At 45.5% G+C, this 54,018-nt stretch overlaps 1 protein-coding gene across 1 annotated transcript; it reads right to left on the bottom strand.

The window, feature by feature from the left end:
- Positions 1 to 21,399: 21,399 nt before the first annotated feature.
- Positions 21,400 to 52,274, bottom strand: LOC311529257 (dipeptidase 2-like). Its single transcript, XM_084645095.1, has 11 exons — positions 52,174 to 52,274; positions 34,966 to 35,253; positions 32,417 to 32,543; positions 31,785 to 31,914; positions 31,432 to 31,573; positions 29,545 to 29,614; positions 26,935 to 27,111; positions 26,395 to 26,482; positions 25,593 to 25,668; positions 23,523 to 23,658; positions 21,400 to 22,458 (listed from the first exon to the last, which is right to left on the bottom strand). Exons 2-11 carry the CDS (start codon positions 35,094 to 35,096, stop codon positions 22,261 to 22,263), a joined length of 1,275 nt encoding a protein of 424 aa, XP_084501221.1. The 5' UTR covers positions 35,097 to 35,253; positions 52,174 to 52,274; the 3' UTR covers positions 21,400 to 22,260.
- Positions 52,275 to 54,018: the final 1,744 nt, after the last annotated feature.

Raw genomic sequence — 54,018 nt, 5'->3', positions numbered from 1 at the left:
TAACGCCTCTGCTGTAGCATTCTGTATTAGCAAACATCAAACCTCCAGCTAGCCCTCAAGATCTAGCCAAAGCACGAGAACTTAAATGCTGCATAGACTTCCCATCTAGGAGGTTATGGATAATAAACCCCAACACCACCTAAAATTGTGAAAACCGCTATGGATCACACGTGACCATCTTGTGTCTCTGGATCCAGCCAGTGAATAGCAGAGTGTCTGGACCTCATCTACCATTCCAAACAAGCACATTATTACTGACGCAATAAGCCGCCTTCCCAGTTTTAACCTGCCACACAGACTTGGAACCACAATGAACTGTATCCAAACAAACCATGGAAGACGCAGCTCTTTGATGCAGAAATGGAAAAATCACAGACCACCACCCCTATTTGACTGCAGTGAGAACATCCAGACCAAACACATCATGGTGCAGTGCCCCAAATATGGATTCAAAAGTGAATTGGATGATAGCCACAATGTCACAGAGGAGGCCTTAAAATAGCTTGTGGACAGATGCCATATGCAAGAGAGAGAGTGCAAAACAAAGAAACAAACTCATAGCACAAAAAGAAATACCTTTCCCTTCCCCCTTTCCAGAGTGTTGCCATATTACGCTAACTTCTAGTTGCCAGTCCTTTCCCAAACAGCAGTTAACTGCGTTGTTTCCCTTATAGGGAGGACAGCAGCCTTCCAACCAGGAGAAGCCTTTTCTCCCTGCTGCCACTAGCTCTGCTACAGCTTGTTTCTCATCCCTCCTCCCTCTCTTACCAGAAGAGGGATTTTTAAAGGTCACAGGCAGCCCTTAATTGGACTCATATGTCCCTAGTTGATCTGAAGTAACCTCTTTTCAACTTCGGGGGGGAAAGTGCCTTCAACATTCGAGGGCTGATAGACCGTTCTACTCCCTTGGCACATTTGAGGAGCAGTGGGTGCTGTCCAGGGTTCTCTGCCCAGTGTCCCCTTCAGGTTCCCTTTGTTTGACCCTTTGACCTTCACACCTGCCCCTGTTATGTTTTTGGTTGTCCCCTGTAATTATTTGAGTTCCTGGACCTTGTGGATCCTCCCTTAAGGCTGGGGGTGGGTCCTTTAGCAATGGGTGGGCTTGCGCCTGCTCCCTTCCCAGAACCCAATAGGACCACTCCATTCTACTCCCTTGGCACATTTGAGGAGCAGTGGGCACTGTCCAGGGTTCTCTGCTTGGTGTCCCCTTCCAATTCCCTATTTTGGACCCTCGCACCTGTCCTTGTTATTTTTTCTGTTGTCCCCCATGCTTAGTTACGTCCCATGCTCAATGGATCCTCCCCATGGGTTGGGGGGAGAGTTCTTTAGCCATGCACGGGCTTGTGTCCACACACTTCCTGGAACCCCATAAGCCAACTCTGTTCTAGCTGTCAGACTCAGGCCTGACTTTGTCACAGTCTGTAAAATGCAATACCAAACCAATCCTGAACTTACAGTTATGGGAACTCTGATAGATATGATACTGTAGCAATTTCAGTGATGTCCTGTGTCATCAACTTATATCCAAGGGCATCAGAATAGAAATACAGTTAGATGAGAAATTTGGAGGGTTTTTCACAAATGTATGATCTATATAAATCAGCCCAAATGGCAAATGTTTTTAAAATAACCAAGTGACTTAGGTGCATAAGTCTCATTTTCAAAAGCAACTTAGGATTTTAGGAAACAAAGTCACTTTTGAAAATGGGACTTAGGCATTTTTGAAAATTGCACCATTAGCCTTTTAAGGCCATGGCACTATATACTTCATTTCCATGGCTATGCCAAATACAGTATTCCAAATAGCATTGTACTGTGCGTAATATATTTTTCCTGCCACTTTTTGCAACAATAATCTCCATATAGTGTATTATGGACAATATAAGGACAAATTTAAAAGTGCTAAACATGAATGTGTTTTCAGCTACTAGTAGCTTTGTCATTCATTTGATATGATACCAACTTCTCTTCCAGGTAGGTGTGCAGACACCTGTACACTGCTGCAGAAAAAGTAATTGCTTATTTTTTTTTAAGTACCATATGAGGCTGTGTTTCATTACAGAGGCCTAAAACCATGGCAGCATTAGCCAGAGCCCTGTTACCCATTTCTCACATAGATGCTCTTTGTTTCTGGGCTGAGGCTGGCAATCTGCAACTTGCAAAGCTACATGAGGCTTTTAAGAAACACCAGTGAATTCCCACTTCTGTAGCAGCATTAAACCTTATCCTTTGAAGATGCTTGTGTAGCTTTCACAAAGTAAATCAAATTGCTCTTCACTTGCTTGGGAATTTTCCACAGTATATTTAAGTAACTGATTTGGCTTTCTCTTGAAAGGCTAGGGAGCAGGTCATAGATAGAGCAGCTGGAGTCTTAACTTTTGTTTATTTTTCCCTATTAACTGAGGTGGCTTTCGGCTTTCTTCTTTCTCTTCCCATTGCCTACTGTCCCAAATCCCTTTCATTTGGGATTTTAATGAGCGGTTTCCATTCTATAGTTCTGAGACATTCATGACAGTCCATAGCTTGCAGCACAGACCAATCTAAAATCAGATGGAAACAATTCACAGTCCTCTGCTCTGAATTAATAGTTGTGGTAGAGTAAGTACCACTTTTAAACTAGAAGATATGTAAACAAAATTCACCACTTCCTACATCATTTGCTGTCCCCAAAGCTGGGAGAACCTGGGAAAAGGATACTAAAAAAAGTGAGGGGGGGGAGAACACCTCCTGCTCACTTCCCTACAACCATGAGCCGTCAACAGTAGACACATCTGCAGGAAATTCACATTACAATTCTGCAAAAGTTTGCATGTCAACTACAACTGTGGAAATTCTGCTTTTCTTTTGTGAGATGCACTGCGAAGCATGTGAAGGCTTAGATGCTATCAACCACAAGAGGGCATTATAGTAGCATCATGTAGGAGGGAGATTTTTCAAGAACAGTTTTATCCCAAATTAACTTTTAAAAAAATATTTTTCTTTGAGCGATGGTCCCTATTGTATTCCACTGAGGGTTACGCATGCACATCATGTGCCCAGAGTAGGAGCATTTGAAAGAAGTATCCATTGGTCCATGCATGCCTCCTGATTCATCTTTTGCTTCTGTCCAAGGTGACAAAAGGCAGGGTAGACTGACTGCATCTCCAGTTCCTTTTCACTGCCGCATGATCCAGATCGAAACTCCCAAGTGTCCTCATCTCTGACACACATCTTTAAAATGTACATAGTTTAGAAGTATTATTTTTCTCTTAGTTCTAATAGTTAATAGTTTTAACATTTGTTTTAGAGAGACTTTGGGGTTTTCACACATACCGCCGTACAGGTACCGGACTACGTGCAGGACTCCAGGCTGCAAACTCTGCATCTTCTGCCCATGATCCTTCTCGGTCAGCGACAACCACCAACACTGCCTTCACTGCCTGCAGGAAGCTCACATCATGGCTAGATGCAGTATTTGCCAGTCCTTCCTCCGCTGCACCCAAGAAAGCCGGGCTCTTCACCTCTGAGCTCACCATGAGACCACACTCGGACCCAGGCCAGAGAACATTGCTTGTATATTGGCCTGATTCAGCAAGGAGCGCGTCTCCCACTACTATATCCGACTCCAGTGCTGGTGGAACCACCACCATGGCAGGGCCTACTCGGGAGGTAAGGAAGCACTCTGGGATCACACATCTTGAAGAATCTCCAGTTACTGGTAAATAACATCCTCTTAAAGCAACTTGTCACATTCCACAGTTGTTTCTGAAGTTCAGATCCTGGACTCCTCCAGGAAGAAGCATTGGTGTGAAGTTTTGTTGGTTTTGAACTGAGTATCCATGGCACATGCCATTGTCTTATTTATTTTTACAGAGGACACAGACCCTGAACTGAGGACATACCTAGACAAGGACCTTCAGACACCCAGGGCCAGATTTATTATTCCACTTACACCTGTCCTATGTTGGTATATGTACACTGACCTCAGTGGAATTCCTCCTGATTTTCCACAGGCGTGAGAGGAGTTTCAAGCCCGTAAGGTGAAATTCACTTCATCCCCAAGTCTGGGGAACCAGGGTCTAGGAGATTAAAGTCCAGGCAGGTTGGGAAGGTGAAAAACAGCGGCCACAACCCAGGGCCTGGGCACAGAGGTGCCCCCATAGGGCTGCTACTCCAGCCTATGGACTGGAGTAGTGAGTGCAGCCCTTCCACTTGGCTAAGGAAGTGCTGGAGCCATTGGAGCTGTGTCTATGTTCACCTCTTGCAGAAGTCGGAGTCATACCCGGGTTCAGGGTCAGCCTTGGAAACTGCAACTGAGCTCATATACAGCTTTCCTTTTTGCACATCACTGTATGCAACTCTCAGATCCCGCATTCACCTCCCCTGGAGGCCCTACAGGCAGTCTCAGGAATTCAGATATACGCTTGTGAGTTTGTAGACCATAAACAGACACGGACCATGCAGAGGACCACATACTTCTTATCAGGAAGGCTGGATGTGATACCCCCAAGAATCAGCCTGGATCAGGGGACTCATTTGGTAAGAATTTCTTTAAAGAAATTCACGTGGTGCCTTAACAGAAGCCCTGGTCCAATGCCCTCCAGTTTGAAATATCAGATTCTTACGTGGAACTACAGAACTATACTATCAAGCCAAGCACAAGTATTTTTATTATGGTCATTTGAAACTCAGATGGACAGATTCTCACAGAGAGCTCAGAGCCAGATTTTTCAAGTGCTCAGTACCCACAATTGGAGCCAGATTTGCAGAATTCTGAAAATCAGACTGAACACAGATGCTCCAAAGCCTGGGAAATATATTGTTATGGTTTCAGAGTTATTGTTATGGGTTGTGTTACACCCACCAATTTCAACTAGGTTTAACAGTTGCCCTTCATTATTGATAACACAATTAAGCTCCTTTATGGAATCAGATAGCTGAAACAATAGCAGCCTCCACCAAAACAAGGGCACACGGGGGCAGAGGGGTTTTGCTGGGTTTTGTTTGGTGGAGGTGTTTGTCTCTATGAAAGAAGCACAAGAAGCATCAGAGAAGCTGAGAGAACCTGCAGAAAGCCAAGGACACCACCAAACAAGCACTGGGAACATGGCCCTGAGAAAACCCTATAGAAAGCTTTTAGGCTAAGTGCTGGTCAGAGAGGGACTTGGAACTGTGAGCAAAGAAACTGTCTCCCACTATGTAAACGGAAACAGGCTTTTGTAAATAAACAAGTTTTTATCATGAAGGAAATATCTGACTGTAAAATCAGATTTCTCCTAAACTTTAACTGCCCATAACACCCTAATTTTGGCAAACTATCCAAATTAAAAGCATTGTCTGTGGTCCAGTGTGAAGTGATATAAGTAAAGGATTACATGCCCAGTGTTGGACTTGCTGAGCTACTATTAATGTGTGAAAAATCACAATGGAGTCTAAAGAAACAACCTATCCTGAAGGATGATGCCTCACTCTCACAGACCTTGGGGGATAGGCCAGTCCTTGCTTGCAGACAGCCCCCCAGCCTGAAGCAAATACTCACCAGCAACTACGCACTACAAAACGAAAACACCAACCCAGGAACCAAACCCTGCAACAAACCCCGGTGCCAACTCTGTCCACATATCTATTCAAGGGACACCATCATAGGACCTAATCACATCAGCCACACCATCAGGGGCTTGTTCACCTGCACATCTACCAATGTGATATATGCCATCATGTGCCAGCAATGCGCCTCTACCATGTACATTGGCCAAATCGGACAGTCTCTACGCAAAAGAATAAAGGAACACAAATCTGCTATCAGGAATCATAACATTCAAAAACCAGTAGGAGAACACTTCAACCTCCCTGGTCACTCAATAACAGACCTAAAAGTGGCAATTCTTCAAAAAAACCTTCAAAAACAGACTCCAACGTGAAACTGCAGAACTGGAATTAATTTGCAAACTGGACACCACCAGATTAGGCCTGAATAAAGACTGGGAGTGGTTGGGTCATTATAAAACCTAAACCTAATTTCCCCAATACTAATTTCCCCCTACTGTTACTCACACCTTCCTGTCAACTATCCGAAATAGGCCACTCTCATTACCACTTCAAAAGTTATTTTTCCTCCCTTGGTATCCTGCTGTCAATTGGTATCCAATTGTCTTGTTAGTCTAACCTCACACTTGGTAAGGCAATTCACATCTTTTCATGTATTTATACCTGCTCCTGTATTTTCCACTCCATGCATCTGATGAAGTGGGTTCTAGCCCATGAAAGCTTATGCCCAAATAAATTTATTAGACTCTAAGGTGCCACAAGGATTCCTCGTTGTTTTTGCTGATACAGAGTAACACAGCTACCACTCTGAAACCTGTATTTTCCTAGGTTTTATTTTATTTTTATCTAGAATCAACATAAGTTTTGAACATAAAGCAGGCTCCATAGCTCAGGGGATTCATTGGTCTCTAGTTCAAATCCAACAAAACTCACTGGCAAATAAGTCACTACTGTCTGACAGATCTTCACTAATGGTTATATAGCTTTTCAAATTAGGGTAATAGGGGACTTGATCATTATAAGTACACAGAAGGGAGAAGCAGAGGGCTGTACTGCAACAGACAAAGGAATAAAAAGATCCAGTGGTTCAAAGTGGAAGCTAGACAAAGTCGAACTGGAAATAAAGTGCAAATAAAGGGTTTTTCTTTGGTTATGAACAGAACAAGCCCACCCATGTATCTGAGAGTCACTCCTTTATACAGGTTTCAGAGTAACAGCCGTGTTAGTCTGTATTCGCAAAAAGAAAAGGAGGACTTGTGGCACCTTAGAGACTAACCAATTTATTAGAGCATAAGCTTTCGTGAGCTACAGCTCACTTCCTCAGATGCATATCGTGGAAACTGCAGCAGGCTTTATATATACACAGAGAATATGAAACAATACCTATTCCCACCCCACTGTCCTGCTGGTAATAGCTTATCTAAAGTGATTTCCAGCACAAAGTTTGGGCCTCTGATCTTGTTCTTGAGTAACAGGTGATCAGCAGACAAAGGTCCCCTGCTAAGGACAAAGCTTCAAAAGGCTGAGTTCTTGCATAACTGGAGGGGGCACATTAGCATACACCTTCCCCTAGAGATTTCCTGGGAAACCCGAAGTGAGCTGTAGCTCACGAAAGCTCATGCTCAAATAAATTGGTTAGTCTCTAAGGTGCCACAAGTACTCCTTTTCTTTTTGTGAATATAGACTAACACAGCTGTTACTCTGAAACTTAACTTTAAATGGTTATTCTTCCCTGGCCCATTGTTTCAAATAGTTCTCTAAGCTCCTAACACTTCCCAAGATTTACATTGGTCACGTCTCCCCTCAGAGGCATTACACACAACCCCACAATAATACAAAAACGTTTGCATTTTTAATACAATGAATTCCTGAAATACTTAAATGTAATAAGGTTTAACTTAATTCAGTAAGGTTTGTCAAGGATATTGCAGGAAATTGCCATTCCTGTCCCATCCTGTACTCCCCCCACAATGAGTGGAAGGCACATACACTAGCTGAACCACAGTGACTTCATGTGACCAGTTCAGCTCTGTGTAGCTGTAGCTTTTAGGACTGGTCTTTAGCATCACCAGTTACTCAGATGAGGCAGCTGATCATGGCATTTGTTTCAGTGGGCCCTGCAGCCAGTTGCTTTGAAAACCAATAATACTTGCACAAAGGAAGTGGTGTCCTTCAGCGTCACATCAATATTTTGCTTGTAGCTTATCAGTGTGGCTATCACACATATGACATCCTGAGCTGGCTGGCTGAAACACATTTTTAAAAGGTTGGAGGCTCTCTTATTTGCAAAACTGAATTAAAGTACGTGACAGTTGATCAGTAAATCAGCTGGATCTTTACACACTAGTTTATGTAGCAGTCGGGATCGATATTCCCCCAGCATAGACGATCTGCAGCTCAGTCCTTGTCACCGAGTATTTACATATCTGCATAAGGCATATTACTAAGCTATTACCCCATTTGATGGCCTTCTACTGCCTGTCTAGCACCACTTCCCTCACCCCACTCACTGCAGTGGAATGTGCTAATTCGAGATGCTGTGAAGCAGAGTCCACCCACAGCCAAATTCCAAATGCACAGGTTTTTACCAATTGGTGCAGGCTATAGCCATCCATTGTCTGCATGCACTATTCTCCCATTTGGTAAGGAAGACTTAAAGAGCAATTATTTCCTGCTTCGGGTGCCTTAGGGTGTCTACACAGCCAGCTGACTTGGACTTAGGTTAATGTAGGGTTACCATACATCTGGATTTTTCTGGACATGACCTCATTTTTGCTCCACCCATCTCTGTCCAGGAGGATTTTTAAAATATTAACAACGGTCCAGGATTTTTCTCCCGACGTTGGGGGTCCCAACAGCTGAAACTGCAGCCTCTCCATGTGGGTAGAGCCACAGCCTCTCCGCAAAATATCCCCTCCAGCTTCCCCCTTTCCTTCCAGCTCCCCCTCCTGTTCCCCCCACCTCCAGCAGTGTCCTCTTTGGGGAACTTGAAATACGGTAACCCTAGACTAAGGGTCTGTTTAACTGAGGTGTCGATTTTTGGGCTCTGGGTCACTCCCACCTCGCAGGGTCCAAGAGCCCAGGCTCCAGCCCAAACACAAATGTCTACATCTCAATTAAAAAGCCCCTTAGCCTGAGCCCTGAGAGCTGGAGTCAGGCAGCATGGGCCAGCTATTGGTGTCTAATTGCAATGTAGACATAGCCTCAGCCCTGGTCTGCACTAGGAGTTGAGGTCGAATTTAGCAGCATTAAATTGATTTAACCCTGCACCCATCCACACGACGAAGCCTTTTTTTTTTTTTACTTCAAGGGCTCTTAAAATCAATTTCCTTAGCCCTGCTCTACACTAGCAGTTTAGGTCGAATTTAATGGTGTTAAATCGATGTAAACCTGCACCCGTCCACACAATGAAGCCCTTTTTTTCGACTTAAAGGGCTCTTAAAATCAATTTCCTTACTCCACCCCTGACAAGTGGATTAGCGCTTAAATCGGCCTTGCCGGGTCAAATTTGGGGTATTGTGGACACAATTAGATGGTATTGGCCTCCGGGAGCTATCCCAGATTGCTCCATTGTGACCGCTCTGGACAGCACTCTCAACTCAGATGCACTGGCCAGGTAGACAGGAAAAGGCCTGCAAACTTTTGAATTTCAATGTCCTGTTTGGTCAGCGTGACAAGCTGCAGGTGACCATGCAGAGCTCATCAGCACAGGTGACCATGATGGAGTCCCAGAATCGCAAAAGAGCTCCAGCATGGACCGAACGGGAGGTACGGGATCTGTATGGGGAGAGGAATCCGTGCTATCAGAACTACGTTCCAGTTTTCAGAATGCCAAAACATTTGTCAAAATCTCCCAGGGCATGAAGGAGAGAGGCCATAACAGGGACCTGAAGCAGTGCCGCGTGAAACTTAAGGAGCTGAGGCAAGCCTACCAGAAAACCAGAGAGGCGAACGGCTGCTCCGGGTCAGAGCCCAAAACATGCCGCTTCTATGATGAGCTGCATGCCATTTTAGGGGGTTCAGCCACCACTACCCCAGTCGTGTTGTTTGACTCCTTCAATGGAGATGGAGGAAACACGGAAGCAGGTTTTAAGATGATGATGATGAGGTTGTAGACAGATCACAGCAAGCAAGCTGAGAAACCGTTTTTCCCAACAGCCAGGAACTGTTTCTCACCCTGGACCTGGAGCCAGTACCCCCCGAACTCACCCAAGGCTGCCTCCTGGACCCGCCAGGCAGAGAAGGGACCTCTGGTGAGTGTACCTTTTAAAATACTATACATGGTTTAAAAGCAAGCATGTTTAATGATTAATTTGCCCTGGCATTCGCGGCTCTCCTGGATATGCTCCCAAAGCCTTTGCAAAAGGTTTCTGGGGAGGGCAGCCTTATTCCATTCACCATGGTAGGACACTTTACCACTCCAGGCCAGTAGCACGTACTCGGGAATCATTGTAGAACAAAGCATTGCACTGTATGTTTGCTGGCGTTCAAACAACATCCGTTCTTTATCTCTCTGTGTTATCCTCAGGAGAGTGATATCATTCATGGTCATCTGGTTGAAATAGGGTGTTTTTCTTAAGGGGACATTCAGAGGTGCCAGTTCCTGCTGGGCTGTTTGCCTATGGCTGGACAGAAATGTTCCCTGCTGTTAGCCACGGGGAGGGGGGATGGGCTAACCAGGCGCTGGGGGAAGGCAAAATGCGACCTTGGAACGAAAGCACATGTGCTATGTATGTAATGTTAACAGCAAGGTTTACCGTGAAAGAGTGTACCCATTGTTATATAAAATGTGTCTTTTTAAATACCACTGTCCCTTTTTTTTTCTCCACCAGCTGTATGTGTTTCAAGGATCAGAGGATCTTATCCTTCCCAGAGCCTAGCGAAGATTAGAAGGTGAAAAAAACAAACTCACGATGAAATGTTCTCTGAGCTCATGCTGTCCTCACACACTGACAGAGCACAGATGAATGCATGGAGGCAGACAATGTCAGAGTGCAGGAAAGCACAAAATGACTGGGAGGAGAGGTGACAGGCTGAAGAGAGTAAGTGGCGGGCTGAAGAGAGGGCTGAAGCTGAAAGGTGGCGGCAGCATGATAAGAGGAGGCAGGATTCAATGCTGAGGCTGCTAGAGGATCAAACTAATATGGTCCAGCGTATGGTTGAGCTGCAGGAAAGGCAGCAGGAGCACAGACTGCTGCTACAGCCCCTGTGTAACCAACCACCCTCCTCCCCAAGTTCCATAGCCTCCTCACCCAGACGCCCAAGAACGCGGTGGGGGGGCCTCTGGCCACCCAGCCATTCCACCCCAGAGGATTGCCCAAGCAACAGAAGGCTGGCATTCAATAAGTTTTAAAGTTTTAAACTTTTAAAGTGCTATGTGGCCTTGTCCTTCCCTCCTCCACCACCCCTCCTGGTGCTTCCCTCCTCCCTCACCCCTGGTGGGCTAACTTGGTAGTTATCCCGCTATTTATGTGATGAATTAATAAAGAATGCATGAATGTGAAGCAACAATGACTTTATTGCCTTTGCAAGCGGTGATCGAAGGGAGGAGGGGAGGGCTGTTAGCTTACAGGGAAGTAGAGTGAACCAAGGGGTGGGGGTTTTCATCAAGGAGAAACAAACAGAACTTTCACACCATAGCCTGGCCAGTCATGAAACTGGTTTTCAAAGCTTCTCTGATGCGCACCGCGCCCTGCAGTGCTCTTCTAACTGCCCTGGTGTCTGGCTGTGCGTAACCAGCAGCCAGGCGATTTGCCTCAACCTCCCATCCCGCCATAAACGTCTCCCCCTTACTCTCACAGATATTGTGGAGCGCACAGCAAGCAGTAATAACAGTGGGAATATAGGTTTCACTGAGATCTAACCCAGTCAGTAAACTGCGCCAGCGCACTTTTAAACATCAAAATGCACATTCTACCACCATTCTGCACTTGCTCAGCCTGTAGTTGAACAGCTCCTGACTACTGTCCAGGCTGCCTGTGTATGGCTTCATGAGGCATTAAGGCGTAGGCTGGGTCCCCAAGGATAACTATAGGCATTTCAACATCCCCAACGGTTATTTTCTGGTCTGGGAATAAAGTCCCTTCCTGCAGCTTTTGAAACAGACCAGAGTTCCTAAAGATGCGAGCGTCATGTACCTTTCCCAGCCATCCCACGTTGATGTTGGTGAAACGTCCCTTGTGATCCACCAGTGCTTGCAGCACTATTGAAAAGTACCCCTTGCGGTTTATGTACTCGCCAGCTTGGTGCTCCAGTGCCAAGACAGGGATATGGGTTCCGTCTATCGCCCCACCATAGTTAGGGAATCCCATTGCAGCAAAGCCATCCACCATGACCTGCACATTTCCCAGGGTCACTACCCTTGATATCAGCAGATCTTTGATTGTGTTGGCTACTTGCATCACAGCAGCCCCCACAGTAGATTTGCCCACTCCAAATTGATTCCCGACTGACCGGTAGCTGTCTGGCGATGCAAGCTTCCTCAGGGCTATCGCCACTCGCTTCTCAACTGTGAGGGCTGCTCTCATCTTGGTATTCATGCGCTTCAGGGCAGGGGAAAGCAAGTCACAAAGTTCTTTGAAAGTGCCCTTACGCATGCGAAATTTTCGCAGCCACTGGGAATCATCCCAGACCTGCAACGCTATGCGGTCCCACCAGTCTGTGCTTGTTTCCCAAGCCCAGAATCGGCATTCCACCGCATGAACCTGCCCCATTAGCACCATGATGCCTGCTTTGCCAGGGCCCATGCTTTGAGAGAAGTCTGTGTCCATGTCCTCATCACTCTCGTCACCGCGCTGACGTTGCCTACTCGCCCGGTTTCGCTTTGCCAGGTTCTGGTGCTGCATATACTGCTGGATAATGCATGTGGTGTTTAATGTACTCCTAATTGCCAAAGTGATCTGAGCGGGCTCCATGCTTGCCGTGGTATGGCGTCTGCACAGAGAAAAGGCGCGGAACGATTGTCTGCCATTGCCCTGACGGAGGGAGGGGCGACTGACGACATGGCTTACAGGGTTGGCTTACAGGGAATTAAAATCAACAAAGGGGATGGCTTTGCGAGAAACTGAATGGCCCCTTCAAGGATAGAACTCAAAATTGGGTTTAGCAGGCTGTTGATTTCACAGAGGGAGGAAGGGAGGAGAAAATGAATACAAAACAAATCTGGTCTATTTCTTGTTTTGAGCCACTTCACCTATCTTTATACATCTTGCTGGCAGCAGACTGTGCAGTACGACCGCTATCCATCGTCATCTCCTGGGTGCTGGCCAGAAGATGGTGCAGTATGACTACTGGCCATTGTCTTCTGCTAGCTGCAGATTAAAAGACAGTGCACTGCTGGTAGGACTCAATCAACACGAGACGAAACAAGGGAAATGACCTGGCTAAGTCACTCCCACGTTTGCCCAGGTGCCCCTGACCTCATCAAGGTCGGTTAAAAGAGCACCCTGGACTACGTTGATGACAGCTACCGGTCATACTGCACTGTCTGCTGCCAAAAGGCAATAAACTGCTGCTGTGTAGCAATGCTGTACCACGTCTGCCAACACCCAGGAGACATACGGTGATGGTTAGCTGAGCGGGCTCCATGCTTGCTATGGTATGGCGTCTGCACAGGTAACTCAAGAAAAAAGGCGCAAAATGATTGTCTGCCCTTGCTTTCACGGAAGGAGGGAGGGAAGGGGGGCCTGACGATATGTACCCAGAACCACCCGCGACAATGTTTTAGCCCCATCAGGCACTGGGATTTCTACCCAGAATTCAAATGGGCGGTGGAGACTGTGGGAACTGTAGAATAGCTACCCACAGTGCAACGCTCTGGACGTTGACGGTTGCCTCGGTACTGTGGACACACTCCGTCGACTACATGCACTTAGAGCATTTGTGTGGGGACACACACAATCAACTGTATAAAAACACTTTCTACAAAACCGACTTCTATAAATTCGACCTAATTTTGTAATGTAGACATACCCTCAGAGCAGTACTGAGTTTCTTCCTCTGAGCTGCTCTGGGAAATGGGAAGAGAGGGCTTTTGGACCTCATAGGATCAGGCAAACTGTGATTTTTCTGAGGTCATATCAGCATCTGATGTTGCTCTGCTTTTAAATTATACAACCTATGAGATTTTTTTTCTACTGTGGTTAAAATTTGAATCTGTGCATGATTTGAGAGTATGCAGGGAAATGACCCAACTGCACTTTATCCAGAAGCTAGATACTATGGAGATAGGCAGCTACAAGGTATGCCAGTGTGACTTTCTTCCCCAATGATTTGAATTTTGTCCCTTAAGCATCATGACATTGTATTTTAGTCTCATGGAACTAGGTAACTTGATATCTTCCTAGCTGGCACTTGTTATTTTCACCAGTATTTTCTTACCAGGCCTTTGAGATAGAATTATCTTATTTCACTCATCTATCTCTGCTGCCCGGCTTGAGGTCTTGGTTTGTGCACTCCACATAAGAAGAAAAAAAAAAAAAAAACCATCCACAAGGGCAGTAGCATATGGGTCAATTCTCACAGGAAGTTTCAAGACAGTATGCATTTTTAAAAACACAAGCCCATTTATTATGAGCAAGTTTTCTAGGAAGTGTGAGGTTTGCTTTGGAAAAAATAACAATGTACAAACTCACCTTTTTACACATTGCTAATGTCAAGGCTACAAATAAATAAAAATAGAGAGGATGCAAAAAGTAAACTGCCAACTTGTGTGTGCAAACTCCGCCTAAATTTCACAGAGCTCTTCTAAACACTCACTTCCATGGAGTGATAGCCAGCAAAGGGTGCTCCGGTTCTGCATGTTGCTATGGGGAAACACATTTAAGCAACTGATCAGGAAATGGAAACTTCACCTCCCCCCTCCCTTTTTTTTTTTTATAGTGCTATGTTTCACACTTTAAGCAGCAGTTTGCAAACTTTTTGAGCTGAGCCTCCCCTGGAGTTACAATTCTTGGTTGTGTCCCCTGTGACAAAGCTCTGTCCTTGGCCTCTGTCCATTGCCTCCTGCGTTTCCTGGCAGATTTCGCTAGCCTCAGAGGCTCACCGTGACCCTGCACGTAACCCTTCTCTCTCTAGAGACAAGGGTCACAGTCTACTGAGCCATTTTTATCATAAGCCAGTGAGGGAGGTGAAGAGAAGTTATCCTTCCTTGCACAGTCTCTGTTGTCTCCCAGACCCAGGGGACAAAGGGGACCCGGGCCCACCTTCCACTCCGGGCTCCAGCCCAGGGACCCTAATAGTATCAGCTGTGGTAGCTGACCTTTTAGAAACATAACATGTACAATTCCCTGGGCTACTTCCCCCACAGCAGCCCTCACTTCCTCAAACTCCACTTCACCCTTTCCTCAGGGCCTCCTTCCTTGTGCCTGATATGGTGTGAACTACTCAGCCTCTCCAACAGCGCAACTTCCTCCCACAGCTCCTGACATGCACACCCACCTGACTAACTGGGAGGCTTTTAACTAATTTCAGCCAGCCCCTGATTGGCTTCAGGTGTCCCAATCAACCTAGCCTTCTCCTTGCCTTCTGGAAAATTCTTAATTGGCCCCAGGTGTCTTAATTGACCTGGAGCAGCTGCCATTTCACTTATCCTGGTACCAGGGATTTGTTTAGCCTGGAGCTAATAGATCTATTTCCCACTACTTTTCCATAGCCATCTGGCCTTGCCCCGTCACACCCCCCAACCTAGACAAAAATAGACACATGCAAAAGTATGCTGGATAGCCTACTCATAAACTGAACAGAGAACTTAACACAACTTTAATTAAAATTACCTACACCGGTAAGTTTCAGATACACAGATATTTACCCCAGTGGCACAGCCAAGGCTTCCTCAGCAGTGGGCCGCTTCTACTTTGCGGCCAGGCTGCACCGCTAGGGCAAGGCCAATACCTGCCCCTCCACCCCTTGGATTTTCAGGGTGGGGGAAGGCACGTGTGAGGGTCTCTAGGGGTAGAGCCAGTAGGGTTGCCAATTCTGGTTGGACGTATTCTTGGAGGTTTCGTCACGTGACATAACAATTTAATTGAATATTAATCTTTCATTCCTGGAGACTCCAGGACAATCTTGGGGCGTTGGCAACCCTAAGAGCCAGCAGAGCTGGGGGCAGAGGCTGCTGGAAGTGGGAATTGGTGTGGCCACAGTGGATGTTGACACTGACCCACAGGCTGGGTGACCCACTGAGGTGAGGCAGGGGGTGAAGGCGGTGCCCCCTCTGTGGGGATTGTCCCAGGACCCGCTGTATGCAGCTGGCACAAGCCCACCCCCTAAAACATTCCTCCCTGCCCCCTGGGGGGGCACGCCCCACAGTTTGAAAACCTCTGCACTATAGGTCATCTCTCAGGGCAGAAGTGAAAAGAGAAAACTTAGTGAGTTCAAAAGATTAAAATCAGAGCTGCCATGAAACTTTCATACCAAAAACCAGAACCAAATTAAACCTGACTTCTGCTTTTGTTACAGACACAAAACTCAGGCCAGGGTTGGCCAAAATGTTTAATACAGCTCGCACCTATTTCAATAGGCCAGGGTTACATTTCAAATAACCCTAAACTAAGGTTCAGAATAAGTAACTAATGAATGTGGAAATAGTGTTATTTAAAGATAGTGACTTTCCATTCAGTTTAAAGGAATTTCTTTCTAAATAGTATTTATGGTACCACTCACTATGCATTCGGCAGTTTCCAAATGCTAAAAGGACAGCCCTTGTGTGGGAGAGAGAGAGAGAGAGAGAGAGAGATTAATGAATTTGCTCTACATCCTTAGCTAGTAGCGAGTTGGCTTTTAGCTCATATGGTAGCGGCTCACACACTAGGCTCCTCAGGTCCTAGGTTCAATCCCGCCTGCTGACAACCAGTGTCTGTTGGCATTACACTTGCACTGAAAAGCTTACTCTAAGGAAAAAGTATGTACTAATGTAAACCTTAAGCAACCAGAGGAACTCTGGGACAGATTGAGTAAGAGCTGCAGAGATGGTAATTCGTTAAAGTCCAATCATTTTTGCTTTAGGCCTCCAGGAAAGAACTATTATCAGCAATACTATCAATCATCTGCCACTTGGAGCCACATGTTAGAGGCCTTGAGTACATTAACCCTAAAAAATAGAGACAGCAAAGGATATTAAGCTCATCTGATCTCTCTCAGATAAGCAGAATGGTTTCCTACAGCTTTATACTCTAGAGCAGCGGTTCTCAAACTTCATTGCACCGCAACCCCGCTTCTGACAACAAAAATTACTGCATGACCCTGGGAAGGAGTGGGGAGACCGAGACAGAGCCCAAGCCCCGCTGCCCCAGGCTAAAGCATTCAGGCTTCAGCTTCAGCCCCGAGTCCCAGGCAGGACCCCGACCCCATCAGGCAGCCCCCAGACCACGCTGGGCCAGTTGACAGCCCCTGGACTCTGTGAAGCTGGCCAGCAGTTCCAGACCCCCGCCATGCGGGGCTGGACTGCGACCCCACTGGGCAGCCGGGAACCCAGACCCCGCCGGGCAGCACAGCAGCCTTTAGCACACAGCTGGACTGCAGCTGTTTGCTAATTGGGCCACATGCGGCCTGTGGTTTGAGAACCGCTGCTCTACAGCCTGCCCTTCGCCTGCAGCAGAGTTGGGCCTAATCTACTATCTCAGGGCCTTCTGCAGCCCTGAGCATTGCATGTGTTTGGCTAGATTACACCACCCAGACGGATAATTTTAATAAGATGTTCTATTTATCTTTTCATCACATATTTTGCCTCTAATGTTCAAATTATCAGTGGCACAGAGTAGTCGGCAACTAAATACAAAATAATGTGAATAAAGAAAGACAGTAAACAGCAAATATCTAGTAGAGTGGTGGAAACAGAATCATGTCTTGCTTTAGGTGTCACTGGGCCAGGTTTTATTTCTGTGGATGGGAAAGCATTCTGAATACAGTGCTGCAGTGTGGACACATCTACATAAGTGGAGGGACTATTACATGTGGAAGGGGGAGAAAAAAGGAGGGAATACCACTAAGTATTTTATACTTTCAAAGTTTTATATAAATGCACGGTCACAATAACAATTTCACCCTTTGAGAAAATGGAGGACCAGTGAGGTGACTTGCCCACAGCCCTATAAAGTCAGTTACAGAGCTGAAATCCGAACACAGGAGTTTGCTCTGTTCAATTCTTTTAATCATTTCAGTATTATGCTCACCAAGAACATTTGCTCATGCAAGCTAGTTAATATCGAGAAGGCCAGAATTATTTTAACTCAGTGCTGTTGTTTCCAATTGTACATCTATGCCTGAGGCCAACATTTATTAACAAAACAGTTCTTAGATATATGACTCAAAAAGTTCTAATTACTCCACATGGCTAGGCTTAAAACCACAGTCTCTAGAGCAGGGTTCAGAATATAGTCAACACATTCTGATAAAGCTGAATGCTGTAGGTGGTGTGACAAAGCTCTGTCCTTTTCTCCGTGGGTCCCGTGCTTCCTAGCAGATTTTTGCTAGCCTCAGAGATTCACTGTGACCCTCCACGTAGCCCTTCTCTCTCTAGAGGCAAGGGTCATAGTTTACTGAGCCATTTTCATCATAAGCCAGCAAGGGAGGTGAGGAGAAGCAACCCTCGCTTGCACAGTCTCTGTTGTCTCCCAGTCTCAGTGATTAACTGGGGGGGAGCCCAGGCCCACCCTCTACTCCAGGCTCCAGCCCAGGGACCCTAATAGTAGCAGCTATGGTAGCTGACTTTTTGGAAATAGGACGCGTACAATTCCCTGGGCCACTTCCCCACAGCAGCCCCCACTTCCTCAATATCTACTTCACCGTTACCTCAGGGCCTCCTTCCTTGCACCTGAAATGGTTTGTACTGCTCAATTCCTCCAACAGCGCAGCTTCCTCCTACAGCTCCTGATACACGTGCCCAACTGACTAATAGGGAGACTTTTAACTAGTTTTAGCCAGCCCCTAATTGGCTTCAGGTGTCCCAATCAACCTAACTATCTTCCCTGGCTTCTGGAAAGATCTTAATTGGCCCCAGGTGTCTTAATTGACCTGGAGCAGCTGCCATTTACTTATCCTGGGAACAGGGATTTGTTTAGCCTAGGGCTAATACATCTATCTCCCACTTCTTTTCTATAGCCATATGGCCTTGGCCCATTACAGTGGAGAAGAAGGCCAACCCCATCCAAAGTCTGGCACAAGTATAGTGCATGGCTCTTCCTGAAAGGAGGTAAACAACTAACTGAAGAAAAATCAATTGCTTTTATTAGATTTCACCATGTAAAGACTAAGACACATTTTTAACTGCAGTTTTAAACCCAAGGATTGAGAGGAGAACAGGGAATTGAGGGGAGAACAGCAACATGCAGAGCAAGCAAAGAATCCAAACAACATAGATTTTGAACATGGATAGTCATTTCTAAAAGCCTGTCAGAGACCACTCACCACACGTGGTGCCTCCACAACTCTGGGAATTAGGTCTTGCCAGGCGCCACCCTCCTCTGGCAAGGTCTCTACCCATCCTCTCTTTCACCCGAGGCCCCTCTCACACACGGAACTGCAGCTTCCTGTTTGTGGCTTGGCCCTCCACCCAGACCACTAAGGTCCTCCCCTACCAGGGAAATCGCAGTAGTTCCGGAGCAGTTATCTGTCTGACATCTCCATGCCCTGTGCCACGTTCCAGTGGCTGGCAGGAGAACCCAGGCCCGCCCTCTACACTGGGCTCCAGCCCAGGGACCCTCTAACAAGCAGCCAAGGTCTGTACAATCCTTGCTGCTGTTTCCCTGGGCTTCTTCCTATTTATCTGGCTTCACCCTTTCTGGGTTTGCGAGCTGCAGCTCCCTCAGTCAAGATGAAGTCCCAGTGGAACTGAATGCAGAGTTTCGATCCAGGTATCAGAACACTTACTTGAGTGTGGGTAGGGGTTTTTGTAGGGAAACAACAATGGTTCAAGGGAGAACACTAGATTTGTTTACGGGTAAACTGATGACTCAAGGGTTTTCTTTAGGCTAGACTATAGGAACTGATCATTCCTGGCTATGGGTGTGTTCCTTCAGGGGAGCTCACAATGCAGTTAGGCAGCTTCAGTATTTTGGATATCAGTATGGGATTCATTACTAGAATTGGTCTGATAACTGCTGAGCTGGGTGTGTGCAGGCATAGGTTCATTAACATCTGGAGCAGAGATCCCCCATGATGCAGTGCTTCCCTGCTTTTCTGGTCCCAGAGTTCAGTGCAGTTCTTGCCTTGGAATCTCTGTGCTCCAATCTGTATGCTAATGAAGATGCCTCCCTGTCCCATCTTTGATGCAGATGAGTCTAGGGGAGTTGCCTTAATCCTGTCACCCTTGTCAGGAGTTGTTTAGGTGCATCTCCCACTGCCTTTTCATTGCTTTTCATTGCATCCGATGAAGTGAGCTGTAGTTCACGAAAGCTTATGCTCAAATAAATTGGTTAGTCTCTAAGGTGCCACAAGTACTCCTTTTCTTATTGCTTTTTCTGTAAGTCTTTCTTTTGATTGGTTTTGGTTCAAGCAGAGGCTGGGGAGGGGGGATGTCCTTTGTGAGTCAGACAGGCTGGTTACTGCGCCCTGGTTCCCCAAGAACACAGAGCTGACTGGTATTACTGTTCCTGCCCAGCTGAACCCATTTCCAGTTAGTGGCCTGCTCCCAGACTCCTTCAGGTGCAACCTGGGCAGTTACATGGCCCACCTAGCCACTTTAACCCCTCCAGGCCTTGTGTGGGATGGGCACCCCATCACAAAGCCTGAACACAGAGGCCTTATTTCTGCTCTAATTCACACCCTTTGCAATCCCATAAAAGCCAGGTTTGTCAGGACACCGAAAAACCCGCAGCTGGCCCATGCCAGCTGACTCAGGCTCGGGCTGCGGGGCTGTTTCATTGCAGTGTAGACTTCCGGGGTCAGGCTGGAGCCAGAGCACTGCGACCCTCCCACCTCACAGGGTCCTAGAGCCTGGGCTTCACCCTAAGCCCAGATGTGTACATGGCTGTGGAACAGCGCCACAACCCAAGCCCCATAAGCCCGAGTCAGAGCAATTTCACAAGATGTTTTTTACCCAACCCTAATTATCATCTCCTCCAAAAATGCTTTTTACTTTCCAGCAGTCCTCCATAGTCACCACATGGAGAAGTTCAAGATGGCATGTAGCAGCTTTATCACTAATAACTCAAGAGAAGTTCAGTTACTAACATTTGAAAAGATACAAACAGGAACAGGGCAAATAAACAGTGCTCCCAAAGGGAAAAAGTCAGCACAGGACTGTTGAAGTTCTTGCAGTGGAGGGTAAACTTTTGATTTTTACATATTTAGAAGAGCCCTACGTTTCTATAAACAATTCAGATATCCAGCCCTTGTCCTGAAGATACCAGATGCTAGATGTTGTGCAGACATGCAACAACAGATGTCATGATAATAAATAATGCTGCCCTGGGCTACTAGAGGAATGGGACCCAAAACAGATTGCATAGTTATTTAGCGTTCCCTGGCTCAAAGCAATGAACTAGAGATAGGATTCAAAGCAAGATATTGTGGCATATACAAACCAATGACAGCTGAATTCTGCCCATGGTGATCAGCAATCAAACACTTGTGGCAGATCCAGCAGTGTCACATGCCTAGAATCTTTACCTCGCCCACAGACTTAAGTGAAGGCAGTTACTGCAGTGAGACTAAATAAAGGGCAGAATATAGTTTCTCAAATAACCTCCAGGTTGAAAGAATCCTTTAACTTTTGGCAAAAACATAATTTAAAAGAGGCCACATTCTCCTTCAAACAGCCATGGCATTTTTTTCCTTCTCAGACTGATGTCACCATGGTCACCTACAAGCCCAGCTGGCAGTTAGCTCTCCCTTAAAATGCACAAAAAAAAAAAAAAAAAAAAGTCCATCTGATTAGTACTTCTGGTCCCCCATCCTCATACCGGGCATGCATCCAAAGACAAGTGACCATCCAAGAGCTCGAACTACATAGTTCAGGCCCTTCATTTTCAGTTTTTACTGGAAAATTCCCAAGTTTTCCAAAAAGCTATTGTTCAGCTTTTACTGATTTTCACCCAGTTTTTGGACTACTCGAATATATAAATATACTGCTTATGTTAAGGAAATCCAATACATGACATTAGGTGATGTGTTTATGTTAATAATAAGTTTGCGTTTCCATTTAGGCTAGGCTGTCTGTTAAAGTAAGGCAAATGTAGTGGAAGATGCACACATGCATACACGTGCAAGTGTTACATACAGTTCATGAAATAAATCACAGCGTGAGCTGCTTTTACTTTCAATATTCCTACTTCTCTCTGTTGCTTTTTCTTACTAACCCAGAAAACCATGAAGTTAATTTTCTGCCCTCATTTTCATCCATGTTTTTAATTTTTTGTAATAAACACTGAAATTCCCAGGAAATTTTAAACAAAATATAAACTGAAAACAAGGGGCCTTGCACATAGTACAGGATCTGACCTGAGGTGCTGGGCATTACCAACCTCATTTGACATCAGTGGATCCAAGAGTGTTCAGCACCAAGCCATATTCCAAACACTGCTACCTAAGCACTTAAGACAAAATTAATCTTTGCCATCTGTAGTTAGATTTACATAAATGATGCTCAAGGTTTAATACTATTCACACACCTTGGAGGTACAGCTTTGTAGCTAAGCAGAAGATTTATCCATTTGCATTGCAGTTCACTCTACATGTAATGTCTGTTTGGGTATGTGTATTCAATACCCTTTTGACCCATCAGGTTTCTGTGCATTGTTAATGCAGTATTATATATATTACAGTAATGAACATTAGACCCAAAGTCTGTACCACAGAAGGAGATCCATAAGAAATGGGAAGCACGTTAGCTGTCCGAAGAGGAGGGTTTCTTAGGTCTAGACGACAGGAATTTTGCACCTCTCTTTGTGGGATTTCGTTCTCATTCTCATTCATTGATTTACTGTCATTCCGCACCTGGAAGAATTCAAATAATATTGCCCTGGAAGTCAGATTTATAATACACTTATTAAGAGTCTTATAATAGAACTTTGTTAATTCAGGTGAACCATTCTTAAACTGTACTGCAAAATACATTCAGGATGAGGAAAGCAACTTTCTTGTCTTAATCAAATCTTTTGCGCTCTCATGAGTTTCTTCAATATAAAAGATTTCCCAGAGCCTGCTATGGCACACATCCTGGCAAAGGGAGACACAGCTAGCTGTTCAGCAGGTAAATCTTTTGGTCCGTGCCTGCTGTGGATACCTCCACTGTAAATCTCCTGCTGAACTGAGTCAATTAGTATCTCCACCATAGTCGGCTAACAGTCTTAACACAAAAAGAAAAGGAGGACTTGTGGCACCTTAGAGACTAACCAATTTATTTGAGCATAAGCTTTCGTGAGCTACAGATGCATCCGATGAAGTGAGCTGTGGCTCACGAAAGCTCCATGCTCAAATAAATTGGTTAGTCTCTAAGGTGCCACAAGTCCTCCTTCTCTTTTTGCGAATACAGACTAACACAGCTGCTACTCTGAAACCAGTCTTAACACAAAGACTTAAACTTCTCTAACAATTTTTCACCCTTCTGAATTATTTTAAGTCAGTGAAAAATGGATTAGGGGTCATGAAATCTCCAGTCACATCACAATGTCAGGCAGCTGGCTGCACGTGTAAAATTCAGCATAAGACACTGCTATTTTTAGAACTCAAGAGCTAGTTCCTAATACTGGTATATTTGTAGTAGCCAACTGAGCAGTACTTTGATTAGGAATTAAAGAACAGTGGCAGTTACCGGAGTCCTCTATAAAAAGAAACTGTCTCTGTATTGTTCCATCCACGCTCTTCCCCTTGCCCCTTGTCTAATCTTTGCTTCCCAAGAGCCATTTTGAAGCTTTGCATTAACTGCCTCCCCTGTTTTTCACATCCTTCTTGCACAGCAAAGAAGTGGGGCTTTGAGAACTTCAGTCTCTTTTCCCCCTTGGCAGCAACCAGAAATTCAGTGTTTGTCAAAATAATTTTTTCAACTGCTTTAATCTTACTTTTTCCACCTCCTTGAAAACACGGAGCAAGTTTTCCCTTAAAACTCCTGTCAGTTCTCTTTCGGTCCAGCCTCTTCTCAGAAGTTCCGCAATTAACGCAGAGTATTTCGAAACATCTTCCAGTCCTTCAGGGAATCTGTTAGTAATGACCACAGAATGACACACCATATAAGCCGTGCTTCTGGATGAATCATGTAGAGAAGGGTTTTAAATGATTGTGGCAAGGGTCCAGTTACACTGAGAAACAGGTCACCAGAGGGCTCAACCCTTCTCCCAATTAAGTCAAAATCAAAAGTCCAGCTAACTGGTTGAATCCCAGAGCCATATCAAACAAGGTCTTTCTGCAGGAAGCATTACTTTAATGGGACTAAACTGTGCATTCTAGAGAAAGGCGACATTCTGTGCAGACAATAAAGCAGCATGGGCAGTATTAAAGAAATAACACCACTCATTCATGAATACACCCCTCATTCCCCACGCCCCATCTCTGATGGCCAGGAAAACATCTGTGCAACAGAAGGCTGTAGTGCACTTTACCTATGACATGCTATACTATCAGAAAGAGAGTCTGTATGCATATGATACACTGAACAATTGTGGACCATTCTTTGTACTCTACTATACACATTAAGTCATTTATCAGAATAATCTAGGGGGACAAAGTCCTGGGAGAAGTCTCAGTTTTGAGCTCAATGGGAGTTTTGGACCTGCAAAGAAAGCTTCATGAAACCCTCCATTTGAAGGGAATACAATAAGCAATCTGATGTCTATTGTGTAATTCCTGTCACAGCAAAGAAAGTTGGAAGGAAGAAGCAGCCAAACCTATACATAACTGGTCTTCCAGGGTTTATTTTTGTGGGCCTTTGGCATTGTTTTGAGAGACTATGTGCAGGGCTGATTGTTTTAAATCTGCGTCAAGCAAGCTAGCAGTGTCATCCCTTTACTCCATGGCTCATTCAGCACTTTAGGAACCCCCAACACCAATTCTATTGAATAGCCGAGTGAAAATGTGTACAAGACAAGAAGCTCCAACTGTTATCTGTCACCGCATAGGAGATTCCTGTTACTGAACGGCTAGTCCCTGTGGCAGCAGACTTTTCTTTTGTGATCCACCATTTGATATGACTTGTGCCCAAGTGTCTCAGACTCAAGCAAGAAAGATGCACAAGGTCATGAGCCAACAGAAGAAGAAAGGAGAAAAGCTTAAAGGCAAGCAGGTAAGCACCAAGCAGGCTAATCTTATGCTAGAATACATTTGTTATGCAGGGCCATATATTACCCCAGAAGCAATCACAGGCATGAATAGGGGGAGCCATGGTGCAGAGATCAGATTGCTTGTTTTGAAGGGAGGAGGGTTCCCTGGCAGAACAGAACGTTGCCCCCCAAGCACCTAGATCCTAGGAACCAATGGAAGCCAAAGCCATGCCTCCACATTAGCCCAGGGCCACATGGTCCTTCCCTAGCTGCTAAGAAGGAGAGAGGGAGGGAATAGTTATACAGTACAAATGGCTCATAGAAGAGCTAACAGTCTGAGGCAGGGTTAGATTTCTACCATTCATTTCTGGCACGTGCAAATCCCTGACCTCAAAGAGGGCACCTCTGAGGTTAGGAGGACAGCAGGGGGATTGTTGTGCTGGCAAGCTCATTTCCACCCCACACCAAATGAAATGTATCTTCACACTAATCTAGAAGGGAACGATCAAGCCCTTGCTTTATTAAAATGTGTTTTAATAATAACTGCACAACAATTTGCTCCAAGAGCTGTGGTCTGCCTTTTTCAAAAGAACCGAAAGAAAATCCTCATGAAGAGCACGTTATTTTTAAAGGTTTCAGAGTAGCAGCCGTGTTAGTCTGTATTCGCAAAAAGAAAAGGAGTACTTGTGGAACCTTAGAGACTAACAAATTTATTTGAGCGTAAGCTTTCGTGAGCTACAGCTCACTTCATCGGATGCATTCGATCCGATGAAGTGAGCTGTTGCTCACGAAAGCTTATGCTCAAATAAATTTGTTAATCTCTAAGGTGCCACATGTACTCCTTTTATTTTTAAAGTTATATATTGTTTTACTCACTGATCCACTCCGTCATAGTCACCACCAATTCCTATTGATTTTGAACCTGCAATTTTCTTTATGTGGTCAAAATGATCTAGAAGAAAAGACCAAAGAAAACAACGTCAAAGCACAGAGCAAGAAGAAAAACTATTTCAGACATATTGGTGTTTGGTTAACATGTCTCACAATGTTTAGACAAAGCACTAAGTTCACTTTAAATATGTGACGACAAAAAATACATGTAGAACATGAGCTAAAATTCAATGATGTAAGTGACATGCCCTTGATATTTGCTTAACTTGACATTTGTATTCAGTGCAGTACTAGTCCTCTTGACAATAAAATAACTAGGCTGATGAAAAGTGAGTTGAGGAATATGACTGGCTCATATGCAGGACATGAATTCTCTAGAAATACCTTGTATATAGCAATGGAAATTGCATTACCCCTTATTTCCCAACACCCCTGGGGTTTGCTCTACTCTGAGACTAACTATTTACAGTCAGGGCTTTTCCTGGGGATTAACACCCAGTTAGGATTTAGTCAATGGTCCACTTTGGGCCATCAGTTCCTCAGCTACTTATTAATGACCTGTGTCTCTTATTATTGTTCAATAAGTGTAAACTCTAAAAACGACCCGATTTAGGGATCTAAAGGGGTGTGTGTTACAAGCCACTGAGTGGCTGTGATTTACACAGTGTGGGGATGAGTGAATGTGTGTGTTACAGCAACAAAGATTCGCACTTGAAATGTGGCTCAGACTCGAGAGAAATTTATAGAAGGAATCATTATTCAGAACTGCAGTATATTAGATGCAAACCTGCCACAGTTGCAACATTCACAACCTCTCTTCCACAGGCCAGCACCTTTGTATAGAAAGTCACCATCACAATTCCATTGTTCTTTTTCTGCAAGATAGAGGGACGTATTGTGAGCAGCTATTCACGGGCCCTGTGTCATGGTCACCCTCAAGGGATGTGAACGCAGCTCCATCTAGAGCCCATCAATGCCATTCTACATGTGAAGGTCAGTTGAGAGCACACACTGCTGCCTCCCTATCCCTTATATGCAATCCTCATCTGGTGTAAGTCAGCATAACTCCATTTACTTCAGGAACCATGTCAAACCAATGCAACTTCCTCTCATTGCAAGCATTTCTTTTCAACATGCCAGCAATCGTTCCACAGTCACATATCGAATATAACCCAAAGCCATATCTGAAGAGCAAATGCTTAACTTATTTCTTATTGCTTGTGAACTGGATTTCAGAGATGGCAGGAAGAAAAGTACACACTGAATCCTGTATGCGCAGGATTGTCTTGGGCTGGCCAAAGGAGTGAAATCTTTTCAAATCACTCACCAAACTCCGGAGAATATCATCAGGAACATTTCTTGAGTGGTTACAAACAGAGAAGGCTGACGAATGACTGAAAATGACTGGTGCTTTGGAGATCCGGAGAACCATTCTTGAGGTGGAGTCTGATGTATGAGATAAATCTATCATCATCCCCAAGCGATTCATCTCCATCACCACTTCCTAACACAGATGTACAGACAGCAGTATTAGTATTGCATTCTGTTAAAGGAGATGTGTTAACAGATGTATGTGCCTAAATACTTACATTCTGCAGCTGTCATAAAAGTGGGTATAGGTCTCTCTACGTGTGTGGTTTTTTGTGGCTACCATAGGCTTCCTAATCGTTTCTCTAATGGGGACACACTAGCACATCACAGAGTCTCCTTCTCAATGCTATCGGCAGTTATCACATATTTAAAATCTCAGCCATATAAAATCTAAGGTCTTGATAATTCACTGTATACTGTATAGTTCACTGTATACTTCACTAATAAGTATTGCTGCTAATACAAAATGTTGCAATTTCTTACTCCTTGAATTCTCAGTGTTCTGAAACCACTATGAGAAAATTGTACTAATTTACCAAATTATTTGCTGCATTTTGCCAGATTCTATGTCACTCATGCCTTAAATAAGCACTTGCAACACTCATGGAAACCAAACAGACCTGCATGCACTTCTGACAGGAAAATTTAACCCAGTTTACTCATCCCACCGGTCTGAACACTTGAAAGGTAAGGAGGACTTCCCATGATAAACTTTGAAACATAACTGGAAAAAAAGGAAATTGGGGACCTCAAAGTCATGAGTTTAAATTTATTTAATTTATTTTTGAAGTTAATAAATAAAGCCTTGGAAATAAATTTTCAGACCAAATTTGTGCTTCTCAAGTTTTGCAATTTTCTGTTTTATGTGCTATGTTTTGCTAGCACTAATGACGTTCTTCTACTTTCAGATTTAAAAGTATCTTGTTGAATAGAGGTGGCTTTGATTAAGTCATGGACCCAACCGCCACAGAATTTCTTTTGGGGAAGGAAAGGGAGTTCAAAATCCGCATTAGAATTTCTCAGGCCCACCTCTAATGGCACCACAATCAGGCTCTAGAAGCCTATTTGTCCTGGGCACCATTTAAAGGAATGGTACTAGATTCTATGGAACAGGAATGTAAAGAACATATTATAGCTGCTACTTAATGGATTATGTCAAATCCGGAGGTTGTTATTCAGGCAAACTTCCACAGCTTCATTTGAAGTTGAGTAAAAACTGAGTTAAAGAACCACAGGATTTGGGATAGTTTATATTAAAATTCTAAAAGTTTCCATGACTTCCAGCGACCTCCATGACTTCAGCCTGCGGTGGTTGGGAGCTGTAGGGTCACCTGCTGCCTCTGGCGGCCCTCAAAGCACCAAGCTACCGCAGGTGGTGGGGTACACCGCAGCCCCCATCCCCCGTGGGCAGCGAGGGAACCCTGCAGCTCCTGGCCACCACCGTCAGTGGGGAACCCCCAAGCTCCTGTCCACTGCAGGCCACTGGAGCCACGGGTGGCAGGGGTACCCCACAGCTCCTGGCTGACACAGGAGGCAGGGGCACCCTACAGCTCCTGGCCTCCATGGGCATCCGGGGGACACCCAGAGCTGCAGGCAGCAGGGGTACCCCACAGCCCCAGCACAGCTGCCTTGCTTCAGGCGGTGGGGGGACCCACAGATCCCCATTTTGTCTTGGATATTTTTAGTAGAAGTCACAGACAGGTCACGGCTTCCGTGAATTTTTCCTTTTCCCCCGTGACCTGTCTGTGACTTTTACAAAAAATGTCGGTGACACAATCTTAGCCTTAATCTTGATTTATCAATTCCTGCAACCTATTACTGTACCTCAAGTCCTGAATACTCCCGCCCTCTGCCCCTCAACATATCCCATTCTGGGAAAGTTGTACAGAATTTGATAGGGACAAAACCCACAAGGTTGTGTAGACGTTTACTGAAGTGCTACAAACAGAAAAGACTGAGGAATGATGGAACATAGACAGTTTAGTAGAGGGAAATCCTTTCTGTAGGATGGGGAAAAGTCTATAGAATTATACAATAAGAATACAATTTTTATTACATACTATGGAACTGTGTATCAGAGGGATAGCCGTGTTAGTCTGTAGTCACAAAAACAATGAGGAGTCCGGTGGCACCTTAAAGACTAACTGATTTATTTGGGCATAAGCTTTCATGGGTAAAAAACCCACTTCTTCAGATGCATGGAGTGAAAATTACATAAATATTTATGCCTGTATCTATAATTTTCACTCCATGCATCTGAAGAAGTGGGAGTTTTTACCCATGAAAGCTTATGCCCAAATAAATCTGTTAGTCTTTAAGGTGCCACCGGACCGCTCGTTGTTTTTATAAGACTGTATAGTCACAGTCTCTTTACATATTTTACTCTCTCTCTACTGTTGAGTTCTGAATCCCCCATCCCAAGGCCATCTACAATTTATAGTCATTAAGTCTCTTAAGACAATTTTTTTTTAAAAGCAAAGGACCAGAATTTAAAAGCAAACATTAACCAGGTTAGTGTTAATGAGAGAAAAGTTTGCTTAGGTTGCCATTGAGGAGAGATTCTTACTTTGCCAAATGAACTCAGACCATTCAGATTAGGATAAAAGTTATGTACTTGCTTTGATGAAGATTCTGCCCTTCAAAAAGAAAACACGTAAGAAACCATTGCATTATTCTAGTGGGTTAGATCCAAACAATCAAATTTCACACAAACACAGTATAAAACCCTCACCCTGAAGTCATATAGCTGAGATTAAAGATGATAAACATAGCTCTCATTCATGCAATGTCATGCTTGTATCTCACTCCTAGACATTAGTCATCCAGGTCAGAACTAGTTCACATGGGTGAGGAGGCACTTTGCGGAAGTGCATGCTGTCTAATGCTGCAACACTTCTAGGGGTCACTAGCAGACTTCAGGGCTATCAATCTGGTATCTTTCACCAAAACTAAGTTCACTTTTAAACTTGCACCCGCGCTGTCTGACCAGGGCCAGGTTGGGTGAGGAAGAAAAGGAATTACAGCAATGCAATAACATGGTGATTCTTAGGCCTGAGTGCAGCATGGGTACAGGTTACTTTTTAAATGTTAGAATAAAGAATGCTTTTGTTGACTTATTTCTTGTGGGTGTTACAGCAGAGGTGGGTCTTTAGGACTAGTCAGAGAGTGGTGGTCTTCATGAGCAATTCCTGAAGACAGTGTAGAAAGATATGACAATGGCTCTGTAAGAAGTGGATACAGGATGTTGAGGCTGGCATCAACAGCCAAACAGAGGAAACTGGTGGGCAATGTGTCAGAACTAGATCAGTAGGAAGGAGCAGAGTTATGCAGGGCCATTTTCTACTGTTAGCTGTTCTTCACCCCTATATGGGTCTGTGTGACTCAGGAATTAGAAATATGATTTGCAGGCTTTGGTATTTAGGTCACCAGTTTGAACCCAGCATAGAACGTTACTGCTCAGAAGCTGTTTGTGGAAAAAACGGACATAGTGCAGTTCCCAGTGCTGGATGTCTACATCACAATTAGCTCCCTCAATAAAAACTACTAAGACTGAAGAAGTGTGTGGACGCCTCTCACACCATGACAGGAGTATGGCAATGACATTTTCCTTGCTGGACAATTCTGTGGACAGAGGATTTAAGGCTGACCCTAGAAGAAGCTGCAGGATGAGGGGGGCTCTACACAGACTTAAGGGCTGATGTATGACTGTGGGTTAGAAAAGCATTGCTCATCACCCCTAGTGTGGCGGAGGGAGGCATGACAGCAAAGTCTTCTAGGAGATGGATCAATCTGCTTCTTACAGGGAGAGTTTGGGATCCAATTCCTTCCTTCACTGGGTGTGCTTGGCCAGCAGGCGGGAGAGGCAAGAGATGTGTGATATGGAGGTGTGTGAACCGAGCTCCAGCCCACCCATGTGCAGTACACAAGCCTTCACAGCAACACATGTGGTATGTGCTTGGGGCTGGCCAAAGAGGAGAGTTTCCAGTGCTGTCAAGAGCTGAATTCACACACAGCACTCACCACGCCAATAAGGAATGTATGAAGTTAGCTGAATCAACAGAAAACCCTTTCTTACTGCCTCTCCTGACTGTAACAAACTTTTTACCAGTCTCAGTAACATTCCTTCCAGAAGAGAAACGTATCTGTTACATCCTGTTCTAGTTTTCTCACAAAGCAATGGAGATGATGACTTGCCTGTATTTATTTTGCCAACAAACTAAAATAGATCCCAGGATGTCACTGAAATGCCAAGTGGCAGACAGATTCTCCTTCTTTAACCCACCACATAACAAGCGGACCTATCCAAAGGACACCAGTCACCCTTCAACAAATCCACCATTAGTCACAGATAGCAGTCTCCCACATTTTTCAAACCAATTTTGGCCCATCTTAAAACTGCCATCCCTTTGCACTGGAAAAGTAAGCGTTACAGAGACTAGTGCACATCAGTTACCATGGAGTATTGCAGGTGTGCGTTAAAGACATGTACCGAACACCCAGGTCATAATACATCCTTAGCGTTGCGAGACTGCTGTCAATGGAATGGCCACCTTCTATTCCAATCAAGCATGCTATCTTTTTACTATCAGCAATACCTGGAGTTTAAAGGGAAAATAAATGCCACAGTAAATTGAAGACAAAGACTTAGAGCTATCTGCATTGAGCAGCAGACAATCATTTCACAACCATAAATGCCAATACTAACATTCTTAATATGCAATGTGTGATATGCCAAGTACTTCATCTCACATATATTCCCTCCTGCAATCTCATTAAAGAAACATTTTCATTATAAAAAAGTATCACCTTGAGAAGTAGTAACAAGTTCAAGTTCTGGATAGATCTGACACATCCTCTTGACAACATCAATCTGCTCTAGGGTCAGACGCACAGCATCCTTGTTCTGAGCGCTACACAGAACATACACTGACCAAAACTGAAAAAGAAACATTGATAGGCCAAACCACAAGTTCATGGACTTCATTATCAGCAAAAAGATGAGACTCATAAATAAAACCACTTCCTCCTCAGCAATTTGTCAGGGAGCTTTCATCACTGGGATATTCCAAAGGAACACCTAATCTGACTGGGGCACGCTCTCTGATACGAGGCTCTTGGCACCCCCAATCATTCACACAGTCTTCCAAGGACAGGAGGATAAGACAACTTATTAATTCAGTTGCTGTAAAAAACCCAACACTTTGGATAAGTGGAGCTGGATTCTGCAAATTCATTTTAAAGTCTGGCGAATGCAAATATATAAAAGTTTCTGTAGCCATGCAGTTTTCCCTTTTTTCTATCATGGGTTGAATCAAAATCCCAGGTCTGAACCACCTCTTCTAAACTATGGCATAGCCAAAATCTGGATGTGTATCTGGATTTTGCTCAGATCCATCTATAGTCTAAGAGATCCATGTCATAGCACCAACAGTACACACCTGAGCTCCGACATGGCCAGACTGAAGTTTCTGAATATTTGTGACTGTGGTGTTGAGAATTTTTAAGTTGATTTTACTTAGTCTGTTTTGGTACAATATCCTCAGTCGTAATGGAAGGTCATTGTGCCTAAGAAGTAAAATAATAGCATTAATGATACAAAGAAGCTTGTCCTTTCCTAATGTTTATTTATTTATCTATCTCCTTTTAGTTCCCCTTGAATGTTCACTGCCAACATCCTTGCAACAGTTCTCTAACGGGTGAAGAGCTTGCAAACCTGGCAAAAAAAAATGTAATCGAGTAGCTGAGTGGTACACTTTAAGCACTATCTTACCAAAGCTATTGCTCCCAAATTATGATAAACCCCACCCACTTTTCTCCGACCACTTTAAGCACTGCCTCACAGAGAGGTTTGTTCAGAGCCTCACTTTCTGTAACAAATTTCATTCCTCGCAGATCTTTTTTTCTGTTGGTCTGAAGGTTTTTCCCCTCTCACTCCTTGATGCTGAAGTTTCTCTCATAAGCCCCTCTTTCCACCTTATTCTTCTAGCTCCATTCCCATCTACACTCTTTCTGTTCAGATGCTGGATCTGCAAATAGCAGCCATGCTATTGGCAGACAAGTTTGATTTTAGAATTTAATTTGAGTTACAGCACAATAGTATCTGAGTGCTCGAGCGATCCCTTTCCTTTATGTTCCTGGATCACATCAGACTCAACACAAACATTGTACCTCCAAGCTGCCTGGGCACGCTTTCATATCATGCTGTCGGCTTTATAAACATATACAAAAGGAAGTAAAAAGTTATAGCTGAAGAAGGGTATTATAAAACTATAGAAAGGAGATGGTAGAATTGCATAACACAAAAGTAGATAAACGCTGAAATTCTCCCAAAGACTAATGCAACTTGATCCAAGGGAGTTTATAAATAGCCTTTGAATTCAAACTGAAAATGCCTTCAGAGTGATAAACTAAGGCAATGAGACATAAATGCTCTGCCACAGGTGCTGCTTACATCTCTAATCCTCAGAACTTGCTAAGATCCACTGACAAAATGCAACAATGGATGGGCCTCTGCTTTGAGAGCCCAGGGTGAAATCAGAATTGGTTACGCTGCTCAGGGAGGGCCAGATTAATGCAAGGGCTTTAGGGGCTGCAGCCCAGGGCCTCGGGCTAAGGGGGCCCCGAAGCCTGGATGCAGCCCACTTCTTCTTTTCATCTGGCCTGCAGCAAGTCTCTGTGCTGCCGGCCAGACACTGGTCCTCGACCCTCGGCACCCCACCCCCGCCCCCAGGCTGGAGCCATGAGCGCCAGCTCACCGATGTGCCCCTGCAGCCCCTAGGCGAGGGGTATTCAGGGAATCTCTGCATGCTGCCCAGGCCCCCAGCGCCGGCTCTGCAGCTCCCATTGGCCAGGTACCACCCTGCTGTGCCGCTGACCAGGAGCTGCCCAAGGTAAGTGCGTCCCAGCCAGAGCCTGCACCCCAACCCCCTGGCCCATCCCTGGCCCCACCCCAGAGTCCACTCCCCCAAGCTGGAGCTGCACCCCCTCCCGCACCCCAATCCCCTGCTCCAGCCCTGAGCCCACTCCAAACCCCCAGGGGCCCCACAAAATCTAATAGGCCCGGGCCTACAGGAGAGTTAATTCAGCCCTGTGCTCAGGGTTTACAGGATTTAGCCCTTAGTCTCCCATTGTAACAGGCAGAGGATAAGGTGGGGCCTTAAAATACACCAATATTTGTTTACAAGGACAGAAACTGAAAATCTACCATTGAAGTGTTCAGTTTGCTAGACCCATATCTTTCAGATTTTCAATAATTGGTGGTGAATGGTTGGTTCTCTTGTTGCATCTCATAAGTGATGTAGGAGGTTAACTATAAAGTACAGTTATATTTAATATGCTTTGCTAGTCTTAAGTATGTGTGTGTAAGGAAACCAAGGTGTTGTTTTATGGTATATGGGAAGGGGTGAATTAAAGGTTTTTGGCTGGTTTTCAGGCTATTTGATGTAACTCTTCTCCAAACAAAAAATATATATTTTATTACAAGTAATTTAGCATCTCCCCTCAGCCCCTACAGAACCCTTTCTTAGACCTGGTCTACACTGTGGGGGGATCGATCTAAGTTACACAACTTCAGCTATGTGAATAACCTAGCTGAAGTTGACGTACTTAGACCTACTTACCGCGGTGTCTTCACTGCAGTGAGTCAACTGCTGCCACTCCCCCGTCAATTCTGCCTGTGCTTCTCACAGTGGTGGAGTACAGGAGTCAACGGGAAAGCGCTCGGGGGTCGATTTATCGCATCTAGACTAGACGCGATAAATCAACCCCCGCTGGATCAACCACTGTCCGCCGATCCGGCGGGTAGTATAGACATACCCTTAGTCTACTAGCTACATAAATTGGTCTTGATCCATCTATCTTCCATGCCCGCATATAGGGTATATTGAATACCTAAGGATACCTTCTGTTTAGGTCACCATTTTAGAAATGTTAACCCTGTTAATGAAAGATACCAAGATGTATTGGGAAAAAAAGACATTCTACATACCCATCAATTAAAGGGGCTTGCTTCATTAGCTCAACAGCCTTTTCTCTGATGGATTTATCAATTCTGAAAGCCAAAACATCCAAGATGAGCAGCAAGAGCCACGGGAACAGCTTCATAGGATCGCTATTCATTTCCACAAAGATGTTAACTAGAGAAGAAGGCTGCCACCATAGAGTGTTGGTTGTGAAGAAGCAGCAAATTTCCAGTCTGCAAAGGTTCTAGACTTAATGATTTTGGCAGAACTGCTGTGTCTCTGTCATTGGTAAGGCACAGGTGGTGAAGGAAGTTCTGAAGGCAAACAAAAGGAATGAAGAGAGTAAGAAAGGAGATTAGAGGTGGATGATGTTCATGGTAAGAGATTAAGACTTCTGACTGTTGTTTGAAAGTTGAGCAGCAGATATTTGCAGTTATACCTTCCTTCCAAACAGTGTTGCTACCAGCTGAAATTAAAGAAAGCATTTACCCATTTTGCAGCTGGAGGAAATGGGTGGGCTTGGATTTGCATCTACCGACTAGTAATTACATGTCCAAAGCAGGTAACTAAAGTTATGTATCTAGTTGCCCAAGTGAAATTAACTGATCTGCATGTACAAATAAGCTGATTTCCTCTCCTTTGAAACTTTCAGTGAAATTGTTCACCAAAATTCCAAGTCTCATTTGAAAGCAAGCTTTTTATTGTGTAAAAAATAAACGCACTGCAATGAGTGAAGCAATGAACCCACTGTATAAAGTGTATTTTCTGAGTGAAGCAATCTGAATGCAATACTTTCATTATGATATAGTTGAGTAACCAGAGCACAATCTGAAAGGGTCAGTTGTTGTTTTAAATTTATTTCTATTAAGGAGAGCTGAACATGGAACCCTGCTAAGAAATAATAAAAAGAAAAGGAGTACTTGTGGCACCTTAGAGACTAACCAATTTATTTGAGCGTGAGCTACAGCTCACTTCATCGGATGCAGACTAACAGACTAACATGGCTGTTACTCTGAAACCTAAGAAATAATGTGAGCATTCTTCCCTACCTTTTGTATAGAAGTCCAGATAATAGTAATACTTAAGCACTTCTACAGCATCTTTTAAGTGTGAATCAGGAAGCATCTTACAAACATTAACTATACCTGACAGTATGATATAAATATTAAACCTGTGAGCAAATGAAGATGCCATCGTAAGGAGGAAATATTTTTTCCAGCATTGAAGTCAATGGCAGAGCTATGAATAAAACCCAAAAGATTCCTGACCACTGTTCCCTGCTCCAACAATACCTCATGTAGGATGTCATATACTGGCAGTGATACAGTTCTGTAATTTTAACATCACAATGCCGGTGTTGTCAATCACAGGCATTCAAAAAATCATGAGTCACGCCCCAAAAGAGTATGAATTTTTTTTAAAACAGCTTTTTATTTGCCTTCTGGTTTGTGAGCCTTTATTGTTTGTATTCTTAAGCTTTTCTCCGCAACAATGGAAGCTAGAAACAGCTCTCTCATTAATAAAGTAGGATGTTGGGAGGTGTATGATAAAATCACAAGGGTTGGCAACAGATTTGGGCTTGATGTAGGAATTAATGGGTGGGTTGTAAGTTGCCTGTGTTGTGCCAGTGAACATAACATAAGAACTGCCTTACTGGGTCAGACCAATTGTCCATCTAGCCTAGAATCCTATCTCCAATAGTGACCAATACCAGACCTTCAGGGGGAACATACAGAAAAAGGCAATTTTGGAGAGATCCACCTTGTTTTCCCCTCCCAGCTTCTGGCAGTCAGCGGTTTAGGGTCACCCTGAGTGTGACATTCCATCCCTGACCATCTTGGCCTTAGCAATTGATGGACCTATCCTCCAGGAACTTATCTAGTACTTTTTGTTCTTAACCCAGTTATACTTTTGGCCATCACAACATCCCATGGCAAGTTAATTATGGATTGTGAGAAAAAGTATTTCCTTTTGTTTGTATTAAACCTGCTGCCTATTAATTTCATTGGGTAACCACTGGGTTTTGTATTGCGGGCAAGGGTAAATAAACACTTCCCTGTTCACTATTTCCCCACATAGTGATTTTATAGACTGCTATCATATACACCCTTAATCGTTTCATTTTTAAGTGGAACAGCCCTAATCTTTTTAGTCTCTCCTCATATGGAAGCTGTTCCATACCCTTGACTATCTTTGTTGCCCTTCTCTGAACCTTTTCCAGTTCCACCATATACTTTTTGAGACAGAGCAACCAGAACTGGACACAGTATTCAAGGTGTGTGTGCCTCATGGATTTATATAGTGGCATTATGGTATCTTCTTTCATATTTTCTATCACTTTCCTAATAGTTCCTAACATTCTGTTAGCCTTTTTTACTGCTGCTGCACATTGACTGCTGCTGCTGCAGTTTTCAGAGGACTATCCACAATAATTCCAAGATCTCTTTCTAGAGTGGCAACAGCTAATTTAGAACCCATCATTACATATGTGTAGTTGGGATAATTTTTCCTATGTACATTACTTTGCACTTGTCAATGTTGAATTTCATCTGCTCAAACTAGTTAGTGGTTTCTCCTGGTCTTAAAATTTCAGTTACTATAACTGAAAAATTAAAGAAAATTTTTTTACTTGGTGCATTTGATGGAATTTCCTTTCTCGTCTTTTTCACTCTCCCCTGCACAATCTGTTTCCCCTTTAAGTGGGCCTCCCAGAGCAACAGGAGAAAAGACACCCTTATTAAACAAATTAATAATTATAAAACCACCGAATCTGGAGATCCAGAGACAGCTGCAGTCCCAGATATGAATTTAAATCATTTTAAATTAATTCCATAATGGTGGTGTCCCTTTTAGAAAGTTATTGTTTTCATTGGAGTGGAACTTTAGATTACAAAACCCAAACTGAACGTAAGTGAATAGATTTGTTTCCATTAAATTTCAAAACATTCTGGTCACAACAGTTTGTTGTTATAAGATTTTGAGACAATTCTTACCCAAACACTACACTATTTTGCTGATATATCACGTTGACTGGAGTCTGAAATAAAAAGGTTGACCAGACTATTTGCACTGTCCAAGCTCAAAGGAATGCAAATAAGATGATTAAATAAGAATGTAGGGGTTATTTAAAAAAAAAGAGTTTGTTTTTAATAATGTAAGGTGTTGTTAGCTCAGTTAGAACTTTTAAAAACTCTAATTTAACCCAACACTACCCCTTTAATATGTGCTCTCACCTGAAAGGAAAAGAATGCTAAAGATATTAAAATAAAAATCCTTTTGAAAGCACATTGTGGGAGTGACATTTTATTCTCCCCGCACTTATTCTCTTTTGCTAGATTTCTACAGAACATGGAGCAATACTGTGGTGGTTCAATACCCACTCTTCCAGACTAACAGCTGGCACTCTGCTCCCAAACTTGCCTTCCAAAATCAAATTCATGCGGATAAAGATTATGCGTGGAACCTATTCTGAATATTAGCTTTAGGTTCACAGGGGTACCACTGGCCCTTTGGGCTTGGAAAGATGCCAGCTCCTGTTCTGGTCATTTCCTTTTTCTTTGGCAGATTCCAAATGTGTTTTTTCTTTGGAGGAACAAGCACAGTTCCTTTTCCATGCCAGAAGTGTGTGAAGCTGTACAGTAAACACAAGCTTGCAGGCACTTGGAAAGCTGCCAAACATGTGGATGGAACGATACTACAGTATCTGCAAATGAAAAACATGCTTATTGGAAAAACAACGCCTCATGAAGAACACTTTAATTGTCAACTCCCAGAGGATTAACCCTGCCATGACCACCTGGTTCAGGCCAGCAGCTACAGGACCCTGTCTTGTGACATTAGTTCCCAGACTAACCAAACCCAGCCTGGGCTGCTTCAAAAGCCAGAAAAAACAAGCCAGTCTGTGTTTAACAACCTGAATATAGTACCACCTTTATATTGATTAAATCCCAAGCACTGCTCCTTCAGTGAGCACCAAATTCCATGCTCGCTTTAATCAGAGGAGTAGCCCCGCACTGTTCCCTTCTCCTCATTCCAATCTCAGAGAACTCCCACTACTGTACCAGGTTCAGAGAAAATTGTCTAACCATTCTCCAACACAGGCTAGCCAGTCCCTCTGGATTTTCACAGGGTTTGTGCCACAACTGACAGAAGAAGCAATCTTTCCCCAATCTGATCTACAGCCACAGAAATCTTCCATGTTTCTCCCATGTTAACTGGCCATTCTATACTGCAACCCAGGAGCCTCTTAGAACCAACTGGCAAGAGGCTCAGAGGGGGCACATAAGGGTTACAGGGATCTCCTGCATCTGGTGCATATATTGTAATTCACCAAAGAGGATCATGTGAAGTGTCAAATAAAAGCTGGCTCCACTTTGGTCGCTAGTATCATCACGAAACACACATAGCCCTGGTCTACACTACAAGTTTAGGTCGGATTTAGCAGCGTTACATCAGTTTAGCCCTGCACCCGTCCGCACTATGAAGCCATTTTTTCTGACTTTAAGGGCTCTTAAAACCTGTTTCTGCACTCCTCCCCGCTGAGTGGATTAGCGCTGAAATCGACCTCGCTGGGTCGAGTTTGGGGTAGTGTGGATGCAATTCGATAGTATTGGCCTCCGGGAGCTATCCTAGAGTGCTCCATTGTGACCACTCTGGACAGCACTATCAACTCAGATGCACTGGCCAGGTAGACAGGAACTTTTGAATTTCATTTCCTGTTTGGCCAGCTTGGCGAGCTCTTCAGCACAGGTGACCATGGATCCCAGAATCGCAAAAGAGCTCCAGCATAGACCAAACAGGAGGTACTGGATCTGATCGCTGCGTGGGGAGATGAATCCGTGTTATCGGAACTCCGTTCCAAAAGACAAAATGCCAAAATATTTGAAAAAATCTCCAAGGGCATGAAGGACAGAGGCTATCACAGGAACCTGCAGCAGTGCCGAGTGAAACTTAGGGAGCTCAGGCAAGCCTACCAAAAAACCCAAGAGGCAAATGCCCACTTGGGGTCAGAGCCCCAGACATGCCGCTTCTATGATGAGCTACATGCAATTCTACGGGGTGCCCCTACAACTGCCCCACCCCTGTACGTGGACTCCTGCAAGGGGGGAGTCTCACGCAACAGGGATGAGGATCTGGGGGACAAGGAAGATGAGGAGGAGGGGGAGGTTGAAGATAGCACACACCAGGCAAGCGGAGAAACAGTGAAATCCTTGCGGATCGTAAACATAAAAAAGAAGCTTACAAAATGTGGAAGATTGGACAAATGACCAGGGAAGAGTATAACAATGTTGCTCGGGCATGTAGGAATGAAATCAGGAGGGCCAAATCGCACCTGGAGCTGCAGCTAGCAAGAGATGTCAAGAGTAACAAGAAGGGTTTCTTCAGGTATGTTGGCAACAAGAAGAAAGCCAAGGAAAGTGTGGGCCCCTTACTGAATGAGGGAGGCAACCTAGTGACAGAGGATGTGGAAAAAGCTAATGTACTCAATGCTTTTTTTGCCTCTGTCTTCACGAACAAGGTCAGCTCCTAGACTGCTGCGCTGGGCAACACAGCATGGGGAGTAGGTGGCCAGCCTTCTGTGGAGAAAGAAGTGGTTAGGGACTATTTAGAAAAGCTGGACGTGCACAAGTCCATGGGGCCGGATGCATTGCATCCGAGAGTGCTAAAGGAGTTGGCGGCTGTGATTGCAGAGCCATTGGCCATTATCTTTGAAAACTCATGGCGATCGGGGGAAGTCCCGGATGACTGGAAAAAGGCTAATGTAGTGCCCATCTTTAAAAAAGGGAAGAAGGAGGAGCCTGGGAACTACAGGCCAGTCAGCCTCACCTCAGTCCCCGGAAAAATCATGGAGCAGGTCCTCAAGGAATCAATCCTGAAGCACTTACACGAGAGAAAAGTGATCAGGAACAGTCAGCATGGATTCACCAAAGGAAGGTCATGCCTGACTAATCTAATCGCCTTCTATGATGAGATTACTGGTTCTGTGGATGAAGGGAAAGCAGTGGATGTATTGTTTCTTGACTTTAGCAAAGGTTTTGACACGGTCTCCTATAGTATTCTTGTCAGCAAGTTAAAGAAGTATGGGCTGGATGAATGCACTATAAGGTGGGTAGAAAGTTGGCTACATTGTCGGGCTCAACGAGTAGTGATCAATGGCTCCATGTCTAGATGGCAGCCGGTATCAAGTGGAGTGCCCCAAGGGTCGGTCCTGGGGCCGGTTTTGTTCAATATTTTCATAAATGATCTGGAGGATGGTGTGGATTGCACTCTCAGCAAATTTGCAGATGATACTAAACTAGGAGGAGTGGTAGATACGGTGGCAGGTAGGGATAGGATACAGAGGGACCTAGACAAATTGGAGGATTGGGCCAAAAGAAATCTGATGAGGTTCAACAAGGATAAGTGCAGGGCCCTGCACTTAGGATGGAAGAATCCCATGCACCGCTACAGACTAGGGACCCAAAGGCTAGGCAGCAGTTCTGCGGAAAAGGACCTAGAGGTGACAGTGGACGAGAAGCTGGATATGAGTCAACAGTGTGCCCTTGTTGCCAAGAAGGCCAATGGCATTTTGGGATGTATAAGTAGGGGCATAGCGAGCAGATCGAGGGACGTGATCGTTCCCCTCTATTCGACATTGGTGAGGCCTCATCTGGAGTACTGTGTCCAGTTTTGGGCCCCACACTACAAGAAGGATGTGGAAAAATTGGAGAGAGTCCAGCGAAGGACAACAAAAATGATTAGGGGTCTGGAACACATGACTTATGAGGAGAGGCTGAGGGAACTGGGATTGTTTAGTCTGCAGAAGGGAAGAATGAGGGGGGATTTGATAGCTACTTTCAACTACCTGAGAGGTGGTTCCAAAGAGGATGGTTCTAGACTATTCTCAGTGGTAGAAGATGAGAGGATAAGGAGTAATGGTCTCAAGTTGCAGTGGGGGAGGTTTAGGTTGGATATTAGGAAAAACTTTTTCACTAGGAGGGTTGTGAAACACTGGAATGCGTTACCTAGGGAGGTGGTAGAATCTCTTTCCTTAGAAGTTTTTAAGGTCAGGTTTGACAAAGCCCTGGCTGGGATGATTTAATTGGGGATTGGTCCTGCTTTGAGCAGGGTGTTGGACTAGATGACCTCCTGAGGTCCCTTCCAACCCTGATATTGTATGATTCTATGATTAAACCATTCTCCCCGACAGCCAGGAACTGTTTATCACCTTGGCGTCAGCGTGATGACAGGAGGCAGAATGCAATGCTGAGGCTACTGGAGGATCAAACTGATATGCTCCGGCGTATGGTTGACATGCAGGAAAGGGAGCAGGAGCACAGACCGCCGCTGCAGCCCCTGTGTAACTAACCACCTTCCTCCCCAAGTTCCATAGCCTCCTCACCCAGATGCCCAAGAACGCGGTGGGAGGGCCTCCAGGCATCCAACCACTCCACCCAAGAGGACTGCCCAAGCAACAGAAAGCTGGCATTCAATAAGTTTTGAAGTGCTGTGTGGCTTTTTCCTTCCATCCTCTCCTCCTCCCCCACCCCACCTGGTGCTTCCCTCCTCCCTCACCCCTCTCGGGCTATCTTGGCAGTTATCCCCCCATTTGTGTGATGAATTAATAAAGAATGCATGAATGTGAAACAACGACTTTATTGCCTCTGCAAGTGGAGATCAAAGGGGGGAGGGGAGGGTGGTTGGCTTAGAGGGAAGTAGAGTGAACCAAGGGGCGGGTTTTCATCAAGAAACAAACAGAATTTTCACACCGTAGCCTGGCCAATCATGAAACTGGTTTTCAAAGCTTCTCTGATGTGCACCATGCCCTGCAGTGCTCTTCTAACCACCCTGGTGTCTGGCTGTGCATAATCAGAGGCCAGATGATTTGCCTCAACCTCCCACCCTGCCATAAACGTCTTCCCCCTTACTCTCACAGATATTATGGAGCACACAGCAAGCAGTAATAACAGTGGGAATATTGGTTTCGCTGAGGTCTAAGCGAGTCAGTAAACTGCGCCAGCACACTTTTAAACATCCAAATGCACATTCTACCACCATTCTGCACTTGCTCAGTCTATAGTTGAACAGCTCCTGACTACTGTCCAGGGTGCCTGTGTATGCCTTCATGAGGCATTAAGGCGTAGGCTGGGTCCCCAAGGATAACTATAGGCATTTCAACATCCCCAATGGTTATTTTCTGGTCTGGAAAGTAAGCCCCTTGCTGCAGCTGTTGAAACAGACCAGAGTTCCTGAAGATGCGAGCGCCATGTACCTTTCCCGGCCATCCCCATGTTGATGTTGGTGAAATGTCCCTTGTGATCCTTCAGTGCATTGCAGCACCTTGCGGTTTATGTACTCACTGCCTTGGTGCTCCGGTGCCAAGATAGGGATATGGGTTCCGTCTATCGCCCCACCACAGTTAGGGAATCCCATTGCAGCAAAGCCATCTACTATGACCTGCACATTTCCCAGAGTCACTATCCTGGATATCAGCAGCTCCATGATAGCATTGGCTACTTGCATCACAGCAGCCCCCACAGTAGATTTGCCCACTCCAAATTGATGCCTGACTGACCGGTAGGTATCTGGCATTGCAAGCTTCCACAGGGCTATTGCCACTCGCTTCTCAACTGTGTGGGCTGCTCTCATATTGGTATTCTTGCACTTCAGGGCAGGGGAAAGCAAGTCACAAAGTTCCATGAAAGTGCCCTTACGCATACGAAAGTTTCGCAGCCACTGGGAATCGTCCCAGACCTGCAACACTATGTGGTCTCACCAGTCTGTTTCCCCGTGCCCAGAATCGGTGTTCCACGACATGAGCCTGCCCCATTCCCACCAGGATGGCCAAATTACTGGGGCCCGTACTTTGAGAGAAGTCTGTGTCCATGTCCTCATCACTCCCCTCACTGTGCTGCTGTCGCCTACTCGCCTGCTTTTGCAGGTTCTGGTTCTGCACATACTGCATGATAATGCGTGTGGTGTTTAGAGCGGTCACAACTGCCGCGGTGATCTGAGCGGGCTCCATGCTTGCTGTGGTATGGCATGAGCAGGAGAGCAGAGTGGCAGCAGAAGCGGCGAGTTGATGACGATGCTGACAGCAATATGGCACCCGCACGGAAAAAAGCGCAAAACGATTGTCGGCCATTGCTTTCACAGAGGGAGGGAGGGGTAGGCAGGTAGCAGACGGAGCTGCTGGCCGGGAGAGCAGCCTGAGGCAGAATGCCCCCCCCCAAAGGCTGGGCTCACAACCCTGGGTTTAGCAGGCCAATGCTTAAACCACTGAGCTATCCCTCTGCCAATATTCCAGGCAGGACTGAATCTCCATTAGACAAAACTTTAAGAAGAGAATGACCTGAGTCATTCCCATTTATGTGCAGGCGCCCCTGACAGACTTTACCGAGGTCCGCCAGGAGCAACCATGTCCGCCCAGGCGCCCTTCTCTGAGGCCCCGCCCCCACTCACTCCCCCCTGCCTCCGTTGCTTGCTCTCCCCCACCCTCACTCACTTTCACCAGGCTGGAGCAGGGGGTTGGGGTGCAGGACAGGGTTTGGGCTGTGGGCTCCGGGAGGCAGTTTGGGTGTTGGAGGGGGCTCAGGGCTGGGACAGTGGGTTGGGGTGCGTGCAGGAGCAGGCTCCGGCCAGGTGGCGCTTATGTCGGACAGCTCCTGGGAAGCAGCCAGCCTGTCCAGCCCCTAGGCTCAGGGGTGGCCAGGTGGTGCTGCGCACTGCCCCTGCAGAGTCAGCACTTGGGGTGGGGGCAGCACGCAGAGATCCCCTGTACACCCCTGTGCTTAGGAGCTGGACATACCGGTTACTTCCAGGAGCCTTGTGGAGTCAGGGCAGGTAGGGAGCCTGCCTTAGCCCCGCTGCGCCGCAAGACTTTTAGCACCTAAAATCTCCCAGATTGGCTTCAGTAGCCTCTGGCAGATAGAACCCAATTCCAGGAGATTCCTGGCCAAATCGGGAGGGTTGGCAACCCTAGCAAAGAAGACTACATTAAACTTGAATTAGATACTTTTTGTTCACACTACCAGTGTCCACACAGCGCAGTTAGATTGCCATGGCCCTGTAGCACTGGGTGGATAAACCCTTATTTTAACTGCATTAATCCCTTGTGTGGACACTCTCATTCAGAATAAAAGTGGCCTTAACTAGATTTAGCTTAATTCAAGGCCACTTTAATTCTGAACGAGAGTGTCCACTCTGAAACCAGTGTCCACACAGTAGTTTAATGCAGTTAAACTAATCCACTTTTAATCTACGCCTTTAGCTAATTTGGATTAACTTTCCTGAGTGCCCCTGTGTAGACAAACTCTGAGTTAGGAGTGCAGGGATGAGTGACAGCAGCAGCTACGTCACAAAAGTTGATAGCTTAACCATGTTCTGTGCAAATCAGTCTGGTCTTGTTTATTTTTATTACCTTTTAATTAAACAGCTGTTTCTGACACTCCTGTGCAGCTCAAGTACAAAAACAGGTGTGTCTTCTTTAAAAATACTGAGTTTTATCAGCCTGTGACCAAGTACACAGGCCTCTCTGGCACCAACGGGGAACCATACTAGACTGAAATCACTCTGCCTTGCTTTCTGCACCAGCGCAAGCCACCCCAGGGTCTGTTTATGGCATTTCTTCCTGTTTTAGAGAGCACAGTGGCAGTTTCCCACCTAGTGAGTGTTCCCGTGGGATGCAGAAGGATTTGTTTTCAAACTTTACTCTGATCTCCAACAAAAAGGCCAATTCTCATGCAGTTTTTTAGGGTTGCCAACATTGTATTTCAATAATAAAGGACTGTTTTCTTTGCACCCCACCCCACCTCTCCTCCCAACATTATCATTAATAAACAGTATTCACCTACATTCGCCAGGGGTATTTTTTGCTACTTTTTGCAGCACTAAGCAATTCCCAATCTTGATGTACAGAGATGAAAAATAAGGGACTGTTGGTAACCCTGTGTGGCACCCTCACCTGCCACTGAAGTCAGCAATTATCCAGGGCACTCAGTATCTCCCTCAATCAGGGCCCAGCTCTGTAGGCCTTTGGGAGGCCAGCTTCTCCCTCACCAGCTAGTCTGGGCTGAGGGGAAGTATTTATGCCTTGGGCCCGATCCAGTCATCAGAACAAAGGATCATGTTAACCTCCATGAGACACCGGCTCTGTCTTGAAAAGTGCTTCCAATCTAAAAGCCAGAGGAGTGAGATTTAGGAGAAAGACCTGTTTATATTGCTTGATTTAGACCATGGATATTTTTAAGCCATCAGAGAAAATATAAACAGAGATTCTGAACTGTGCTACGTTTGGTCAATCGTCAGAATTTATGAATTAAGTCTGAAACCCTGGGTATTCTCGCTTCAACTTTATACACCTGGAGAGTGTGCATAGCCTCTTCAATGACCTCCAGGCATGCCTTTTAGCCTAGTGGTCCCCAAACTTTTCAGAGTCGTGCCCCCCCTTGCCCCTGTCTGTGCCCCCCACTCCACCCACAGCAGGGGCTGGGAGCGGGGTCACAGCTCCGGGGGTCGGAGGGGGAAGGGAGGGCGGATGGGGTTAAGGAGGCTGAGGCTGGGGCCAGGACCAGGGCGGCTGGGGCCGGGAGCAGAGCCGTAACTGGGGGCAGGACTGGGACCAGGCGTGGAGCTGCAGCCAGAGGCCAAGTCGGGAGCAGAAGCTACGGCCAGCCCATGGTCAGGGGCCAAAACTAGGGGCCAGGTTGGGGCTGAAGTTGGGAGCTGAGCTGCAGCTGGGAGCCGGGGCTCTGGCCGTGGCAGAGCTGGTGGCAGAGTGGGGCTGGGTGATGCTCCTGCCCTGCCCCCATGGGGGCTGACCCGTGCTCCGCCACACTCCCCCGAATGTTCCACTGTGCCCCCCGGGGCATGCCCTACAGTTTGGGGACATCTGTTTTAGCCCTTTAAAGAGAGATTAATCATTTCTGATACCAAGCACATTTCAGTATTGAAAGTTTCAATAGTAGCCACAACACATGGGCAATAACCACTCGTACACATCCCCCGCTAAGCACCACGAGCAATCTGCAGATTGTACAGGTACAAGGCAGATGAAGACAGGCACAATGGGGCCTGGACCGTAAGCAGAGTCCCAGCTTCTGGAGTTGTGCAAACGTATTAGAATCCAAGTTTACATTTTAACAAGGAAAATGCTTGAACAAACGAAGCAAAACAGAGGCACCCCAGCTTCTGGGGTCAGCATGGGGGGCCACCTAAAGCCAGAGGGAAGAAGGGTCTCTGCTGCCCCTTGCCGCTGCTCTTTAGGTAGAAATAGTATGAGTCTATGCACCAGGTCCTGGGAGAGTCTGTGTACCCAATAATTAAGGCTCTGTGTCTGTCACGGAGGTCATGGAAGTCACAGATTGTGAGACTTTCCATGACCTCCATGAGTTCTGCAGCACCAGTCTGGCTGACCCCAGGACCACGCAAGCATAGAGTTGCCAGGTGTCAGTTTTTCGACCAGAACACCCGGTCAAAAAGGGGCCATGGTGGCTCCGGTCAGCACAGCTGACTGGGCCATCAAAAGGCTGGTCAGTGGCACAGCAGGGCTAAGGGAGGCTCCCTAGCTGCCCTGGCTCCATGCAGCCCCCAGAAGCGGCCGGCATGCCACCCCAAGCGCCAGCTCCGCAGCTCTGATTGGCCGAGAACCACGGTCAGTGGCAGCTGCGGGGGTGGTGCCTGCAGCTGGGGGCAGTGCACAGAACCACCTGGCCGGGCTTCCACCTAGGGGCCACAAGCACATGCCGGCCACTTCCTGGACGCCTGAGGTAAACACCACCCGTACTTCCCCTGCCCCGCAGCCCCCTCCCCCAACCCTGAGTACTCCCTCCCGCACCTAAACTCCCTTCTGGAGCCCACAACCCCTCTTGCACCTCAACCTCCTGCCTCAGTCCTGAGCCCCATCCCACATTCCAAACCCCTCGACCCCAGCCCAGAGCTCCAGCCACGGCTCACGCCCAGCCCCATTTCGCACCCCAGCCCAACCGACCCAGCCCTTAGAGCCAATCCTTATCCCGAAGTTACAGATCTGGCTTACCAACTTCCCTTACCTACACTGTTCTAACATACCAGAGGCTGTTCACCTTGGAGACCTGCTGCGGATATGGGTACGGCCCAACGCGAGATTTACACCATCTCCCCCGGATTTTCAAGGGCCAGCGAGAGCTCACCGGATGCCACCGGAACTGCGACACTTTCTCCCAGGCCCCTCAGCCCCACCCCCAGCCCTGAGCCCCCTCCCACACCCCAAACACCTCATCTCTGGCCCCACACCAGAGCCCACATGCCCAGCCGGAGCCCTCCCCGCTCCGCCCCCCAACCCTCTGCCCCAGCCCAGTAAAAATGAGCGAGGGTGGGGGGAAAGCAAATGACGGAGGGAGACGGTATGGAACGGAGTGAGTGGGGGATGGGGCCTCAGGGAAAGGGGTTTGGTTTTCTGCAATCAGAAAGTTGGCAACCCTACCAAAGCGGCTGACCCTGGGCCAGCCGCACTGGCCACTCCTGGAGTGGCCCTCGGGCCAGCCGCATCAGCCCCTACTTAGGTGCCCCCTGGCAGCTGGCCCTGGGGACTGCCCGAGGACTTGTCCCAGAGGCGGCTGGAGCAGTGGCCAGTGGCCAGCCCTGGGCCCCATCACCAGAGCAGCAGCATCCTGGGGTGCTCCTATTGTTGCCAACTTTCTAATTGCACAAAACCGAACACCTTTGCCCCCCCCCCCGCTCCATTCCCGAGGCCCCTGCCCCTTCTCCAAATCCCCACCCAGCTTTCCTCTATCGCTCGCAACCAGAGCCCCTGAATCAACAGCACTGGACGGGGAGCATTCATTGCGACCTTCACCCGAGGGAGGAGGTGACCAAGGCGGGGCATTAGGTGGGTACAGCGGAATTCAGGCAGGCCTCCAAGAGAGTTCCGTCTGGGAGAGGTGTCAAGTGAGTGCATCTCCCATTGGCCTGGCCCTGCCTCTGCCCACGCGCAGGCCAGCCCCGACCTCCCTATCAGAGTGGGGGGTATAGGTGCTTTACCCCATTGAGCCCCTGACCCAGGTTCATCTAATGCCTCTAGGAATGTTGGCTTTTGCTGGAAGTACTCGCCAGTAAATCAAGCCTTAACCTTGTAACACTAGGCAGGCTCTGCTGTAGTTATAACTAACTAATGCACGGAAGACTGGCCAAAGTCCACAGGCCTTAAACCACAACCACACAAACAATTTTGGTTTTTTTTTTAAAACTATCCCTTGTTAACCCCATGCTTGTAATGGGGAGAAATTTACAACCCCTTGTGGTATTAAAGCTCTCACAGAATCTCCCCCTACGCTGGTCCTTTGTTGCCAGCATTGCCATGGAGTTCTTGCTGCTCTGTTCCATGTTGCCTCAGATTTAATTTTTCAGCTCCGCACACTCTAAAGTTGGCTCATTGGTCTGCGATCAGGTCCACCCACACACACGCAGAAATGTCAGACTCAGAAGAGATTCCATTCCTCCCATGACAGCCCTGAGAGGAAACAAAGCCTTCATGTACGTTCCTATCAGAGGAGAGGACACAGTGGAAATACTAACTCAGGTTAATTTCTCAGGTTTCCTCAGTTTTAGACAAATCTTTTTCACATGTGTTTCCGTCTGCATTTCATCTTCAGTGAGTAAATTCATCACCACAACAGCCTGATAGCTACCCACAAAGCACTGAGTCTACCCACGTGTGATGGGACAAAGCTATCCTGGGTTTAACACAACTGACTTCAGGAGAGTTACATGATGGGGGAATTTGGCCCTACCTGTAGGGCCTGGGGAGGGCTGCTCCTTTGTTCACGGGTCTCCTCTTTTAGCACTTAGTCACTGTTGCTTTCCTGGAACACAAACTAAAATGCTTTGAACAACAAGTACATGAGTGTTCAGCAAAAAACAAGTTTCACAGTGGTAGCCCTGTTACTCTGTATCTGCAAAAACAACAAGTCCTTGTGGCACCTTAGAAACTAACAAATTTATTTGGGCATAAGCTTTCGTGGGCTAAAACAAAGGATTCATCCTTCAGGCTGAAAATACTCCCAATTGCTCATACTATTGGGGAGTTGGAAACTTTGTTGCTTCTTTTAGCCAAATGTATTGCATACAGCGTGGGTGCTTTGCATTCTTCCATTGCCCCTGCACAAGCAAGCCTCCCTTTGTGCTATCCTCCTATCCCCCTCTACTGCAGGGGCTCTATGTGTTCCTGATTTCCCCACCCTTCTCATGCCAGTGTCCCCTCTCCACCATATGCTAGCAGCTGTGTTGCCCCCCATTCACCCCTTCAACCATACCATTGTTCCCCATTCTCCCCACATACCAGGCACTCTGTGTGCCCCTATGTCCCTCTTCCCCCATGCCAGGGTCCCTTATTCTCCCCCTGGCCAGGAGTTCTGTGTGCCCGCTCATTCCACCTCTTCACCATGCCAGCTGTGTGCCCCACATTTCTCCCTCTGCCACATGCCAGGGGCTTAATGTGCCCCACATTTCCCCTAGGTAATGGGTATGGTGTGCCCACAATTTCCCCTTCCCCCACACTTTCCCTTCACATGCAAGAGGCTTTCTGCCCCCCTTCACTCCACCACCCCCCCACATTCTCATTTCTTTTGTATCTGTCTGGGAGTCCATAGGGAGGATGAGCAGAACTAAAATGGGGACTATGGTTATGCTGAAATGGATTAATGTCTGCCATCAACTGGTTCTTTGGTCTACAGTCAATCACAATTGATAACTCTGCTAACCAGATGCCAGGGGCTCTGTGTGTCCCCCATTTCCATGTTTTGATTTTTCTCATTGTCACCAAAAACCAACATGGTTCTGGTCAAGGATGCCTAGAACAGTTCCCTAAAATTTTGGAATTCATAGGATGGTGCATTCAAAGTTATCACATTACAGACAGAGAAATGCCACCGAGTTAAGTGACAAGGTGGGTGAGGGGAGGTAATATCTTTTATTGGACCAACTTCCGTTGGTGAGAAAGACAAGCTTTCAAGCCCAAGAGAGCTCTAGAGGATATTAGCTCACCCACTTCGTCTACTATCTCATTAATCTATTTAAAAGTCAAGAGCCTGAAAAACTCAAAAACCAAAAAACACTCACGTTTCAAAACCCATTTAAGATTGCTAACTGACGATACACTTAGCTATCAAAACAAAAATACTTTAAAGGAAAGTAACACATCTTACTATCCACCTAGACATTGTTCCAGTAATTTATAAAGATGGATATAACAGCAATTTTAAATACTTGACCAAACAATTCTAATGTCATTTGATACAAAATTTCCCCATGTAACACTACCTTTTGAAAGAAAATATTTAGATACGGAAATAAGGTGGATCAAAATACTTGGAAGATCATTTATAGGGTTAGTATTGTGACAAAATATGCAATTATTACTGAGTGAAAGAAACTCAGTTTTCTTACGAACAAGTCGTAAAAACCATTTTTCCCCAGTCTGGACAAAAGTTACATAATGAAATCGATGTCAATGAAGAACAAGTTGACATGCCTTCACATTCCCAATATTTTCAATGCACTTGGAAGCACAAGAAGCAAGTGATGCAGTCTGCCCTACTGCAATTTATGCACCAGACCTACTGTAATTCTGAGATGTTCAATTGTGTGAACTTTTTTATTTTATGAACTGCTCAAGCCACAGTTAGGTCCTGGGGTTGTACTGTACAATGTTGACATGTTAGTCTTATGCTCATAGAATCATAGAAGATTAGGGTTGGAAGAGACCTCGGGAGGTCATCTAGTCCAATCCCCTGTTCAAAGCAGGACCAACCCCAACTAAGTCATCCCAGCCAGGGCTTTGTCAAGCTGGGCCTCAAAAACCTCTAAGGAAGGAGATTCCACCACCTCCCTAGGTAACCCATTCCAGTGCTTCATCACCCTCCTTGTGAAATAGTATTTCCTAATATCCAACCTAGACCTCCCACACTGCAAGGCTGCTATCAAATCCCCCCTCACTTTTTTCTTAATTATGTTCTTAAGACATCATATAAATGGTTAATCAATGCACATTATCATTTAGCAATTTTAAATGGCTTTTACAAATACTCTAGGAATACAGCAAACAGTACAGCTAAGCTAAAACAGGGTGCAGTAAGCATCCTTATTTAAATGCCACTCACTGCATACAAGTATAAAATCCACTCAGCCATTTTCCCTGCTGTTTGAACAAAGCTCACAAGTGAGCAAGACAGAGCTATGTAGCTTTTTCTTCTTTATGGTAAATCTTTGGTTCCAGTTACCTTCTTTGGGCAATGAAAAAGCAGCAAGATCCACGTTCCACTAGGTTGGATACAACAGCAAGAGCCTGGCACTGGTTACTTTTGGTTTCACACCGACAAAGAACTCTGCTTCTTGTATGACTCACAACATACCTGGCTTCACCTTCCACCAGCTGATAAGCACAGAGGAGCACCACAGTCTCACTCCCCGTTTGTAATCACTGAAAAGCAGGCGGCAAGTGATGACTTTCCAGGCTGCTCAGTGTCTCTGTCAGCTCCTCCTTGTGGGCAAAACTATTAGCTCTGCTCTCTGCACATCCTCTCCACCAAAACTGCACTCAGTTTAGAAGCGGAGACTGATACGAGATTACTCAACATTATTTGTTTTGGCTTAACTATATTGGTTGAGAAACAGGAGTTTATCCTGTAATAGCTACAGTTAGGGAAATAAGCTATACGGATATAAGCCCCTTTCTGGTCCTATAACTGGTGTCCACAACAGGGGCTTGTGTTGCTCTAACTGTACCTGTGTCTCAGCCAGTGTAGTTAATGCTGTACAAAAACAGTGTAAACCAGGCCGTAGACCTGTTAAGTTAAAGCAGTGCAAATCTCTATGTGGATGCTTATTGGGTCTCAGAATGGCTTATCTTGGTTTAACCCTAAACCTATTCCTAATCATTTTAAGCTAAAACAAAATAAATATCCATACTACCTTTTTTGTTGGTTTAACGGTATCTATTTAAATAAACCAATTTAATTAAACCCACTGCAAATGTGTGTAGCCAAAGCCTTAAGCATTTTCAAAAAAATTACTGTACCTAATAGGCAAGGCAGTGTTGGTTCTAGGAAGACGTAGTTATTTCTGCAAGAGTTAGAAACTTAGGGTTTTGTTGTTGTACAAATGAAGTATACTCTGGAGTACAAGAAAGCAGCTTCCATAAGAAAGTACTTGCTCAAATGGCCACAAGAGATCACTATTACAGATCAGTCCTGATGGGGAGGTGCGGGGGGGGGGAATCAGCTCCAATAGGGACTGTCCAGTTCTCCAGTCGGAACCTCAAGAGGAGCTGTCGGTGTTTGGCACCTCCTGGGAACGGGTATTTTGTATGAAATATATAGATTTCTATTAAAGGGCAATCTGTGTTCAATGTAAGCATATGTTCTGTGGCTGACAGTTGTCAATCTCTAGGTGTTGCATAGGAGCAACTAATGTGAGTAGTAAACACTTGCCCAAAAGAAGTTTATTAATAGAATGATGTCAGCAACCCAAAAGGATCAAAGTTTAGAGATTAGGGTTTAAGAACTGGTAGGAAAATACTAATACAATGAACTAACTTACTGAGAGCAACTCACCACTCTGCTGTTCAGGCCCTGATCCCATTTAGAGACTTGTGTTTGTTAATGAAAATTTTCCTTCAAAATGAATAGAAGGTGATATAGGACAATATGCATTTTAAAATCAGTTGATTAATCTGTGGTGTCAACTTTAACGGTCTCACTGATTTTCAGATTGAATTGGGCTATGTAGCCAAAGGGTGTCATCATATTACTTTGAGAGGAGCCAGGAGACATTTTTACTGGACCTGACAGTTACCCTACTATAGATTGAGTAATTTACAAACAAAATTAGGCTCTTTGGGTAACCCTTAGCTTCTCTTTGGGACAGGGCCTGTGCCTACCTGTGTGAAGCCTATGGCACAATGTTGTAGTCTGTCATGTTAATTTAGAGTTTGAAGCAACTTCTTAGGTAAAGCCCTTGTTACTGTATGTACTATGTTTTTAAGCCAAATGTACAGCACATGCTCGTAACTGTCAAAATCCTTAAACTAAACGGCCAGAGTTTTAAAGGTATTTGGGCATGTAAAG

Source organism: Lepidochelys olivacea, assembly GCF_965140295.1.
Source record: "Lepidochelys olivacea isolate rLepOli2 genome assembly, chromosome: 12".
NCBI lineage: Eukaryota > Metazoa > Chordata > Testudines > Cheloniidae > Lepidochelys > Lepidochelys olivacea.
Note: the sequence above shows the minus strand (reverse complement) of the source record. Positions and strands in the feature narration are given on the sequence as shown.

Bases quoted from the DNA above. Each gene is read 5' to 3' on its own strand.
- LOC311529257 (XM_084645095.1), bottom strand. From the start codon at position 35,096: ATGAATAGCGATCCTATGAAGCTGTTCCCGTGGCTCTTGCTGCTCATC. The intron at 31,915-32,416 runs GTGTGTACTGTT...TTTCTTTTTCAG, and splicing joins CTGGCCATGTCGGAGCTCAG to TTTTGGTCAGTGTATGTTCT. The intron at 22,459-23,522 runs GTAAGATTAAAG...GAATTCTTCCAG, and splicing joins TTTTCAAGGAGGTGGAAAAA to GTGCGGAATGACAGTAAATC.